Below are 71,689 nucleotides of genomic sequence, written 5' to 3'. Positions count from 1 at the left end.
AGTTCAGCTGCTCAGTCATGTCCAACTCTTTGCGACCCCATGGACTGCAGCACGTCAGGCTTCCCTATCACCAGATTCCAGAGTTTGCTCAAACTCATGTCCATCGAGTCAGTGATGCCGTCCAACCATCTCATCCTCTGTCATCCCCTTCTCCTCCTGCCTTCAATCTTTCCCTACCTCAACATCACTAACTTAATCACAATAGCAAGTCCCTTTTGCCATTGGTAATATATCCATGGGTCCCAGAAATCAGGACACGGACATCTCTGAGGGGGGGTGCGGGGGGAGGTTATTTAACCTATGATACCACCCATGACACGAAGTCAGAACCAGAGCAAGCCTGCCACAAATCCCTTGATCTCCCTGACCCTAAGACACTCAAGGTCTGGAACAACCAGAAAAATAGTCAGCTAGAGCTCTTCTCATAATTTCCTCTCCTCTTGCTCCACCGTGTTCTACATTCAGTCAGAGATGGTCAGAATACAATTAGGAAAGAAGTGAGATTGGGACTCCAGGGACCAACAGAGGCACACTGCATCCTGGGAAATGTATTTCCTACAAGAAAAGAGCTGTGGGAAGGGTCAGTGGCCAGAGGACCCTAGTAGAAATGCATTCTGGGAGTTGTAGGCCGTCATGTCTTAGCTCTGTCAGAGACCCTGAACCAGGCACTGGAGATAAGAATGCAGTCAGTCTCTGGTCAGGAGAATTGATTGAGATAAATGACGGCTAAAGAGGGCATTGTGCTCATCATCTTGCCATTTATGGAAGGAGCTGAAAAGGGGCTTTGGTCTCCTCTTTTGGTTTGGCTTCTTTTAGTCCAGGAGGCCTGCTATACAGTCTAGAGAGATCTTTTCATATCTGAACCACAACTGAGAGCTAAATTCAAGTTCTATCCTTTGGCATTCCTAAGTCCAAGCAAAACAAGGAGTAAAGATTTCCAGTTCTCTTATGAAAGATGTAATTAGGACCAATCCACTCACTGAGGACAACTAAAAAAGCTGGAAAAGAAAAAAAATTTAAAGCATCAAAGAATAAACATGTTAGTGAGGAATTGCTGGGTTCAAATCTAGGAAAGGATAAGAACTCAGAAACGCAAATCCAGTGGTCAAAGCTGCCTTTGTCCTGAAAGCATTTGCTGATAAGAAAGAAACAGCTGGATACTGAGTCTGGCAGGTTTCCAGGCTCAAGAAGATGAAAGTCAAAGCCTGGAACACACTAAAAATACTGTGTTAAAAAAAAAAAATCCCCTGTTTAAGCTGGGAACCCAAAGAACCTCAGCCTCAGAATAAGGTTAACCAGCAGGAAGCCTTGTAGTGACCCATAGCCCAGTTTTACCACATGTTGGCAGTGGAAAAAAATTCAAGACTTAGATGAAGGGAATCCTAAACTAGAAATAGCGTTAGGTACCCAGCAAAAATAAATGAAAAAGCTCTCAAGATAGACATGTCCTTATCTTAGGTATCATAATTAATATTATAAATAACTTTTCAAAAGCAATGACCAACACATGGTGAAAGATAACCAGACCTACTCAGAAACCAGAAACTAGAAATTCAGACACCATAGTCCATAAGTTAAAAGGAACAGAAAAACCAGAGGTACAAAGCCCTAACTATGAGATGCACAAATACTTAACTATTATAATTACCATGTTAAAACTATAAAACAGTTAGACTTACTGTGTTTCAGAGGTAAAACACAGGCTTAAGGGTTTCAGTTGAGACCTATAGTTTAAAAACACTATAGCAGAGCTGAAAAGGAACCAAATAGAAATTACATAGTTTTAAAATGCAATCTCAATAGAGACTTTAATAGAAAATTGTCCATAGCTGAAGAGAGACTTGGCAACGTGGAAGATGAGAGAGAAGAAACTGTGAGATGCAGGACAGAGAGAAACAGAGATGGGAAACACAAAAGGAAGAGTAAGAGGCGCCAAGGATTCCCTGAAAAAGCCCAACAGGTTTCTGAGGTTCCGGAAGAAGAGAGGGGAAAGAAGCAAGCAGAAGCAATATCTGAAGAAAGAAATAATTTGGACATGGATATCAGATTCTGTTGGGAGCCGCCGGCGTGCGCCCAAACCTTGACAAGGCCACGGGACGAGAGAGGAACCTGCAAGGCAGCTCTTCCCCTCGGGGGTGTCCCGGGGGCCCAGTATGTCCCTTTCTTCTTTCTGTCTTACAGTTGTAGGGCTTTCTATTAATTTTTGGAAATATAATATATAGTAATAAGGCCTTCCTGGAAAAGTCCAAGCCTTTTTGGAAATGTTCATGATTGCTCTGGCTCAGGACATGACCATAAACACCAAGTCAAAAAAGAAAAGGCCACAGGTATAGTTTGGCTGCTTGCTTAAAAGATTATAATGTTCTAGAATAGAAAAGAGTAGAGGCATTTAGATTTAGAAGTAGATATACTGCTTCAGTTTACTTGCTCCTTGGTTGAAAGGGTTTTCATTATCGCTATTTCCTTGCTGCTATTTGTTCATTGTTTCCCTTTCTTTAAACAACATGGGATATTATGGGTGTTTTTGTAGAGTTAGGAAATGGGGAAGATAAGATTTCAATAGAATGTTTATATTAACCAGCTTCACTGCCATTATCTCACTATTAATAGAGGTGTTTTGCTGCTTTGAGGTGTTTTTGCTGTTTAATAGTTAATCATTGTAAATTGAGATTTTATGGTTTCAGGTGAAGAAAAATATCAAGGTTTTTCTCATGGTACTATTCTCAGAAACGTCAAACATGTTACTGTGACCCTTCCCATGTATTGTTTTATTACCCAAAGAATTCATACTCTATCTGGAATCTATGGAACATTGTTAGAATGAGAATGTTAGGCCATTGAGTCAAGAAGACTATGTACAGGACATTGAAGAAAAAACCCCGTAATCGGGAACGTTCTAGATGAATGCATAGGGGAAACACGGGAAAGAAAAATATTGACAGAAGCACGAAACAATATCTTATGTAATATGTGGTGACTTAAGGGGGAGGTAATGTTCATTCTATAAAAACTGAGCTGTCCTAAAAATTAAAAAAAGCTACCTCTTCTACGCAACCTTCTGTGCATGTCTGTCTTCTTCCTCACCGACGCCACTCATCCCTTGGGCATTCCTGGTCCTGCCGGGGCTGGACCTTGGCAAGATTCCCTGAATATTCCATCAGAGCTTAACTTCCCCAAACACTCCCCGGTTAGTAGCCTGGTTAGTTCAGGGCACATGGGAGTCCCCCAGGAGGCAGCAGGGCCTAATGCCAAACACCAGTCTGAACACCTCAGCTATGAAGAAGCCCAAATGCTCTGATGGAAGAGAGGCAGTGAGCCAGAGGAACAATGAAGGAATGTTCCAACCTGAGGAAGTAGCATGTGCAGAGACTGGATGCCAGGAGGAGGGAAGAGATAAAGGCAGAGAGGGAGAGAGAATATAAATGACTCTAAAAACAGAAAACTGTTCAGTATGTCTGGGGCATAGAAGGGGATGAAAAGATGATTAAGGAAGTCCCCAAAGGCCCATGAAGAACCTCATGGGCCATGAGGACACTTAGGTCTCCTTGTGTGGGGTATGGAATTTAAGAAGGGATATTAAAAAAATCAGTCTGGGTAGAATACAGAGAGTTGATTAGAGTAGGACCCACTCAGAGACTGTTGCAAGTCATCCAGATGACCGTTAAGGGTGACCTGCTTCAGGTAATGGCACTTAAGAAATGACAATACCTAATGTTGAAGAAGGGTGCAGAAAACAGGCATTCTTAAACGCTGTTGTTGAGATACTTGATGCAACTTTTTGAAAAGCAATTTAGGAATTTATCTGTTGTTGTTGTCTAGTCATTCAGTTGTGTCCAACTCTTTGCAGCCCCATGGACTGCAGCATGCCAGACTTCCCTGTCCATCACCATCTCCCGGAGCTTGCTCAAACTAATGTCCATTGAGTCAGTGATGCCATCCAATCATCTCATCCTCTGTCATCTCTTTCTCCTCCTGCCCTCAATCTTTCCCAGCTTCAGGGTTTTTTCCAATGAGTCCTCTCTTCACATCAGGTGGCCAAAGCATTGGAGCTTCAACTTCAGCATCAGTCCTTCCAATCAATATTCAGGATTGATTTTCTTTAAGATTGACTGGTTTGGGAATACATAATAAAGCTTAAAAACAGATATAAGTTTTGACTCAAATATTTTCCTTCTAGGATTTATTTTAAATAAATAATTAAGAATGTGTAGTTTATCTCAATATTAATTATGAAAGGAAAATGTTGAAAACAACTTAAATGTTCAACATTGGGCATCATATATATGTACCCAAATAATACTTTAGACAGTAAAATCACATTTTAAAAGATTCATTTTCCTCTTTATGCTTTTATATTTAATTTTTTCTGTTGATCTATATGAACTATTTTTGTAATCAGGAACAAATTAGTGAAAATATTTAGAATTTATGAAAACATATACAAAATTTTACAGAGAACACAGGAACAAGTTCCAAAAATGAAAATTATGTAAAGCATATGCTTCCGTCACTAGAAAATAAAATTCAAAAGTAACACCATATGTGTAAATGTCTCCAGCCAGGAGGGACGCAAGCAACACTACATTGTATTTATTTCTCAAATTAAGTAGAACTGGTTTGAGTCCCCACATTCCAGACTGGTGTGAAGTTATGGATTCCATTCTTAGACATTTATCCACCATGGGTCCCTTACACTCTTCTAAGGGGTTCCTTTTAGGCAGTTTAAGAAGGAAAACAGGCAGGCTCTAATTCTCGAGCTGAGAATTCTAGCTTCTTTAAGCCTGCTGCTGCCTTCGCCACAGTTGCTCCTTGCTTCACAGAAAAATTTTGCCAGTCTGGGTCTTCCTCTATCCGTCCAGAACTGCTGGTCCCAGCATCCCAAGTCATGCCTCAATGCTGTCCTTAAAAAGGGAGCAGCTTTGTGAGCAAACCCACTTCTTCCACATGAAGCTCACTCCCCTTCCTTGGGCCCCAGTACTGCAGCTCTTAGTACCTGGACCTGTCTTCACCCACAGTCACTTTCCTCCAAGGTCCTATACTTCAGAGATGTTTTGCAAAGTTGGTTCCATCGTCTTCTCATCCTTAAACCAGTCTCTATTCCCAGGACTTGGAGACCACACTTCAAACTGGAGCGCTTTAGTTTTTTTCATCCATTATCACACTTCCCCTAACCCTCCTCCAAAATTAAAGGTGCATCACGTTCCTTTCTTTTACAGTAGGGCTTGTTTGTCTATGATGAAGGGTCACACTTTAGAAATACACACAAAAAGCCTTTTTACTTGAAGAGGAATGAGGACGGAAAGATAGTTTCCATTCTTTCCTGATGAGTTACTATTCCCCAAGGACAGATCAGAAGACTTTCTGCAGAAAGAGAGACAATAGTATAAAGATCATCCTAACCATAAAGATAACAAAAACTTAAAAGAAAGAATCTTGGACAATAAGAAAACAAAACAATTCTCCTAAATAAATTTGGGGGCAAACCAAAAGCTAAAACATAGTTTATAGACAATACTACATTCATTTGAAATTTATGGAATATTGTCAAAGCTATGCTCAGAGGCAAATCAGTAGCCTTAAATGGTTTCTATGTTAAACACGATAAAATAAACTCCAATTAAGTATTCAGTGTAAGAAATTAGAAAGTTAACTTAGGCAGATTAAAAGAAGGTTAAAGTTAATTGAATTAGAAAACAGAATCCGTAAATTGGTTCAAGTTCTGTTTCTTTGCCGGGAAAAAACAGCAACAAAAGCAGTTACAAGAAAAATCTTTAGTAAATCTAATTAGTAAAAGAAAGGAAAGCAAAATAAACATAAAGCATTAAAGGGAGGGATGTAAAAAGAGACAAATGTAAAAACCTTAACAGAATATAAATTATTCACTGGGGAAATGTAAATTATCAATATTTATCCGAAATGTTGACAGTTGAATACACTGTCATATAAGAAATTAGAAACTTTTTCAAAGAATCGTCTATAAAAAAAGAGCTCAGAGCCAAATAAATGTTACCAATTCTACACTAAGTGAATTACCTTAGAAAACAGAAAAGGGTAAAAAAAAGACTTCACAACCTATTTTGCAAAACCAGCATTACCCTAATATTGAGATTTAACTAAAATAACAACTGAAAAGTGAAGTTATTAATATATATATATGTATTTGTGAAGGTGTTAGTCACTCAGTCATGTCCAACTCCCCATGGACTATAATCCACCAGGCTCCTCCGTCCATGGGATTCTCCAGGCAAGAAAACTGGAGTGGGTTGCCATTTCCTTCTCCAGGGGATCTTCCCTACCCAAGGATCGAATCTGGGTCTCTCGCATTGCAGGCAGATTCTTTACCAGTGGGATTGCTGGGTCATATGGCAGTTCTATTTCCAGTTTTTTAAGAAAAATAAACTCAAAATGGACTAAAGATCTAAATGTAAGACCAGAAACTATAAAACTCTAAGAGGAAAATATAAGCAGAATCCTCTATGACATAAATCACAGCATGATCCTTTATGACCCACCTCCCAGAGTAATGGAAATAAAAGCAAAAATAAACAAAGGGGACCTAATTAAACTTAAAAGCTTTTGCACAATGAAGGAAACTATAAGTGAGGTGAAAAGTCAGCTTTCAGAATGGGAGAAAATAATAGCAAATTAAACAACTGACAAAGAATTAATCTCCAAAATATACCAGCAGCTCATGCAGCTCAATACCCAAAAAGAAAACGAACAACCCAATCAAAAAGTGGGCCAAAGAACTAAACAGACATTTCTCCAAAGAAAACATACAGATGGCTAATAAACACATGAAAAGATGCACAACATCACTCATTATTAGTGAAATGCAAATCAAAACCACAATGAAGTATCTTCTTACTCTGGTCAGAATAGCTAGCATCAAAAAGTCTACAAACAATAAATGCTGGAGAAAGTGCGGAGAAAAGGGAACCCTCTTACACTTTTGGTGGGAATGCAAACTGGTAAGCCACTATGGAGAACAGTGCGGAGATTCCTTAAATTTTTATATAATTTGTTAAGTTTACTTTCCATTTACAGTTATTGCAAAACATTGGCTATATTCCCCATGTTATACAATAATCCTTAAGTCTGTCTTATAACCAATAGTTTGTACTTCTTTTTCCCCCAACCCTATATCACCCCCCTCCCCTCTCCCCACTGGCAATCACTAATTTATTCTCTATATCTGTGAGCCGGCTTCTTTTTTGTCATATTCACTGGTTTGTTGTATTTTTTAGATTCCACATATAAGTGATATCATACAGTATTTGTCTTCCTCTGTCTGACTTATGCCACTTAGCATAATGCCCTCCAAGTTCATCCATGTTAATGCTAATGGCAAATTTTTGTCCTTTTTATGGCTGACTTGGCTGACTAATATTCCACCTCTTCTTTATCCATTCATCTGTTGATGGATGCTTAGGTTGCTGCCATATCTTGGCTATTTGTAAATAATGCTGCTATGAATATTGGGGTGTGTCTTTTCGAATCACTGCTTTTGTTTTCTTTGGAAACATACCCAGGAATGGAATTACTAGGCCATATGGTAGTTCTAGTTCTGAGAAACTTCCATGCTGTTTTGCACAGTGACTGCACCAGGTTATCAATTTCTTTTTGACGGTAGCCATCCTAGCAGGTGCGAGGTGACATATTTCACCACAGGTGGTGTTGACTTGCGTCTTTAGTGATGCTGGGCATTTTTTCACGTGCTTGTTGACCACTTGCATTTCCTCTTTGGAAAGATGTCTATTCACTGCTTCTGCCCATTTTTCAATTGGGTTGTTTGTTTTTTGACACTGAGTTGTATGAGCTATTTACATATGTTGGATATCAATCTGTTATCAGTCAGATCATTTGCAAATATTTTCTCCCATCCAGTAGGTTGTTTTTTTCATTTTGTTGATGGTTTCCTTTGCTGTGCAAAATGTTTTAAGTTTAATTAGATTCTATTTGCTTATTTTTGCTTTTATTTCCTTCACTTTAGGAGATGGGTCCAAAAAACATGGCCGTGGTTTATATGCCTATGTTTTTCTCTAGGAGTTTTGTAGTATCTATCAACCATATATTTTTAAACACTATTTTGATTTTTAAAAACTTATGCTATAAATACATTTCAAAAAGAAAAGAGATCAGTTCAATATGTCAAAATGTCATTTGATAACATTCAAAACCTAATGTAAGCTAAAAATGTCTTGGTAAAATGAAAAAGGCTATTTACTAGATATAGCATAAAAGTATAGCATATAGTATATATGTATATATAGTAAATATAGTGCATCAAACTACCAGTCAAGATCACCCTTAATGAACACTGGAGTTGCTTCCTGTGAAATAAGGAATAAAAAGGAGTTGTTCATGATCACTCCTCTTATTTAACTTTAACTTAATAAAAGCAAAAATAAACAAATGGGACCTAATGAAACTTAAAAGCTTTTGCACAACAAAGGAAACTATAAGCAAGGTGAAAAGACAGCCTTCAGAATGGGAGAAAATAATAACAAATTAAGAAACAAAGGATTAATCTCAAAAATATACAAGCAACACCTGCAGCTCAATTCCAGAAAAATAAATGACCCAATCAAAAAATGGGCCAAAGATCTAAACACACATTTCTTCAAAGAAGACATACAGATGGCTAACAAACACATGGAAAGATGCTCAACATCACTCATTATCAGAGAAATGCAAATCAAAACCACAATGAGGTACCATTACACGCCAGTCAGAATGGCTGCTATCCAAAAGTCTACAAGCAATAAATGCTAGAGAGGGTGTGGAGAAAAGGGAACCCTCTTACACTGTTGGTGGGAATGCAAACTAGTACAGCCGCTATGGAGAACAGTGTGGAGATTTCTTAAAAAACTGGAAATAGAACTGCCATATGACCCAGCAATACCACCCTGGGCATACACACCAAGGAAACCAGATCTGAAAGAGACACGTGCACCCCAGTGTTCATCGCAGCACTGTTTATAATAGCCAGGACATGGAAGCAACCCAGATGCCCATCAGCAGACGAATGGATAAGGAAGCTGTGGTACATATACACCATGGAATATTACTCAGCCATTAAACAGAATACATTTGAAACAGTTCTAATGAGGTGGATGAAACTGGAGCCCATTATACAGAGTGAAGTAAGCCAGAAAGATAAAGACCATTACAGCATACTAACACATATATATGGAATTTAGAAAGATGGTAATGATAACCCTATATGCAAAACAGAAAAAGAGACACAGAAGTACAGAACAGACTTTTGGACTCTGTGGGAGAAGGCGGGGGTGGGATGTTCTGAGAGAACAGCATTGAAACAAGTATACTATCAAGGGTGAAACAGATCACCAGCCCAGGTTGGATGCATGAGACAAGTGTTCGGGGCTGGTGCACTGGGATGACCCAGAGGGATGGGATGGGGAGGGAGGCGGGAGGGGGGATCGGGATGAGGAACATATGTAAATCCATGGCTGATTCATGTCAATGTATGGCAAAAACCACTACAATATTGTAAAGTAATTAGCCTCCAACTAATAAAAACAAAAAAAAAATTAAAGAAGAATGAAAAAAATGTAATAAGAAAGGAAAGTACGTTGAAATAAGATAAGAAAGGCAGAGTCAGATAAATCATTGTTTTTAGATTACACCATTTTCTATCTACAAAACTCAAGTGAGTTAATTTAAGCTATTCTAATTCATAACGAGTTAGTGAAGAATTAAGAGAAAGAAGAGAGGAGAATGATTGGGAAAGTGAAAAGAAAAGGAAATGGCAAAAAAAAAAAAAAAGAGAGAAACCATTGTCTCTGCCTTGTCATAAACACCAAAGTCTAAGCACTAGCCTCACTGTTGGAAGTCTAACTCAGTAACAGAAGATGCTTTCTTTCCAGGGATTATATACTGAGCGCGTTTTATGAGCCAAGAACTGTTTATGTTCTTTGAGAGAGTGCTGGAGTTTGGAGTTTGGAGTTGTTGCCCCGAGACTCAGGCACTGTGAGGACAGACATGTCTTCATGCCCAGGCCCCAGGGTCTCCATGCACTCACTCACACACCTGCAGCTTCATTTGTGTGGGGCTGAAAGAGGAATCGGGAGAGGAAGGATGAGCAGGGATTTCTTTATTTTCTGTCTCCTTGAATAGTGTTTAATCCCCGAAACTGAACTATAATATTTCTTGAGACATTTGGTGGGTTCATGGGCAAGAAGTTACGCCCGGAGGTGAAGAAACTGAGAGAAACTTCTGAGGCTCGAGCAGTCTGAGATATTACGAGACTCGGGAGACAAAGCAGCAGGAACTGGCTAAGAGGCGGTTGTCTTCTCCTTCATGGAGCCCGACATTACTCTCGACCCACAGGAAGTGGGAACCTTCGGAACAACTGTAGCGATAACCTTGATATGAACACTGGCATTCTTGAGAGCTTAGACTTCCCTGTAGCTCAAATGGTGAAGAATCTGCCTACGATGCAGGAGACCAGGGTTCGATCCCTGGGTTGGGAAGATCCTCTGGAGAAGGGCATGGCAACCCAGTCCAGTATTCTTACCTGGAGAATCCCATGTACACAGGAGCCTGGCGAGCTACAGTCCATGTGGTCACAAAGAGTCACACAACTGAGTGACTAACACACATTCTTGTGAGCAAGAGGGGCTTACACCCAAGTGACCTTCAGGAGCTGCAGACTTGGATAACTGGGAGCTAGAGAAGAAAAGTGGCAAGACAGTGAACAGTCATCCCAGGAGACAATCTGATTTGGAAACTCACACTAGCCCAGCCCTTTTGGACTGCCAGATACTAACGTGATACACTTCACGGACACCAATTTCTAGTACTTCAGGGCATAGGAAACTGACTCACTGGTTTTAAAATTCATATGGCAACACAAAAGCTCAAAAGGAGTGAAGGCAATCTTAAACAAAAAGACTTTTAAAAAGCCTAAAGACTTAAACCCCCACATACAAAGACTTATTATAAAGCTTTAGTGATTAAGATAGTGTGGCACTTCAATAAGCATAGACAAAAAGACCAGTGGAGCAGAATACGAGTTACACATGAACAAAAACCTACCTTACAACAGAGGGGATACTGTCATATCCTTTTCAGGGGAGAAAGGATGATTTTTTTCATAAACAGTGCTGGGTCAATTGGTTATATAATGGAGGAAAATGTATCTTGACTCCTACCTCACATCAGAAACAAAAATGAATTTCAGATGAATCACAGGCCTAAATGTAAAAGATAAAAATAATAAATCTTTGAGAAGATAACATAGAAAATCTCAAGACCTTAGAACAGGCAATGATTTCATAAATAAGACACAAAGGATGCTCATCATAAAAGAAAAAACTGAAATATTGTACAATGTTAAAATTAAGAGTTTCTGTTCACCAAAAGACATCATTAACAGAGTGAAAGTATTAATAGGATACTATTAAAACTATTAATACTTTACAGAGTATTAATGATACTCTGGAAAGTATCTTTACAGGTAGGACAGATATTTGCACAGAGTAGGGCAGGATATTTGCAATACATATATCCAACAAAGCCTTATACCAAATACATAAAGAATCATACAAATCAATACAAAAACCCACAGATGACTCAATTAAAAAGTGTGCAAAAATTCTAAGCTATTTCACAAAAGAAAATATCCAAATATTCAATAAACATATGAGAAAATGTTAGATTTCCTTAGCCGTGAAGGAAATGTACTTTTTTTTTTTTTTTTGGAAATGTACTTTAAAACCACCAAGAGATCCTGCTATACCTCCATCAGAATGGCAAAAATGAAAGTAAGAATACCAAGTATTGGAAAAAATAAGAGCAACCAGAACTCTCATAGACTACTGCATATACAAATTGGTTCCAATCACCTTAGAAAACTATTTAGCAGTATCTACTGAAACTAAACATATGCATAGCCTGTGACCCTCTAGCTTCACTCTTGAGAAACACAAGCATATGTTCATCAAAATACATGTACTAAAATTTTTAGAATTTTCAGAATTTTCATAAACCACACTATTTTTAGGAGCCAAAACCAGAAAGTTACTATCTAAATATCCACTAACCAGGAATGGGTAATAAATGGCAGAGTATTTGCACAAAGGAATATTATATGGCAAAGAATATGAATGATCCAGAACTAGTTACAGCCATATGGTAGAGCTACTATTAAGTCCACTATACAGAATAATTGAGGCTCGAAGAAATTAAATAACTGGCAGAGGGTCACATAGACCGTATGTGGTAGAACATAGACTGGGATTGAAATGTTGAAATCCAAGGTCATGTGAAAAATTACTCTAGCCTTTCTTGAGGTTCATTTGATCCCTCCCAATAACCTTCATTACTCTATGCTTTTTTCTCTATCTGTCTGTTCTACCTGGAACACCCTTACCTCTCTACTCTACCAAGAAAATTTCTACTCAGTTTTCAAGGACCAGCTTAAGGTCATTTCCTCCCGTAAAGTGTTCCCTTATTCCTCAGCCTCCTTCCTCATCTCCAGCTGTTAACAACAGAGATCCCAAAGGACCATAGCAGGTACTGTAAACGAGGGAGGCAGCGGATTACGATAGGGAGTCATGAGGACGGTGACAAAATGTAGTGAGCAAACACCATCTCAAAGTAAGAGCAGCTACTCCATTCCAACTGATTGCTGCAAGTCAGAAATACAGTATCCTGAAGGCAAAAGTCTAGGTTTTTCTATGAATCTTTCTTATAAATATTGCTTTTTAAAATTAAAACCAGACACAAATTAAAAACAAACAACTGTATCAGGCAAACGCATCATGTCCAAGGACCAGATTTAGCTTATGGATCCCAATTGCAACCTCTGTTTAAATTGGCAGGGTCAAACAAACTCCAACTGATTAAAAACTGACTTCTTTCCTGGGGTTTTTCCGTCTTCCTGCTGGAGATACTCTTCAGATATAGCAGATAAGAGTTGCCTACTAAAGTTCCAAGCCTCTTCCTGGTAGCTCAGATGGCAAAGAATCTGCCTGCAATGCAGGAGACCCGGGTTTGATTCCCAGGGTCGGGAAGATCTCCTGGAGGAGGGCATGGCAACCCACTCCTGTGTTCTCACCCGGAGAATCCCATGGACAAAGGAGCCTGGCTGGCTACAGTCCATGGGATCGCAAAGAGTCTGACACAACTGAGTGACTAACACTTCACTTTCACATGACCTCCCCCCCAAAAAACCTTTGAGGAAGGGATGGAAGAAATGCTTTGGGTCCCCTTCAAGCCCACCACCACTCTTCAATAGCCTATGATGTACTCACTCAGAAACTATTCCTCATTAGTGGGTTGTTTCTCCAGGAAGCACGAGAGAAAAAATGAGGCGGCATTTGAAATAGAACGAAATCTGCCACATTGGGGCAGTATAACCACATCGCGCCAGCAATCCCTAGCCAGCCGGGCTGCCGCGGTCCCTGCCCCCCATCCCTGAGGAGCAGCCACACGCGGGGAATGAAACCCACAAGGAGGGAGAGGCTGACAGACAGCCAAGCATCTGTTTGGGACATTATCTCTGGTTTAGAGCAAAAATTGAACTGGAAAATACCTAGATCCATGTTTTGTGGAAGAATCAAGAGGGAGGTTCAGCAACAGAAGAAAATGCATTATCTGGGCTCTTATTGGTGTTTTTCCCTTGGGGTTTCAAAATGAGGAGTTTACCTCTATGAGTTAGCCAGGTAAACAACTTGTCACAGATCTGATGTGCAATCTAAGGGAAAAAACACTTTTATTAGCACCAAACATCCAATTTCTTTTTTCTATTCACTAGATGGGCAGGGGTGCTTCCCTGGTGGTTCAGTGGTAAAGAGTCTGCCTGCCAATGAGGAGAGGCAGGTTCAATCCCCGGGTCAGGAAGATCACCTGGAAGAGGAAATGGCAACCCACTCTAGTATTCTTGTCTGAGAAATCCTTTGGACAGAGGAGCCTGGTGGGCTACAGTCCATGGCATCGCAAAGAGTCGGACACAATTGAGTGACTAACACTTTCTAGTATTCTTGTCTGGGAAATCCTTTGGACAGAGGAGCCTGGTGGGCTACAGTCCAAGGAGTCGCAGAAGAGTCGCACACGACTCAGCAACTGAACAATAAAAATTCAAGAGAACTGAATAAAAAGACCCAAGCTTACAAAAAGGTCATTTCCAAGTGTGCTGTTCCTTTAATTTTTTGGAAGTTACAATGCATTTTCGTACAGAACCAAAGCAACGTCTGAGAATTAACTTCTCATGAACAAGTCAAAAGAAACATTTTAGCAGGTAATGAAATGAAAATATGACTTTTGCATTGAAGAATAGAAAATAACTCTGTACTGAGAAAGAACGACTAACACACTGAATAATTCAGTTATCATTTATTACATATCGCTTTGTGCAAGATGCAGGGGATCTGAGTCTGATGTTTGGAGGACCAGCGGAAGCCTTTGAGGGCAGGGAAATTGCAGTGCAGGCAACAGTAGCTGATGAAAGTGGACGAAGGAGGAAGAGGAGGTGAGAGAGGGAAGCCACGAGGGGTTGTTCTTTCTAGGACCTGACTGGGGGCAAAGGAGAAGGTCATTACGATAACTGGAGAAAAATTCAGGACCAAAGGGTCAGAGCTCTCTGAGTATGCTTTTAGGCTGCTGAAAACAAGCCAAGACAGAGGGGAAGCAAAGACACAGATTAAAGGAGGTATAATCAACAAATGTATATTCTTGGGACAAAAAGTTACTAGTTGTCTGGCTCTCCAATCTCTGCCTACCTAATAAGAGAACCCTGATTGTATCCAGGGTACTGATGTACTTAGCCTAAGGTCACATTCTCCAGCCTCTCTTGCAGCCGGATGTAGCTCAGTGACTAAATTCTGGCCCAAGAGATACAAGTAGAGATTTTTGGTGGAACATTTAGGGAGACTGCTGATTCAGCTGGGAGAAAGCCCTTCTGTCCTTTCTGCTATTGAAATCTATAAATGTTAAAAACGGGAGACCTGGGTTCGGTCCCTGGGTTGGGAAGATCCCCTGGAGGAGGGCATGGCAACCCACTCCAGTATTCTTGCCTGGAGAATTCCCAGGGGCAGAGGAGTCTGGCGGGCTACAATCCATTTGGTCGCAAAGAGTTGGACAAGACTGAGGGAGTAAGCACAGCACAGTCAGCTTTATTTCTAAGTTTTGGATAACTTTCCTGAACACCTGCTATCTGGAATGTGGATGCAGGGGCTGGAGGAGCCCTAGGGACAGAAGCTGCAAACTATTCATAGAAAGGCAGGGCAGAAAGGAAGCCTGGGTCCTTGGTGAACCATCAAAACAGCCCTGCACTACTTACTCTCGGGCTTCTTTTATGAGAGAGAGGGGAGAGAAACTTCTCTATTAAGCCATTGTTATTTTTGATTTCTCTGATGTGCACTCAAGTTTAATCTTCTAATGGAGCAGGAGGCAGATAGAATGAGAAATCGTTACTAAAGCATGCTGGAAATCCAGTGGACCACTGCACTCAGTGAAGGTGCCTAAAAGCAGGGATTCTGGCAGGGAAGCCTCTTAGTGAAACCACCAATGGAGATATGGAGGACATAGAACTTTCCAGAACACATACAGAGAATGAAACGGCGTGTCATACGAGTGGGTAGTGGTGGCTTAACTATAATCTGGAAGAGGAAACGGGAAAACCAAGGACTAGAGGGGAACTGATAAAGTTATCCCTGAAAACTAGGGTGGGGACAGCATATGGGGAGATAGAATGCCACTAGTTTGTTCAAGGTTCCAAAAAAGCTTACTTAAGTAGTTTTCTCAAAGCAGTCCCTCTTTGGAATTTCACGCTATACATTATCATGTACTCTGTGTAGCCTTATACAGTATTCATGCCTTATACCTGTATATTACTGTCTGCTTGATATACTCACACCTACATATTACTTTCCAGGACTATATTCTCAAAGCCACATTTGATCTGTTGTTGTGGGTAATTTAAGAAAACTTCTAGGGTAATTTTGACTGTGTGTGACTTTTGTCCTTGTGTAGACTTAAGAACCTAATCTCCAACTTAAGATGTGATTCCACCTAGAAATGCTGAAGGCAAATCTGATTAACAAGACTGGTGGAGAGGTGAGACTTAAACCAAGAGAGAAGGAGGGAGGTGTAGAAACAGATCAAGTTGTTGGCTAGGGACTAGGAAATGAGGCAAGTTCTCACTTGACCACCTCAATGTCCTCGGTATGAGACAAGCCATCTGTTGAGAGCCAATGGGGACAGAAAGAGGAGGACTTTTGGGAGCTTGGGGAAGTGATGGAGTTTTGAAATAGCTGTTCTGGGGAATGGGCTTGGGAACCAACCAAGGACTTGCAAGAAGATTAGAAAGGGAAACTCTAGAGCCTCAGTTGTGATTTGGATCCCGATGGGCACGCTCTTCCTCTCTGTTTCCAGTCCCTGCTGGGGGAATTGGGGAATAGGGAGGAAAAAGATCAAGCAGTTATGCATTAAGCCTGTTCAGAATTCAGTTCAATCGCTCAGTCGTGTCCGACTCTTTGCGACCCCATGAATTGCAACATGCCAGGCCTCCCTGTCCATCACAAACCCCCGGAGTTTACTCATACTCATGTCCATCGAGTCAGTGATGCCATCCAACCATCTCATCCTCTGTCGTCCAATTCTTCTCCTGCCCCCAATCCCTCCCAGAATCAGGGTCTTTTCCAGTGAGTCAACTCTTTGCATGAGGTGGCCAAAGTATTGGAGTTTCAGCTTCAGCATCAGTCCTTCCAGTGAACACCCAGGACTTACCTCCATCAGGACAGACTGGTTAGATCTCCTTGCAGTCCAAGGGACTCTCAAGAGTCTTCTCCAACACCATAGTTCAAAAACATCAATTTTTAGGTGCTCAGCTTTCTTCACAGTCCAACTCTCACATCCATACATGACCACTGGAAAAACCATAGCCTTGACCAGACGGACCTTTGTTGGCAGAGTAATGTTTCTGCTTTTTAATATGCTATCTAGGTTGGTCATAACTTTCCTTCCAAGGAGTAAGCGTCTTTTAATTTCGTGGCTGCAGTCACCATCTGCAGTGATTTGGGAGCCCAAAAAAATAAAGTCTGACACTGTTTCCGCTGTTTCCCCATCTATTTCCCATGAGGTGATGGGACCAGATGACATGATCTTAGTTTTCTGAATGTTAAGCTTTAAGCCAACTTTTTCACTCTCCTCTTTCACTTTCATCAAGAGGCTTTTTAGTTCCTCTTCACTTTCTGCCATAAGGGTGGTGTCATCTGTATATCTGAGGTTATTGATATTTCTTCCGGCAATCTTGATTCCAGCTTGTGCTTCTTTCAGCCCAGCGTTTCTCATGATGTACTCTGCATATAAGTTAAATAAGCAGGGTGACAACATACAGCCTTGATGTACTCCTTTTCCTATTTGGAACCAGTCTGTTGTTCCATGTCCAGTTCTAAATGTTGCTTCCTGACCTACATACAAGTTTCTCAAGAGGCAGGTCAGGTGGTCTGGTATTCCTATCTCTTTCAGAATTTTCCACAGTTTATTGGCATCACCGACTTGATGGACATGGGTTTGAGTAAACTCCGAGAGTTGGTGATGGACAGGGAGGCCTGGCGTGCTGCGATTCATGGGGTCTCAGAGTTGAACACAACTGAGCGACTGAACTGAACTGAACTGATTCTCACCAGAAAAGGGTGGTAGAAGCAGTTTGCATTCAGTGGGGGGCCAAACAATAGTATACACTTACAGTTAGTTTCTCTCTAGCTTTTCGGTTAACTCATGTCATTTGTCCTAAGATAGTCCCAAGGGCTCCAGGCTATCTGGAAATTCTGTAAAATATTTCACTGGTCTACCATACTGATGACATTATGTTCATTGAACTGATGAGAAAGAAGTGACAAGTATGTTGGAGGCCTTAGTAAATGTTTTAGACTTATTTTAGAATTAAATTCTGTTCCTGATCAATAGTAGGCATTTAATAACTATTGAATGATTGACCGAATACAAGCAACTGAGTGGCCTGTAGCTGTCTGCATGCTGCAGAAGCCATTGTTTAGAAAAAAGATTTGCCATGAAAAGATCCCCACAAATAGCAAGGAATTCACCTGTACCCCACCTGTGAAGACCAGGAGAGCTTACATGCCTGTTGCCGCTGTTTCTTCCTGCTTTTGAAGGCATAACTTTCTTTTTCTTTAAAAAAAAAAATCCTTTGAGGTTAAAGCTATAGTAATCTGAAGGGTACGGCACTGGCATAAAATCATACATATAGACCCATGAAACAGAAATAAAAACATGCATATATGGTCAGCTGATCTTCAGGAAGGGTGCCAAGAACACCCTTGAAAGGACAGTCTTTCAACAATGAATTGGTGTGGGGAAAATTAGATATCTACATGTAGAAGAATGGAGTTGGTCTCATACCCACCTCACCCCATTTTTGCCTTTATCTCTCTAGCCCACTTCTTCTCTGATCTCCGATCAGAAGAGCAACCTGTCTATGACCTCACGTACCTCACGGTGTATCTAGGCTGTCATATATCACTGCCCACAGCTTTGCTGGTGCTGGTTTAGCCAAGAAGGGTTCTAACTCCAGAGTGAGCTGGACCATAAAATTCCCAGGAGGTAAGTAACCATGAACAATGGATTCTTTTTGGCTTCCAAAGTTCTCCTTTCTTTTTCTCTGGCTCCCAACCTGACTTGAACTATGCTTTCCCTCTCTGCTAAAATCCCAGATTCAAATACCAAAGACCCAATTCTGGAATAGTGGCAGGAACAGCCTCTCAGACCTGTTCTTCAGTGAAACAGTCATAACTGCTGACAGTTACTTTTAAAAACTTAACCATTTGAAGTCTGTACAGATTGTGCTAGGGGCATACAGCCAATGAAGCAACGTTTATTCAAGAAAACCTACTAAATCTCAGTAAGAACTGTGAGAATCTATGGCATTTGAGCTATGAACTGCTCCCCGCCTCTCCCTGCCCCCAGAGAAAAGTAGGATGTATTCTTCTGCCGTAATTTGTAGGTTATGAAGAAGCTGGCACATAACTGGTCTTGGGTCATAGAGAAAGTACTTGAAACAGTCAAAGAGAATGACTCTATTTTCTGCAATTTCACATGCTCACAAAAGGGCAAAAAGATAGCCTCATGATCCTGCTTGGAGAATTCTTACACGGTCACAGCTCAAGTGGTCTAGTCTCAGAATGGACACTAATTTGAAGAAACACAGCTCAAACAGGCATTTCAGCTTTACTCACCTCTCTAAAAATTTTAAAAAATCTAAGTCATAATTCATGATTAATCTTTAAACCCTTTTTAACTCCCTTGTGGCTCAGCTGGTAAAGAATCCGCCTGCAATGTTGGAGACCTGGGTTCAATCCCTGGGTTGGAAAGATCCCCTGGAGAAGGGAAAGGCTGCCCACTCCAGTATCCTGGCCTGGAGAATCCCAGGGACTGTAAAGTCCATGGGGTCGCAAAGAGTCAGACGTGACTGAGCCACTTTCACTTTCACTTCCACTCACTTTCAACTCTTCTCTGAAAGTGAAACTGAAGTTGCTGAGTCGTGTCGGACTGCAACCCCATGGACTGTAGCCTATCAGGCTCCTCCCTCCATGGCATTCTCCAGGCAAGAACACTGGAGTGGGTTGCCATTTCCTTCTCCAATGCATGAAAGTGAAAAATGAAAGTGAAGTCACTCAGTCGTGTCCGACTCTTTGCCACCCCATGGACTGTAGCCTATCAGGCTCCTCCCTCCATGGCATTCTCCAGGCAAGAGTACTGGAGTGGGTTGCCATTTCCTTCTCCAGCTCTTCTCTGCTAAGTCACTTCAGTCGTATCCGACTCTGTGCGACCCCATAGACGGCAGCCCACCAGGCTCCCCTGTCCTTGGGATTCTTCAGGCAAGAACACTGGAGTGGGTTGCCATTTCCTTCCCCAATGCATGAAAGTGAAAAATGAAAGTGAAGTCACTCAGTCGTGTCCGACTCTTTGCCACCCCATGGACTGTAGACTATCAGGCTCCTCCCTCCATGGCATTCTTCAGGCAAGAGTACTGTAGTGGGTTGCCATTTCCTTCTCCAGCTCTTCTCTAGAACCTACTAAATCCTCAGGCCTCACAGTCTCCTCCATACCCTCCTTCTGCCCTCTTCTCCAGTGGGTCCGCTAGAGTCTTTCCACCTCTTTTGTCCCTTCCCCCTCCCCAATCTAGGGGCTTCCCTGGTGGCTCAGTGGTAAAGAATCTGTCCACAATGTAGGAGATCCAGGTTCAATCCTTGGGTTGGGAAGATCCCCTGGAGGAGGAAATGGCAAACCAATCCAGTATTCTGGCCTGGAGAATCCCATGGACAGAGAAGCCTGGCAGGCTACAGTCCATGAGGTCACAAAGAGTCGGATACAACTAAGAGATTAACACACACCTCCCCCATCTATGCAGTTGGCAGAGGAGGCAAAGGAGGAAGATAACAGGACAGCTAAAACCCAAGTGATTTTGCCCAGTTGCACTTCGGTCACATTAAGCTTCTGCAGTTTTGGACTTTATCATAGTGTTTTTGTGTATGCTGTTTAAATTTGTGTTTGTAAAAGAATTACCATGTGTTAGTGGGTGTTTTTTTGGCAAGTTATCTTCTTTCTGTGGACAATGGCTTCTGTGTGCCTCACTGGTGCCCTTTGTCTGCATGTGAGTTTGACTATCTTGGCATTATGGGTTCATTTCCCTTTCTGGGAAAAAAGCCTGCCTCTCACCTCTCACAACTCCTCAACCCAGGTGACTGGCAGAGCAGACAGACCAGCAGCCAAGCCTACGAGCGGGCAAGGGAGTGGCTGCTTCCCGACCTTGTTGCAGCTGCCCCAGGGCTGGAGCCTGTTTAGGGCCGGAGCGAGGAGGCTTCCTTTCTATGCAGGCCTGTCGGGCATGTAGTAGGAGCTCGAGAAAGCTGCTCTGATTCTGTTTGTGGCTCAGTGTGGCAAAACTATTGGTCTCTTCTGTGTCACACCAGTCTCTTAGAAGGGCAGTGAGGGTAATTCAGGTGAAAGCGGCTACCATCACAAAAGTTGGAGACAAAGTTCATGTTTGGTCACTGCGGGAGATCATTCAAACTAAGGTTTCAACTCTGTCCTATATCCAGTGTCTTCTCCGATCGGGGTCACCGTAGCCCATATCCTGAAGAGTTGTCTTGCTAAGGCCTGTCTTGGCTCAACTATATTCCTTTAGTTACCTAAGAAGTGGACTTTCTGCAGAGGGACATGGATTTCCTTCCTCGAAGGGCAATCTGACCTTTCCCTCCCTTAGCCACCAAGAAACTGAGCTCCATATTCATGAGCAAAGGCTGCTAAGGCTAGGTGGCTCCTGCCAGATGCTGCCCCCTGCCTTCTCTTTGACTTGATCCTTGTCTAAAAGCCCAGGGGAGATGAAACACGCCACCCACGTCTCTCCACAAAAGATGCTGTATTACTTCATCCGCGTTTGTGAACGCCCAACACAGCCGACCACTCCGATGATGTCAGAGTGTCCTGGAGTAGACAGCCGGTGGAGAACCATTCAGCACAGCATGCGATTCTAAAATACAGTGCTCTCGAAAGTAAATATAGACACTAAAGGGAATGGTATGAAGTTTAAATCGTGGCATAAAAAATATGTTACATAAGAGTCAAACCTTCATGTTCAGTCCTTTTCTCTCAGGACACATTTCCCTGATTCTTGTTGCAGCTGCCCCAGGGCTTGAGCCTGTTTAGAGTCTGAATGAGGAGGTTTCCTTTTGAGTCATTTTTGCTATTATAGTTCCAGATCTTTCGACATGCATACATACATTTAAAATAAAATCAGATTGTACTGACTTTGTGCATATTGATTTGAAACCTGTTTGTCCACTTTACGGACTTGTGCTTAGTCACTCAAGACGTGTCCGACTCTTTGGACTGTGGCCCACCAGGCACCTCTGTCCATAGGGATTCTCCAGGCAAGAATACTGGAGTGGGTTGCCATTTCCTTCTCCAGGGGATTTTCCTGACCCAGGGATCGAACCAGAGTCTTCTGCATTGCAGGCAGATTCTTTACCAACTGACCTACGTTTTTAGGTATTTCATGTTCATGGATTGGAAGAATTAAGACTGCTAAAATCTCCATTCTACCCAATCTATAAATCAATGCAATCCCTATCAAAATTCCAGTGGTGCTTTTCACAGAAATAGAAAAAAAAATCCTAAAATTCATATGGAACCAGAAAAGACCTTAAGTAGCCACAACCATTTTTTAAGCAAGAACAAAGGTATAGGCATCACTCCTTCTGATTCCAATATATATTACAAAAATTGAAAGTGAAAGCAAAAGTCACTCAGTTGTGTCCGACTCTTTGTGACCCCATGGACTACAGTCCATGGAATTCTCCAGGCCAGAATACTGGAGTGGGTAGCCTTTCCATTCTCCAAGGGATCTTCCCAGCCCAGAGATCGAATCCAGGTCTCCCACATTGCAGGCGGATTCTTTACCCGCTGAGCCACAAGGGAAGCCCACTACAAAAAATAGCACAAAGCAAAATAAAGTGAAGAACAATGAAATGAGGTTTGCCTATAAATAGAAACCTCATTTAAAGTGGCTCCAGGAGGGGCACTCTCATGCTCCACCTCTGGAATTCAACTGCAGACCCAACTGGAAGAGCTGTACCTTTGCAGCTCCACAGGAAGAAAGTTACAGCATGACTACCCAGTAGGAGGAAGGAACAATTTCTCCTTGCCTGGCAACAGCCCAACTCTCGAGACAGTCACAACTCAGCCAATGAAAATCCACTACACTCCAAATCCTCAGTTTTCTCCAGTGGACTCCAATGTTTATAACAGATTCTCCCACTTCTCCTCTATTAAAAAAAAAAAAAGTTCCTCTCTTGTATTCTCCAAATTCGCCTATGGTGTGCCACAGATTGCATGCCCTAAAACGCAATGTTCTTGCTGCTCCCAAATGAATCTATTGCGCCAGTAAAAGAACTCACTGCATTTTGAGGGTTTGGAATTTGGAAGCCGCTTTTCTAGCCCAGGATCTCTTTGAGGCTATAAACGTGCCATAGTTGGAGTTGCTGACTTTGGAGTCTTGACTGGAGCTGTGACATCTGCTTCAACCTCACTCATGTGACTGTGGCCAGGAGGCACCAGTCCCTGAGGGTGTGGCTCTCTCTACAAGGCTGCTCGCAACATGGCTCCTCCAAGAATGGGTAACCCAAGAGACAGTAGGTGTGACCAAGACAATATTTGCACCGTCTTTTATAACCTGATCTGCGGAGGGACATGCCATCACATCTGCTATGTTCCATTGGTCACACAAACAAATCGTACAGAGTATACAAACTATACAGTGTATAAATGCCAGGAAATAAAGATCATCCGTACATGACTACTGGAAAAACCATAGTTTTGACTAGACAGAACTTTGTCAACAAAGTGATGCCTCTGCTTTTGAATACGCTATTTAGGTTTGTCATAGCTTTTCTTCTAAGGAGCAAGTGTTCTGTAACTTCATGGCTGTAGTTACCATATGCAGAGATATTTTTTCTTTCTGCCCAAGAAAATAAAGTCTGTCACCGCTTTCCCCTTTTCCCCTTCTATTTGCCGGGAAGTGATGGGACCAGATGCCATGATCTTAGTTTCTTGAATGTTAAGTTTTAAGCCAGCTTTTGCACTCTCCTCTTTCACCTTCATCAAGAGGCTCTTTATTTCCTCTTTACTCTCTGCCGTTAGACTGGTGTCATCTGCATATCTGAGGTTGTTGATATTTTTCCCTGCAATCTTAATTCCAGCTTGTGATTGATCTAGACCACATTTCAGATGATGTACTCTGAATACAAGTTAAATAAACAGGGTGACAATATACAGCCTTGATGCACTCCTTTCCCAGTTTTGAACCAGTCTGTTGTTCCATGTCTGGTTCTAAATGTTGCTTCTTGGCCTGCATACAGATGTCTCTGGTATTCCCATCTCTTTAAGAATTTTCCACAGCTTGTTGTGATTCACAGAGTCAAAATCTCTAGCATAATTGAGGAAGTAGAAGTAGATGCTTTTCTGGAATTCCCTTGCTTGTTCTATGATCCAGTGGATGCCAGCAATTTGATCTCTGGTTCCTCTGCCTTTTCTAAATCCAGCATGTACATCTAGAAGCTTTTGGTTCACGTACTACCGAAGCCTAACCTGAAGGATTTTGAGCATAACCTTACTAGCATGCAAAATGAGTGTAACTGTACGGAAGTTTGAACATTCTTTGGCACTGTCCTTTGGAACTGGAATGAAAACTGACCTTTTCCAGTCCTGTGACCATTGCTGAATTTCCCAAATTTGCTGGCACATTGAGTGCAGCACTTTAACAGCCACATCTTTTAGGATTTTAAATAGCTCAACTGGAATTTAGTCACCTCCACTATCTTTGTTCATAGTAGTGCCTCATAAGGCCCACTTGACTTCACACTCCAGGATGTCTGGCTCTAGGTGAGTGGCCACACCGTCATGGTCATCCAGGTCATTGAGACCTCTTTTGTATAGTTCTCCTGTGTTTTCTTGCCACCTTGTCTTTATATGTTCTGCTTCTGTTAGGTCAAAACTGTTTCTGTCCTTCACTGTGCCCATCTTCACATGAAATGTTCTCTTGGTATCTCTAATTTTCTTGAAGAGATCTCTAGTCTTTCCCATTCTATTGTTTTCCTCTATTTCTGTGCATTGTTTACTTAAGAAGGCTTTCTTATCTCTCCTTGCTATTCTCTGGAACTCTGAATTCAGCTGGGTATATCTTTCCCTTTCTCTCTTGCCTTGCACTTCTCTTCTTTCCTCAGCTATTTGTAAAGCCTCCTCAGACAACCACTTTGCCTTCTTGCATGTCTTTTTCTCTGGGATGGTTTTGGTCACTGCCTCTCACTGCCCCCAGTACAGTGTCACGAACCTCCGTCCATCGTTCTTCAGGCACTCTGTCTACCAGATCTAATCCTTTGAGTCTACTTGTCACTTCCACTGTGTAATCATAAAGGATTTGATTTAGGTCATACCTGAATGGCCTAGGGATTTTCCCTACTTTCTTCAATTTAAGCCTGAATTTTGCAATAAGGAGCTCATGATCTGAGCCACAGTCAGCTCCCGGTCTTGTTTTTGCTGACTATAGAGCTTCTCCGTCTTTGGCTGCAAAGAATATAATCAATCCAATGTCAGTATTGACCCTTTGATGATGTTCATGTGTAGAGTTGTCTCTTGTTTTGTTGGAAAAGGGTGTTTGCTATGACCAGCACGTTCTCTTGGCAAAACTCTGTTAGCCTTTGCCCTGCTTCATTTTGTACTCCAAGGCCAAACTTGCCTGTTACTCCAGGTATCTCTTGATTGCCTAATTTTGCATTCCAATCCCCAAGGATGAAAAGAACATCTTTTGGTATTAGATCTGGAAGGTCTTGTGGGTCCTCATAGAACTTGTCAGCTTCAGCTTCTTCAGTATCAATGATGGGGACATAGACTTGGATTACTCTAATGTTGAGTGGTCTGCCTTGGAAACAAACTGAGATCATTCTGTTGTTTTTGAGACTGCACCCAGGTACTGCATTTTGGACTTTTTTGTTGACTATGAGGGCTACTTCATTTCTTCTAAGGGGTTCTTGCCCTCAGTAATACATATAATGGTCACCTGAATTAAATTTGCCCATTCCCGTCTATTTTAGTTCACTGCTTCCTGAAATGTTGATGGTCACTCTTGCCAGCTCTTGCTTGACCATGTCCAACATTCCAGGTTCCTACACAATATTGTTCTTTACAGCATCAGACTTTACTTTCCCCACCAGACACATCCACACCTAAGCATCATTTCCACTTTGGCCCAGCCACTTTTTTCTTTCTGGAAGCTATTTAAATTACCCTCCATTCTTCCCCTGTAGCATACTGGACACCTTCCAATCTGTGTAGGGCAGGGCTTATCTTCCCAAAACAATGAACAAGCCCAATAAACACTTTCTAGGTTGGACTGAACTAACTGAACTAACTGGCAGTTCAATCTAGCTATAATGTTCCAGGACTTTGATGAGTGACTGATTAGGTCACTCAGGTTCAGTTGTCAAGTTACCCCACACCTGAGTAGAGCTCAGTGGTCATATACTACGGTAATCAAGGAATCAAGAGAAAATGTTGACTGTTTGAATTAAACGTTATCAGTTTATTAAATGTGAGTACACAGACATGAATGACTAATGGCAATATGTAAATCACACAGATGTCTCTTACCTAACCACCAGCCCTTCCTCAGCTAGAATTAGTCAAGTCTCCCACCTGAGTGGCTAGAAGCCAGATTTCAGCCTGGCGTGGCTCTGGCTCACCTCGGTTTACTTCTTTCTCCCAGTCCTGGTCCTACTAACTCTAACACCCATGCTTTGCTCAGTTAGTCTTTACCTTCTCCGATAGTTCTTTCTCTAAGTGTATGCTAGCTGCAAGGATGCTGCAGCCACTGTGTACAGCTGACCCTTGAACAACAAGGGATTGAACGTCCCAAGTCCACTTATATGTGGATATTTTTCAGTAGTAAATAATACAGTGCTACTTGATCTATGGTTGGTTAACTCTGTAGACGTGGAATCACAGAGGAACGGTAGATCCAGGTGAACTGAGTATATAAAAGGCTGACTATAATTTATACTGAATTTTCTACCATGCTGGGAGGTTTGGGGCCCCTGTCACCTCCTTGTTCAAGGCTCAAATGTATATACACCTAAGGCTGTCTCTGTGGCTTGTATCTTTCTACCTCACCTCCCACCATGGAGATTTCAACATGTGAACTGGGGAGCTGAGGAACTGCATACTTGGACACCCCCATGCATGGCTGATCCTGTCCCCGCTTGGCACACTCTGTGGGTGGCTCCATTCCTCTACGTGTTAGACTAACTGCTCGGCTACAGCGGTGCTTGCTGCTGCTTCTGAGCATCTGTCTCTGCTTTCCAAGGGCTCACTTGGCTATCGGCCATTTGACAGCCCTCAAGTCTTCTCAGTTCCAAAGGGATCACCCTGGTTATACGGAGAGACCAGGCCTTGTGATGTGGGGATTAAACACACAGAACTTTGGAATGTCCACATATGGCTTTGTTCGCTGGGTGATGAGGGATGAGCTGCCTCACCTCTTTGTGTTAGGTAAAATAGGGAAAATAATACTTCAGTTTAAGGATCATATTGGTCAGGTCCTGGCAGGAAAGTGATTTCCCCTTCCGTTATTCAAATGGATGGATTACTCACAGAGGTGCGAGCAAGGATGAGGAAAAAAACAAGGGTTGTTGAGGCACCCAGAGACGAGCAGCAGTAGGAAGCCATTAGCATCCCTAAAGCTGAAAGGCGAAAGGGAGGAAGAGCCCGCCCAGAACCAGAATTGTGGAAGAGGGGCTGTAGAGTGGACGGGCACAGCTAAGGCTGGAGGTGCAGCCTGAAGCGTGCAGAGAACGAGGAAGACACTTCCCAGCATCTCTCTCATCTCACCTGCGGGTGCTGCCTATGGGCTGAATGGAATGGGAATCCGGAGACGAGAGAGCCTGGCAGTGCAGCTGGAGAGCTGGGCTTCCAGGCACGCAGAGCAGGGCACAGAGGGTTTAGGGAAGGGGCTGAAGAACTAGACGAGACCAGCAGCACAGGATTAAATGAGAAAATATACAGTATACTTTCCACAGGACCTGGCACATAGCAACTGCTCCACAAAGAGTGATTGTGGTTATTGTTAGTATCACGAAGGCTGCAGGGTCACTGGAGTTTCTGGCTATACCTGAGGCTATCTTTGCCCCTCTAAGCAAGTCGTGAGGCTCGGTTTAGTTAGTAATGCACTCTCTCTGGTCTGCGAACACCAGAGCTTTAACGATCTAGTTTCTGTTTTCATCAGGTGAAATTAGACTGTTTAACCTGTCCCCAGATTTGGAGCAAGAAAAATTAATTTCTGAGCAAAGTTCTTTTGAGAAATCTGTCCATCTGGGCACCACAGATCCCCTTACATATGGCCTAAGACTTTGCTTTGTCCTTCTTATCTAATGAGCCAAGACAAAATGGTCACGCTAATGGAAACTGCTTTGCACTTCAACTGCTGCAGCCCAAGCATAAAATCCATGATTTCATAAGGGCTTAAAAATGTTTTTAAACTCCCTTACCTCACCACCATTTGGCTGCCTGCCATCTTTCCCGTTTTGCTTCTGTCCCCATCACTGGTCTAGGGTGTCAGACGACCTGATGCTCCCTGCCCCGTTTACTGCCTCTAATCACACCCCTCTTTCCTCACCTTTCCTTTTTTCTCCCCTTAGATCTTGTTTCACATTTCCCACTCTTCTCAGTTTTCATGCTTGAAGGCTGGCCTCTCAGTCAACACTGCCAGCCAATCGAATTGGTCTTGTTGTTCAAGGAGATGGACTGATTAAATCACCGCAGGTGAAGATAAAAATCTTTGGTTCTTTGACTATTCTTGGCTGCTTGGTGTGGCTCCGCACTCCAGGTTTGAGGTTTCTAAAGGGTTGAATGTGATGACTAACCTCCTTGCACCCGTGCATGCTAAGGCACTTTAGTCGTGTCCGCTTCTTTGCGACATGGTCAGGCTCCTCTGTCCGTGGGATTTTCCAGGCAAGAATACTAGAGTGGGTTGTCATTTCCTTCTCCAGGAACCTCCATGCACTGTAGTTGTTTGAATGTTCAGTTTGGTTGAGTGTGTGCTGAAGACAGAAGTGAGTCAGTGACCCTGGCATAGCTTAGAAAAGCAGAGAGGTGTGACTCTTAAAGACAGAGTCTTAAACGTCCCTCAGGGTATGAAGGTGAACCAACATGAAATACTGAGTTATTTTGGAACTAGGTACCAGGTACTTCCAAACAGCTGCTAAAGTGCTTGGCAGATCCTCAAAGGAACACTTCTCCCAACCTGTGTAAAAGGAGCTGGGGGAGGGGACAAGGGTTAGATGGGGACCATTTAGCAAAGTTTTACTGGGGGAAATAAGCTGACTTTGGGGGTCCAATTGACTCACTTGAAAAGTGAGTTTTTGAGGCCTCTTCCAATGAACACAGGAAGCCTTCTCCTCTAGAGGGCTAAACTCATGATGGGCCTATCTGTACCCTGGTACTTTTTTCTTTTGAATATTCTTTGCAACAGGGAACTAGTTCAAGTTTTAGAAATCATTGGTTTTTACCTATAAAACAAAACTGAAATTACTGGAATAAATTACTTCTCTACATCTAGGTTGAGATGTTAACTTCTGACAAATGAAGAGGAGAACTTCTTAAAGTTCACTTAGGCTTCTTTTAAAATTGATTATACATCTCTAATGTAAAATAAAGTGGATGCAGAAAGTTTTTTATTCAATATTGCGTTGGCTCAGAAAGGCAAACAAAATCCACAGGGCTTGACCTTAATTGAAAACCCTGATGGACAAACAAAGTTAAAAAATTATTAGAACAATTTAAAACCAGACATGCATACATTTTAGGAACCTAAATATTGGCTACATTACTGAGCCTAAATTGTGTGGTCCTTAGAATATATGCATTGAATAATACATGAAATGTGTGAATTTCATCATTCTTGATATATTTACTTTGAAGACTTAAAATTTGAAAGCTATTTAGAAGACAATGCTGCATACTGTTAGGATTCAATCCAAGGCATAAATTTTGTCATTAAGAACCAGGCTAGCTGGATTTAACAGGATTAAGCTTGGCTTTCAAAGTTACTTCTGAAAGGAACAAAAAGTGACCTTCATACTGTAACAAGTTTATTTAGATACCATTTACCCAGCATGTTCAGGTCTCAGCTACAGTAAATAGTAGTTGTTTTACTATTTATGAAAAAGGTCAGAATTAAGGTATGTTAATGAACAGACTAAGGATAGCAGTTGTCTAGACCCTCTTACTACACCCAAAGACAAAGCTGACGATAATGCATATTCAGGCATGTGTTTGACTAGTGAGCAGGAAATCTTGGTCTAGGAAGAATTAATTTTTTTAAAAAGCTGAGATATTCAGGTGAGTTACATTATTCTAGTCCCAATTTAACAGTCAGCATTTAATCCACTTCCTTTCCCATCCCAATCCTAGCTATGGCTGGTGGGAGTAATAAACCAAGACCATCAAAAACTGGAGGGGACATATATATACCTATGGCTGATCCATGTTGATGTATGGCAGAAACCAACACAATATTGTAATTATCCTTCAATTAAAGATTAAATAAAGAAAAAAAGAAAAGCAAACAGGAAAAACCAAGGTATAATTTGTCTATTTTTTATAGGATAGTCATCAGCTCAGTTAATGAACTTTTAACTCAATAAAGTTATCAATGGGAGAGGTACAGAGAAATCATTAGTGAAGGAATGCTCTCCAATCCCCCCAAATTTTTCACCAAGTTTCATTTTCATTGCTTGTTTAAAGGGCATTTTTAAAAAAGTCCTACCATTAAGGTATGGAACATAAAACTCATTTATAATCTATCATGTTTTTGATGTTAAATCTATACTTCAATCAAATAATATCCCTGGGAATTGATAACCTAAGTTAGCTTTTAAGGGGGAGAAGAAGGGGCTGATGATGCCCATCAGCAGTAGATAAACTGTTCTATTCATACTATGGAATGCTACTTGGTAGTAAGGAGGAGATTATGCATACACTCAACATAAATGAATCTCAAAAAAAATGAACAAAAGTCATATACGAAAGAGTACATATTACATGATTTCATTTATATGAATTTCTAGAACAAGTAACACTAATTTATGGTGACAGAAGTCAGAACAGTAGTTCTATGGGGAAGGATTAACCAGAAAGGGGCATGAGGGAATTTTCTGCTGGAGTAATGCAAAAGTCCTGTATCTTTACTGGGGTTGTGGTTACCAAATCTCAAACTACACATCTAAAATCTGTGCATTTTATTGAATGTAAAGTATACCCCAGTTTTTTTTAAAAGTACTATCTATCTAGAGGATCCTAAAGTTAAGTATAACCTAACACCATAGAAAGCATCTAATGAATCTATTAATTAAAAAACAACACAGGTCGTTCTTTCACAAAGCAGATATGAAGCTTTAATTCACTGTGGGCATTTCTGACTATTCACTATACAATACATAAACTTTTCACATTTCTTCACACAGATAAATCTTTTATAAGACTTTTCTTCCCTCCAAGTACTGTGTACCATAACACCATTGCATTTAACTAGCTAAGGACATATTATAAATACCATGAGCCACTGACTAAATACAGAAAATGACACATTAGAAAGTATAAATTAAAAATGCTTAAGAAAGGCTGAATACAATGAAAGTTTACATGTATTCTTTAATTCTAGGTATCACATCACAGTGACAACCAATTACAATAAAATCAAAACTTCTTTTAGATGATAATACATTCAAATTTCTAACATCCAATTATTTTCATTTCCACACTGTTAATACTACAGGCTTAACATAACCAGCTTTTAGACCACAGACCAAGTTTCTTGTGTAATAATAACTATCTTGATCATGACCAAAAGAAACCAAATTTATATATACTGTACTATATAGAGATGAGACTTTATTAAGTATAATATGGAACTCTTTAGTAAAGGTGTTCAAGAGAAATTCAAGTAGTAGCCTGAAAATGAGTTTTAATTGCTACTGTATTCTACATACATTCCATTAAAAAATGAAGTCTCTGTCAAGACATTTATAAATTAGTATAATAGCTTTTCCTCCTCCAAAATACCAGCTGGTAGAAAATTTCCAAGGTGACCCAAGGAGGGAAAAAAGGGGGGAAAAAAAAAGGCCTCAGAAAACAAACATTATATGGTCTTGTAAGCGGCAATCTTCCAGAGTCTATTTTCGATTGGAATAAATTCTGCAGCCAATTCTACCTTGCTTCGGTGTCCACAGTCCAGAGTCCTTGAATATCTAGTTCAGTATTCTACAGAAATCTGCAAGGACTCCTAAACACCCCTCAACTAATTACACAAGGGAAAACAGATCATGTTTTGTATTAAAACTTATGTGAAAATTGAACATAGTCATAGCCATTCTTTTAACAGTGATGCTAGAATAAGTGACGAAATATATGCACAGCTGTACACGAATCACCATTAAACACAGGAACAAAACACATTTGATGCATATCAAATAAGCTCCCCAAAAGCCAATCTGAATATATTTATTTTCATTTACTTTGATACAGCGTTGGAAGGGTCTGCATATAATTACGGAGACTGCTGCAAACAATATTTGATGCTATTAAGTGTTCCATTAAGCATCAGGCATGCACAATAGTTACTTTAAAGAATTTCTCATGTATGTACCTTAACATTTCTATTTATAAGCTACAATATGTTTAAAGCATTTAGTAATCTTTAAACCAATTATTTAAATTGACCTATACCTAAGTGGGGAAAAACAACAAAAAAAAACTTCATCTCAACACCTGAAGGTAATATTTAAACTTTACTCCCCCAAATTATGTAAATTTTTAATATGTCATCCTTAAAATTCCAAACATGACAAAAATTCTTACCACTACTTAATTAGAAGTGTGATTTCTCAGCAGCAGTCTACCCACCACACACTTAGAGCATGTGACACTTCAGGGGTTTACATGATAAGAGTGATGTGCTGGTGGATGCAGATGACCATAATTGAACATATCAGTCTCTTCTCTTCATTCTGGATCTTTCATTTCAAACTAAATAAAGCTTTTCATTAATATAAACTAAGACTTTTTTTCCCCTTTATTTAACACCAATAAGAGAAGATAAAACACCTTTATTGTCTTCAACTGCTTGGCAAAATAGAAAATGTTCCAAATACATTGGGTAATCGGGTGAAGGGTTAGTGTCTTCTCATTAAGAAACATTCCAAGTCAAATGATCACACACACTGACGAATTCAAATTGCCTGGTTCTCGGTCCTTTATGGCTTAAAGTAGTGGATTTGAAAACTACTTTGGGTTAAAATAAAGTTCATGAATAATGCACAGGTTATACATCTAGGAAATCATGCAATAAATATATGTTTTCACGTACACTGGAATCTTGGTGATGAAAGGGGTCTGCAGGTGTGAACAGTAATGTTTCTTCATTTTACCAAAAGAATACGCCCAGCAAGTTCCTTGCTTTGGGCCTACTCAAAACCCTGTTTGCAGGTCATCCTGATTTTCTCAGATTGATAAAAGCAGCCAATGTCCTAAGCCATCTGTGGTTAAGGAACTGATGGGCCTCAACTGCAGGTGCTGTGAGGTCCAAACTAAGTCGAACGAGACTCTCAGGATCCTGCCACTCTGCTACAAAGTCAATTTGGACTACCCAGCAGACCAGAGTATCAAATAGAGAAATGCTGAGAATGACCCACTGGAACTATTTACTATAGTATTATCTTAAAAAACAAACAAACAAACAAACAAAAAAAAAACTATCTGTCCTTTAAATCTATTTGAGAATCGCCTTGGTAAGACCCACTCACTGTTCCTGGTTTTGATATGCCCCTACAACATGAGAATTGAACTGAACTACAATGATTGTAATGTCATCTCTGTACATCCGAGCAAGCTCTTCGGGAAGACTAAGCATTTTGGAGAGGCGCTCATGATCAACAGCCCCAAACTCATTGTTGCCCACAGCATGGCGAATAAGGTGGGTTGCTGCATTCTGGTCCTCAAACACTGATGACATCTTAGCTCTCCGTTCTGTTAAAAGGCCATGCATCTGCCCCAGAGTCACCTTATAGCCACCAACGGCTATTGGCTGCTGGTGATGCATGCCTGTTAGGTACTCACCCACAATCCTAACCACATCCTGCCTGTGCATTGTCTCCCACAGCCCATCAGTTGCCAGTATCAGAAATTTATCCTGTGGCCTTAATCGGTGGTAAGTTACTTCTGGTTCAGCAGTGAGATAAGGAGGTGTGTAATAATTAGGAGGGATGAACTTGGTGTATTCATTGTCATTCAACTGGTCTGGGCCAGATTCTATCACTCTCTTCTGAAGGTCAATGCTCCATTTGAACTTGACATCTCCAAAAGCCCGAAAAGGCATCAGCAAGCCAAGCAGCCGATCCTGTTTCACCACACTCTTGGCCTCGTTCTTGGGGTGCTCCAGTTTCAGCCGTTCCACTTCTCTCTCATTCTGAGCATTGTGGTCATTAGATAGCGTGACTGCCGACCAAGAGCCGTCCTCTTCCTGCACCCCCAGCATGGCTCTGCTATCGCCAGTGTTGGCCACATGAAGGTCAACGCCATCCACATGGGCCACGCAAGCTGTGGCCCCAGAAAATGCCACTCGAAGCACCAGGTAGTTGAGGAAAGAATTGGGATCTCCGACTTGAGCCTCCAAGGAGATGTCATTATCAAGCCTCTTGAAAGCATTAATCAAAGCCTCCTTAACATCAATATCAGTTGACTCCCCAGTGTTGAGGTCAATAAGCTCTTGCCAGTAAGTCCTCAAGCTGTTGAAATATAACTTGGACGCCTCCTTACTGAAGTAATCGTTGGGGTGCTTGTGCCACTGGAGAATGGGTAGGAGGGCTCGACCGCTCTCCACGGCATTTTCGATCTCCAGCAAAGTCTCGTGGGGTAACAAAGAGACAGCAATATAATAAAAGAGTCTTTCACTAACTGCCTGGGAGCAAGCACAGCCTGCGTGGCCATCGAAAACCCCCAAAAGCATCCCTCTGGTCTGCAAGCAGGTTGCTGCACTCCTCCGGTCCTCAATGGGTGCGTTTGCGGGCAGCTGATTGCTGTCAAATCCAAGGACAGAACTGACATTTTTGCCATCAAATTCTGGCACTTTGAAACTGTACTCATTAGCTTTCAGGATGCTATTGACTTGGGGAGGTGTGAGGTAAAACTTCTGCGGCGTGGAAGCATATCTCCTTCCTTGGGTGTACTGCCACCAGCTCTCCTTTGGCCTGTAAAAGGTAGCATACGCTGGATGGGGTGCGTATCTTGGGCGACTCTGCGGAATATAAGTGGGTGAGCAGCAGAGATGTTTGTGGTGGCAGTAACATGCAGTGCCATAGATTCTGCTCAGTTCACAGTTACGAATCAGAGGGAAAAACAGTTGAGTTGGTGCTGGCATGGCATCAGAGAACAGTGGCAAGCTGGAACTTCTGACTGGGATTCCTAGACAGCAATTTCACAGGTAAGCACAAAGAAAAAAGTTACATTCAGATTACTTAATCTATTTTTGCTTTCATAAGAGATATTTAGCAGATGAATTTACAAGTGTCCTGTGCCTAAGGTACTATATTTTACACACATACCATGTACTATCTCTACAGGATCTCTGCCAAGCGCACTTGATTACTTAATGGAGCCAGGAGCAAACTGTCTTCTAGCTTTACTTTTCTCTTTGTATTTTTTTATGCAGCACAAACTGGGCAGAATGTACAACAGATCTGGCTGGGAAGAGCGGAGGAGATGAAGGTTATATAACATTATGCAGTGGCAGTCGACCTGGCCAATTACCCTTCTCTTTATCCTTAAAAAAGGCCATGGGTCTCCCATATTGCACAGGGACTTCTCCCATTTATGAAGATCCTGTTTATAGAGCCATGTTCAATGGTTAGCACTTGATACACCTGGGTATCACCATATATGTGCTGGGATGCAGCCTCAACCTGTGTATATTCATGAATTATTGGTACAATATATACATATGCTACTATAATTAACATGTACAAGAAAAATCTTACATAATGGATAAAAATAGAAGTTCCAAAATGCCCTCCTTGTATCCAGGAGATGGTCTTGCAAACAATGCTTCTCCAGACCACTGTGCCGACTTGGCAAGTTTAGGGACATAGGTCTGCCACCAAGTCACCAAATAATCCTGGAAAAGCGGGCAGGTTTCATTTATTCATTAATTTTACTGTATTTTTTGTGATTAAAAAAAAAAAAGCAAGTATTTTAGTAGCTCTAAAACTTTGTTAGTAACATAAATGGTCTCAGTTCTGGAACTTAATTTACTTGTTAGTATTCTCCTCTGCCTATCAGCCGTAAAAGAAAGCTACAGAAATATGATCTTCATCTATTACAGACTCCAAGTAGAATTTACCCCTAGAAAACCATTCTCTTACATTTTAAAAAATGGTTATTTATTTGCCCTTGGAAATTAATAAACAGTGAAACAGTAGTCTAATGGACTAAGGTTTGGCTTAGAAAGGTAGAGCATTATACTTGTGAATAAATGAAAATCATATCACTTATATCTGGAAGTGGAACACTGAAAATATTTTGATGAGCATTTATCTAGAAAACGTAATAAACATGTACCACTAAGCCAGGTAATGTATATAAGAAAAGAATCCCTCTTGTAACACATATTTCCCCTGAATTCTTGAGGTATTGCCTCAAAGTATTCACCTGGCCTATAAACAAATAGGCTTTAGAAATATCTTAAATGAGGAAACAAATGCAATAAACAAAAAGGAATAAGGAATAGAAAATCATTTGAGCCTTAATATCAACTATTTTTTCCTAAGGTTGAACACCTTAAGGAAGAATTTTACAAACATCATAGAGTCTTAGCTATATTATCACACTATTTTCACACACCCTCTTGAAAGCCAGTTAGGAAAATGCTAAGTGGGCTGCAGGGAGCAAACACTGAATGTGCTTGGGTGACAAGCACCGTGCGAGCAGGCTACGTGGAGCCCTCTGCATGTGACAGAATGGACCATTATCTTAACTACATTATTTAGGGAGACATTTGCTTACAGAATTGAAAACAAGATTAGGCAAGAGAAGCTGATGCATAGAATTCTTGAAATAAGAGCAATAACTAAATAACGTCTGAAAGGCAGTCATGAAAGACAGAAGTTCCAGAAAAACAGGAATCTATCAAGAACCACCACTTAAATAACAGCACTTCAAACTGAATACCTGAAAGTCAGCCAAAGGTTAAGTGTACATGACTGAGCCAGGAGATGTGCTAAAACGCTGGGCCACATGACATTGGCTTTCGATACGAACCATAACTCTTGCTAGGTTTGTATGCAGAAAGCACATGGACTCATTTCATTCTTTGTATGAAGATTATTTCTATTATCAAAAATGTAAACATACCAACTTTCATGAAAATAAATTTTCTCTGTAAGTTTATATATGTCTGCATTTAAGCTTACTTTAACATGTAAGAATTTTAGAGGGCAAAAAATACCTGTGTTTCTGTATGGAATGTAGATTGAATCAAAGTACTGTTTGGGCTTGGAGGCGGGGTTTGAAAGACAGATGTGTAACAGAATTGGGCTATATGACATCTGATGAAGAAATAACAAGACCAGGAAATCCACACTTTCCTTAAATTCCTTTGTTTTGACAATCCTCCTGCTTTTCTAATCGACTGCAAAATGAACTATTTTGGCAAAAGAACCGATTCATGCAACAGATGCTTTGAATACGTAAATTCAAACACCAGGCACTCAAGTAACATACATTTTCCCCTCAGGCATAAATTCTCAAGATTAAAAAAAAAGCAGAGAGTCAATTTTATTAACTCGATCCTTCAATTACTCAGGGGTTTACGGACTGAGTATGGACTGAGACTCCCAACATGCCTCTAAAAGTCAAATTCTGAGGGAAGTTACCTACTCTGTGATTAAGGAGCATTTGTTCACCACCAGTACAAGTGACATACTCTCTTCATCAGACCAGTTACTCCTAGAAGTCAATGTACTTTCGAATGCTTTCATAAACCATAAGTGAACATTCAAAGAACTCTTGAGTATCCTTCTCAATATCCTGTGATTCAACAACAAAACTCCATGAAATCAAAACTCTTGTTGACAACTTGCTAAATTAACAAAGTTAAAGGGTTCTGATGCGGCAGTAAGAATAGCAGCAAGGTACAGCTGTGGTAAACTGAAGCACCGTCAAATTTTCAAGTTATTTCTGGCCACAATTTCACTTAAAAATTCCCATCCCATGATCCAGACTTAGCTACCTTAGGTACAGCATCTTAGTATAGGCAGATTTTGCCAGTGACTAATAAGGCAAGATGAGCTGTAAGGAGAAACAGGAAAGAGACCCATCCATTCTTACTGATGTACTCTGCAGGGCTTGTGCCAGGAAATGATTCCACTTTATCAATAAACTCTCAGAACAAACTAATTACAGAATGCAATTACTGCCCCGACTCCAGAGCTCTTTAGCTCTGCAAAGCTTTTGGTGTAAATGGAAAAAAAAAAAAAGCTATACTAATCATTAAATGTGTCAGAACCCCAGTTTATGTAATCCGATTGCATTAAACACCCTGCATAAAGACTCTCTGCGATTTTTCAGCATCTTTGGGCAATGTTTAGCCATTTCACAGCTCCTGTTATCTCTATATGAATGAAGAAACCGTCTGCCTTTGGAAGATTCCGAAGCCCCAAGTCAGCACTTGTTTGATCAGTTTCCTTTGTACCCTACCTCAGGTACAATGGCACTCACTTAAGGCATCAACTGCTATCCTGGTGCAGGATCCCTTTGTACCCCCCTCCCTTTTCTACCTACCTCACCTCTTCATTCCACACAGACCCACCTAAGACCATCCACACGCAAAATCAGTCATCATCCTTCCTGGGTACCCAACGCCAGGTAGTTAAGGGAATACCTACCAATTCGTCTGGGCCCGGGACACACACACATTCTCCTGTCATCACAACACGGAGCCGACAACATCCACAACCCGCGCGGAGAGCAGCAGCGACAGCGGCACCGGCCCATTGAAAAGCAAGGCAGAGATGCTCATTAGAGGAGGCGTCGGCAGGGGAGGCGCGAGAGGAGGAGGGGCGAGGTCTCGCTGCAGCCGGGTGAATGGGGCTAGGAGGTGGGGTGGGGTGGGGTTGGGGAAAGAGGATGGAGGCGCAAGACAGGGAGTGGGGAGGAGGGCGGAAATCTAACCAACAAACCCACCCCTCGGGAGCCGCGGAGCTACAGCTGGAAGCGGCGGGGGCCCGGACGCCGGCGGAGGCGCGCCCCGGGACCGGCCGGTCCATCCAGCCCCGGTGCGGAGCCCACGGGAGTGCGGCATCCTCCGCCCGCCCACGCCGCGCCGGCCGCAGACCTGAAAACCGAGGGTCGGCCCACGGGGGTCACCCTGGAACGGGGGTGTGCGTGTGAGGGGGGGAAATCCTCAGGCCGAGCGACCCCGCGCCACCTGAGCCGCACCTGCCCCGGAATCCACCCTCGCGCCGGCCCTCACGGCGCCCCGGGCGCGGCCAGCGGGCCCACCCCCCCGCCCCGGACCTGGAGCCCCGCGGGCAGCCCCCTGGCGCAGTCACGCCCGCCGCGGCCGCGACGCCCCTCGAGCGCGCACCTGGCGCCCCCAGGCTCGTCTCCTCACGCGCGCCGGCCGCCCCCCTCACAACTTCGGGCGGGCGGAAGAGGATTCCGGACGGTGCGGCTCGGCGCTGGGGTGAGGGAATACGAACCGGGCACGGCAGGGGGAGGAGCCGCTTCTTCTCAACGAGGAGGCGGTGGCGGCGGGGGCACCTCCCGGCAGTCCTTCCTCACGAGCCGCCGCGACTCGCGGGAGCGCGGCCCCGGGCCCCAGGCCGGCTCACTCCGCCCCGCCCCCTCTCGCCCCCTCTCGCCCCCCCAAGCCGAGCCGGGCCCCCGCCCTGCCCCGCCCGAAAGTTCGGGCCCCGAGCGCTTCCCGCCTTCCCATTGGGTGCGCAGTGGCGAGGGGGCGGGGCGCAGCCGAGTGGGCCGCAGCTCGGCGCGTGGGGGCGGAAGAGCCGCGCGCTCCCCGCCCGCTTTGTAACGTCACGAGGGTCAGACACGCCCATTCACTCCGCGTGAGCTGCCCATTGGCTCCGAGGGCCCGCCTCACGTGACCGCGCCCGCGCCCGCGCCCGCTCCCGCACCCACTATAGTCGAGTGAAGGCGGGGCCGCGCGCGGCCGCGGGCTTGACTGAAGGGCCTGGAGGGAGGAAGCGCCGGGGTCCGCACGAGCGTCCCCGAGCGGGCAGGGCCGGTGAACGGCCGTTTCCCGCAGACAGGCTTCCACGACGCCCCGGCACCTCGGCGAGCCTTCTTCCCTCCTTACGGGGGTGGGCTGGGGCTTCGTAGGTTTAGGCTGCGAGAGGAGGCTCCCTTCCCAACGGGAAGCTAAATTCCCAGAGACGGCCCTACCTGGAATAACAAGGCATGAGAGAACCCCGGTGTATCTGAGGCCTGGTTCATGGGATTCTTTTCGGAGCATTGGCTTTGGAGCATGTTTTCTGTCATTTTCTGGACACGTCTCAGGGCCCAGGGAGAGAAAGGCGGTCTGAACAGCAGCCAGGGGAGGTTATGATGAAGAAATTCTTGACTCTGTCAAATAGGTGTGTGTGGTCACATTTTCTGAAAGAAAGTGAAGTCGCTCAGTCGTGTCAGACCCTTTGCCACCCCGTGGACTATAGCCTGCCAGGGTCCTCCATCCATACTTTTCCAGACAAGAGTACTGGAGTGGGCTGCCATTTCCTTCTCCAGGAGATCTTCCCGACCCAGGGATTGAACCCAGGTCTCCCGCATTGTAGGCACACCACGTTTTCTGAAGGACTTTGAAATCAGTGTTTATTTGCCGTGGATAGGAAAAGAGTAGAACGCACAATGCGAAAATGGGAAGAACCCTGGACTTTCTGTGTCAGGACCATCATCCAAGTCACTTCCGCTCCGTGAGACTCAGTTTCCACTTCTGTAAGCTGGGTTGGGGTGGCGTTGGCAGTCTTGGTTAAAGGGTAGACATGGCCGGGACTGCTTCACTTGCTTCTGTCCACACGTAATCCCCTCTTTATTAACCGAGTCATTGATAGTGGCTTCTGAAAACTTCTTTGGAGATGGTATCAGATAGCTCATTGCACTTACCCTGCCTACTGTTAAAAACAGTTAACTGACTTATTAAGCATTTCTGCTTACTAGCCGATAAAATTCCCAAAGTGATGTGCTCAGGCTATAAAAGCTGTCATGTTAACAGTTTTGTGGAGTTTTGTTTTTGTTAATTTGCACTATCTGATTTTATGTAATAAAGGAGAAATTTTATAGACACAAAACAGTGCCAGGAACTGGTTCTTTATAGCGCCTAGATCTTTCCAGCTGCCTCCTCTATTCTTGAAATAGAGAATATTTTGGCCCAGCCCCAGGCTGCCCACGGAACTCTTGTGGCTATTTTTAATGTGGCCTTGATCCATTTTACATGGGTCTATCTGCCTCACATCAACCCCTCTTTTTTACTTCTCAAATGAGCTTCTCATAAGTTGGTAAGTATTTTTTTTCATGGTCTTTTATTCTATTGAGTATCTGATTTATGTATATTTTCCATAGTCTCATAGAGGCAGTATAGGGTGGTATAGCGGAGTGAATAAGAACACAGCTGGAGCTAGACTACCTGAATTCCAGTTCCAGCTCTGCCTCTTGCTATGTGGTCTTGGGCAACTTCTTCCTGGCTCAGTTCTTTCATATATAAGATAGGAATAAAAATAGTAACATTTTAAAACTTTTTACCCTCACAGGTTTGTATTAAGTGAGTTGCTCATGCTGAGTAAGTACAAGCAAGTAGTAAGGGCTGTGTAAGTATCAGCTATTAATAATATTATAGACAAGTCCAGGTGAGTGTGCTTGTTTTATTAAAGACTGGAGTTAGGAGATGAATACACTCAAGTAGAATATATTCTACAGCTAAATGCTAAGCAATTATTAATAGAGTAGAGAGTCTTACAACCTTAGGATATCAGGTTAAGGTGATTTATTTACATGAGGAATGTCACTGCCTCTTAGCCCCTACTTTACAGACATGGAGACCAGGTAGTTGAATGTAAGTAGATTTTTATTTTGAGAGTTTCTGCGTGAGGACTCAGAAATGAAGTTTACACTAGGCTAGTTTGCTGTCTATAAAACTTTCTCTATTGTGAAAATAAAGTCATGAGACTCCAAGATATATATATAGCCATAGCAATGACCTCTTTAGATCACCTTGGTAGCATATACCTTATTCCACACCAGTATTGCCATTATTCAGAACCCTTTAAAAATGACCTTTTCAAATTGTTTTTGGATCTGCACAGGAAGCTCCCAACTTATTTTACTATAACTAGTACTTTGGTTTTTATTCCAAAATAGTATTGATTCCCCCTTGGTAATATTCTTAGTTTTGAACAACTTATTTCTGAAAATAACACCTACTCTCAAAAATTTGATATTTGCCACCACTAAATATAGTCAAAAGAATTTGTCCTGAGACTTGAAGGCAATGCCAGAGTATTTCTGGAATCAGAATAAAGGTTCCCCCACAGCAATGGCTTTGCAATAAAGTCATTTAGAGGTGTAAGTTTTGTTCTCTAGCTGCAAAGTTATAGGATTCTGTGACATGTATGTTGTAAATACGGTTATAGTCCTTCTGCACTGGAACCAATTGCTTGTACCACTGGGGGAGGTTCTTTAGTATCTCAGCCTTGTCTCCCCTCTGGCCTGGCTTTCCTCCTGTCTCTAGATGGAGCTCCTATTAGTCACCCAGTGAATAGGCTTGCTTCAGTTCAGTTCAGCCGCTCAGTCGTGTCCAACTCTGCGACCCCATGAATCGCAGCACGCCAGGCCTCCCTGTCCATCACCAACTCCTGGAGTTGACTCAAACTCATGCCCATCGAGTCGGTGATGCCATCTCATCCTCTGTTGTCCCCTTCTCCTCCTGCCCCCAATCCCTCCCAGCATCAGGGTCTTTTCCAGTGAGTCAACTCTTCGCATGAGGTGGCCAAAGTATTGGAGTTTCAGCTTCAGCATCAGTCCTTCCAATGAACACCCAGGACCTATCTCCTTTAGGATGGACTAGTTGGATCTCTGAAGAGTCTTCTGAAGGGTCTCTGAAGAGTCTCTGAAGGGACTCTGAAGAGTCTTCTCCAACACCATAGTTCAAAAGCATCAATTTTTCAGCACTCAGCTTTCTTCACAGTCCAGCTCTCACATCCATACATGACCATTGGAAAAACCATAGCCTTGACTAGACGGACCCTTGTTGGCAAAGTAATGCTTCAGAAGTGCGCCATCTGGCCAAGACCAGAGCAGGTCTGTGAGTTTGCTGCTCTGACCTCACAGACTGTTTTAGCCACCAGAACACCTGTTGACACTTTAACATTGGAAGGTGTGGAAAATTAGCACCAAACAACCCAGGATTTTTGTAAGGGCGAGCAAGGAGAAAGGAGGAGGGGGCTTCCCAAATACTCCAGTACAAAGAAACAGTTCTGTGCAAAAATACCTATTTTTGTTAACACAATGCTTTTTGTGACACTAAAAATGAAAGTTAGTACCTGAATTACACCCTTAACACATAGTCATTTTCTTGCCCTAGAAAAACCTGGAAATGAGCAAGTGCTTAGCCAGATTGGCCTGGTATTCTTTTTTTTTTTTTTTAGCTTTTTTTTTATTTTTGGCCTGGTATTCTTATGGGTGGATGATATAAACTTTTGGGTTGTTGGAGGTTAACTGTGACAACATGCAGATGGTCCAGTAGAATCTCAGTGGTGCCAGACAGGAAGCTTAAAATAGACTTGCAAGTGGATCTGAGATGCTGTTCGCCTGATGGCTAGTGAGTTAACCGTGACCTTTGCCAAAATCAACAATTAGAGGAAAGAGAGGCTGCTAGACAGTCTTTAGCTCCTTCTTCCCTCCAGGTCTTGGATAAGAAATCAGCAAGTACTTACTATTAAGCATTAGGTACTTGTTTTATTATCATCCTGGGGGTGAGAATTGCTTTCAAATTAAATTTATTTGGAGTTACATGCTGAAATCAACAAATCATCTGTAAGAAAGAAGCAGATCATGTACTGTGACTCATTTCTTGTGGGTCAGAGGTTATAGGTGCATTCAGACTTATTTAATATTTTTTTAGAAAGTAGTCCATTCTCATCAGATTTCATGAAGTAGTAGTAGTTTGAGGGAAATATTTGTATCATTGTTCTCTTGCCAAATTAGAAACAAAAATCTCCTGCATTGACTTAACATGACAACGAATATGGAAAGTGGGTATCTGGGGTTGCTTTCCTTCAGAAATCCCTGCTAATGGAGTTATCTTTGAATATTAAGGATGATGTATGTGGGGGGAGGGGTTTTATTGTCTAGTCATCAGACAGCTAGGCTGTAAAAAATTACACTTTTTCAGTGTGCCTCTATAGACTATTCTTCAGAATACAGAAGGTAAAAGGTGAAAGGTTTCAGGGGAGCTGAAACCTTGGGGTGGATCTAGAGCACTTTACAGTAGGTACCAGGTCATGAGTGCCCCTGAAGCAGGCCATGCCAATCTGCAAACTTCAGCAAAAGCCCCCACACTATGTACACAAAAGTAGTAGCTGCTGATCTACACACTTCTTAAAAAGTATAATTCTCTGCTTACCTGGATACCATACCTATAAGAGTATAAGCTTCCCAAGGACAGGGATCGTGTCTCTTTTATATACCCATATACACCCACAGTTTGGCATAATAGTGAGAACTGATGGGTAGTGAATGCTTACTTTATACTGTCCTCTATTCTAAGTGCATTGTCTGGTTGTATCCTCATAACACTCATAAAAGGTAGGTGTTACCATTATATCCATTTCACAGAAGAAGACTCTCACTGAGGGTGATTTGCACTGTTTACGTAATTAGGAAGTAGAATATCCATCTTGCATTCTGAGGTACTATGTTTTAGTGACCACTGCACAAAATAGATGCCCAGTAATGAACTCATGTCAAACTACAGAAAGTTTCACATTTTCATTATGTACCTGAGGATAAACTATATCTTTATAATTGCAGGATTTCCACCCATGTTACTGTGACTGTAACTAGCAGAAAGTTTTGCACAGGTAAGCGTGTCATCACTGAAAAGCCATTCTTGTCAGAGCACTGCAGGGTTTGGTTATGGTTTTTCAGGAAAAACAGTTGTAGCTAGTTGAGTAGCCACAGCTGGTCCCCTGCTTGACACCTCAAGATACTAGCAGGAGCATCAGACTCATTGACAAAGTGAAAGACAAAGCAACCACATTTTTCTCATTCTTGTGGTCCAGGGGCTTTTCCAGCCCATACAGGCACAGAGAAGGTCCTCAGGATTCAAGGGAGGGAGAGAGAGCCAGCCCATATGTCCCACCAGCTTCCCAGAAACCTTCACACTAGAATCCATCTTGACTGAGAGATGAGTGCACATCCACCAGAGAGGGCCCTGAAGTCAGGCCAAATGTGGAGACAAGCAAGATGACTTAAGAGACAATCTGGAACATCGTCCATACATAAACCATGTAAACAATCCTCATGCCACACTTCACTCCAGCTCCACCTGTGTACTTCCACACTACTTTGCTTCTAATAAATGCTTTCTCTGCCTCACATTCTGTCTCTTTGCTGAATTCTTTCTTCAAAGAAGACACTTTCCTGCTTCAAGTCACTGCATCCATTATCCCATGAGATCAGCTATAAAAGCATATTTTCCTTGGAAACGATGTAAATATTTGTAGGTAAATACCTAATGTATACCTAAAGAAGGCTGAACACCAAAGAGTTGATGTTTTTAATTGTGGTGCTTGAGAAGACTCTTGAGAGTCCCTTGGACTGCAGTGAGATCAAACCAGTTAATTCTAAAGGAAATCAACCCTGAATACTCATTGAAAGGACAGATGCTAAAGCTGAAGCTCCAATACTTTGGCCACCTGATGTGAAGAGCCGACTCGTTGGAAAAGACCCTGATGCTGGGAAAGATTGAAGGCAGGAGGAGAAGAGGGCAGCAGAGAATGAGATGGTTGGATAGCATCACTGACTCAATGGACATGAACTTAGGCAAACGTGGGAAATAGTGAGGGACAGGGAAGCCTGGCACCCTGCAGTCCATGGGGTCACATAGAGTTGGGCATGACTTAGTAACTGAACAAGATCACCCCCTAATGTATTCAGTTCACACCCTGGTAATAAACTATAGTTGATATACAAAGTAAATAATTTAATCTATTTAAAGCTATATGTTCAGTTTAAAATAAAGCACTTTTAACTTTAGTCAGTATCCACATGAGAGGGGAAAGTTTAAGGAGAGAAAGAAGACAAGAAGAATGTTAGTAAGAGTTATTGAATTATGTGTCCAGTTTCTGCTAGGAATAATGGACTCCAGAAGTCTAATCAGAATATACTAAAGTACAGTATCTGGGTTGTGATTTTATCCCTTCTTAAGGCATTGAGATTTTATAAAATGAACATAAGTTGGAGCCAGAGACACCTGAGTTCAAATCCTAGCTCTGCTGCTTACTAGCTGGTTAATCTTTCCAAATTTATCCAATAGCTTCAACACTTCAAAAATCTAAACAGTGTTGTAAGGATTGATCATAATCTAAAAGAAAATGCGAAATGATGGCTGGCAAATAGCTCAAAGTGGTAGCACCAAAATGAGTCCTCTATTGCTGCCGTAACAAGTTACCACAAATTCAGTGGCTTAAAACAGCACGCAGATCTTGCAGTTCTGCAGGTCAGAAGTCTAACGTGGGTCTCTGTTGGCTAAAATCAAGGTGCGTCAGCAGAGCCACATTCTCTTCTAGAGGCTTTGAGGAGGATCTGTTTTCCTGTCTCACCCAGTGTTCAGAAGCTGCTACAGTTCCTTGACTAACTGCTCCTTTCTTCACCTTCAAAGGGTGAGAGCAGCATCTTCAGGGCACTCTCACTGTGATTTTTCTGCCTTCTTGTGATTACATCGGGCCCATTGGGCAATAATACAGGATAATATCTTTATCTTAAAGTCGGTTCATTAGCAACAGTACATCCATCTGTAAGCTTCATCCCCCCTTGCCATGGAGCACACAGCATACAGTTCCAAGGGACTGTGGTGTGGACATCTTTTAGACAGGGCTGTGGCTGTGCAACCACAGTGCTTTTCACCCTTGACACTTGTTCATTCGTTCATATACTTACTAAAGGAAAATACGAATAGTATAGTAAAAGTATCTTTACCTCTCAAAAATTCTTCTGTTTGGGTAAAGCGCTTCAGTTCATTTCAGTTCAGTCTCTCAGTCATGTCCGACTCTTTGCGACCCCATGGACTGCAGCACACCAGGCCTCCCTGTCCATCACCAGCTCCCGGAGTTTACTCAAACCCATGTCCATCGAGTCTGTGATGCTATCCAACCATCTCATCCTCTGTCGTCCCCTTATCCTCCACCTTCAATCTTTCCCAGTATCAGGGTCTTTTCAAATGAGTCACTTCTTCGCATCAGGTGGCCAAAGTTTTGGAGTTTCAGCTTCAACATCAGTCCCTCCAATGAACACCCAGGACTGATCTCCTTTAGGATGGACTGGTTGGATCTCCTTGCAGTCCAAGAGACTCTGAAGAGTCTTCTCCAACACCACAGTTCAAAAGCATCAATTCTTCGGCACTCAGCTTTGTTTATAGTCCAACTCTCACATCCATACATGACTACTGGAAAAAATATAGCCTTAACTAGATGGACCTTTGTTGGCAGAGTAACGTCTCTGCTTTTTAATATGCTGTCTAGGTTGGTCATAATGTTCCTTCCAAGAAGTAACCATGTTTTAATTTCATGGCTGCAGTCCCCATCTGCAGTGATTTTGGATCCCCCCAAAAATAAAGTCTCTCACTGTTTCCACTGTTTCCCCATCTATGAAGTGATGGGGCTGGTTGCGATGATCTTAGTTTTCTGAATGTTGAGTTATAAAGTGCTTAGATTTATACATTAAAAAATTAGCTGAGGCAGTTGCGGCAGGCCAAGAGCTTGAGTCGCTTGCCTGGGGGCTGCCCACTGTTCTGCTGCCCTCCGAGCACAGCCATGTCCCAGGAGAAGCCCAAGGAGAGAGTGAAGAGGGAGAAGGACCACATCAACCCGAAGGTGGCCGGGCAGAATGGCTTCAGGGCCCAGTTCAAGAGACACGCACCGCTCCGCAACCTGATGAAGGCCTCCTGCCAGTGCCAGGGCTTGTCCATGAGACAGATTTGATTCAGGTTTGATGGACAACCAGTTAATGAAACAGACGCCCCAGCACAGCTGGAGATGGACAATGAGAACACCATCGATGTGTTCCAGCAGCAGACGGGGGGGGGGGGGGGGGGGGCTCCAACGTGGCCAGCTGCCTCTCGGGGGAGGGGGCGGCCTCTAGAGCCCCCATCCCCTCATGGCGCCAGGCCCTGTTTGCTGTCGAACAGTGCACGTGTGGCCAAGCCCGTCGGCAGGCAGGCTCGGACACCGAGGACATTCGCCAGGAGGACTTTGCTCTGATGCACTCAGCGCCACCGCGGCGACGGTCCCCAGCCCCCCTCGGCCCGTCCCCTGGTGCCTTTGTTTGGGTAAAATGCCCACGTGAAGGGGGACTTGCGCTTTTTTTTACTTTTTTGTTTTTTCTCCCTCCTATGACATTTTCTCCCAATTTGTGACCTGAATGCCTGCTTTCTGTCTAGACAGGGATCTTAACCCCGGGGGTTGAGCCCCCCTCATTCCAATCATGGAGAGAACTGTCACCACTCTGGGGGTGCTTCTATGGGGCCAGTTTTGGGGTCACGGTCGGTATGGGAGATACACTTTCACTTTTTATTGGGGGCACGGGTTTTTTTTAATTCTAAATGTTAGAAATATAAGCTTTGCCAGAATATAGGAAAGTTGAAGGGAAAAGACTGGAATGTTTCTTAAAGGTATGAAGTTCTGCAGTAACACGGCCCTGGGCGGCATATGGGGCCCTGGACCCACTGCCATCAACGGCTGGTGACGCTGCTCAGACACAGTGAAAATGGGCTTTCCCCTCTGCTTAACAGAGAAGGAAGTAAGTCCCACACATCTGCCGTGGTCACAGCGCCAGGGCCTCAGATTTCCTCCAGTATTTGCTTCTGATGAGTAACGATGGTCTGTATGTAAACTAGGAAGATAGAATACTGCTGATTTTGCCGTTATGTCTTTGTGTAAAAGAGCTGCTTCAAAGTGTGGCTACAAGTGAGAGATGCCTCTGGGTTCTCCCCGAGGACCTTGCTCTGCTCCCCAAGTTGGTATGGAGCTTACACATTATGTGAGATTTCGGTTCTGTTCAGCATTTTGGGGTCTGTACCTTGCTGTTCGGGCACGGGTGGGATGTCTGCTGGTTCTGTTGTGTTTATTCCCCACTTTGTACATTATTTGTTGTCCTGTACTACTGTCAATGGTAAATATTGTTTGGTATTCTGTCAAAAAAAAATTAGCCGATAATACAAGATAGCATGAATAAGCCCCAAGATGAGTCATTCAAGAGGAGAGATCACTTAGATGAATGAGGGAGAAAAAAAAATTTTTTGCATCATCCACCAGAAATAATAAGGTCATCTCCTTCCCTCCACAAAAAGACAATTTGATTTTAGGTTGCGTTAAGATGAGAACAAAGGAGGGGCTCGCCTTGGTGAAAACCCTGGAGATTTTGAAGTCTTCAGTGGAGCCAGAGGAGAGAGCCAACAGGGTGAGGAGCCTAGAATCAGAAAGTATAAGAAGTTTGGGGATATTTATGGTGTGGTCTTCAAATACCTAACTGACAGACATATGAAAAGAAATCTAGATTTATCTTTGAATTCTCTGGAGTTTTAAACTGCTAAGTCACTTCAGTCGTGTCCTACTCTTTGCAACCCCATGGGCTATAACCTGCCGGGCTCCTCGTCCATGGGATTCTCCAGGCAAGAGTACTGGAGTGGGTTGCTATTTCCTTCTCCAAGGATCTTTCCGACCCAGGGATCAAACTCGTGTCTCTCATGTTTCCGGCATTGGCAGGTGGGTTCTTTATCCATTAGTGCCACCACTGGAATAAGTGTGTAGAAGTTAGATTTAAAGTCAATGTGGTAACTTTACATGGTTATAGTTTCCTGAAATGGAATGAGCTACCTGAGTTTCCTGTCCCTGGAGGTATTCAAATAGAATCTAGACAAGTGTCAAAGAATGTGCTCCCAAAGCACTTCTTCAGGCCTTGAGCATTGTATTCACATTGTAATCATTTGTATTCCAGTCTCCCTGTGCAACTAGTGACCTCTTTCTGGTCTGAATCTATCATGTTCATTTTAACTTGGCTCAGAAGGTACAAAATGAATGTTGAGTTGGTGAATAGATGCATGAATGAGATTAAGGGTTGGACAGAGTGAACTTTAAGTCCTTCCAACTCAGGCTTTCAGTTCTCAGCTAGGATTTGAACTGGTTTAAAGAATGGAATTGGTTGCAGAAAGGGGGTGGCGGTGTTGCATCCTAGGTTTCACAGTGCAGAAAAAGCTCAGAGACAAGAGGGAGCAAGAGAGTGGAGGAGCTATGTTGGGTGAAGTACAGGAATCAGAGTTGGGGCAGAAGGTTGAGTCTTGATTCTTGAAGGGCTTTAATTTCACGGATGTCGGGCTTTCTCATCCTGCAGTCTGAACCCAGGCTGATGCTCGACTAAATCCTTGTGAAAGAAGACCAAAAACGTGCTCTTAAGTCATGCATTTTGGCTCTGCTGGGAAAGACTGGGGACTTGCTATGGACTGAAATGTACCCCATGATTCTTATGTTGAGGCCCTAACTCCTAGTGAGATGGATTAGGAGGTAGGGCTTTGGGGAGGTGATTGGGTTTAGATGAGGTCATGAGGATGGGGCCCTCATAATGGGATTAGTTCCCTTCTAAGAAGAGATACCAGGGAGCTTTCTCTCCCTCTCCATCTCTCTCTGCCATGTGAGGACACATGGAGAAGGGAGCCATCTGCAAGCCAGGGAAGAACACCCTCACCAGGGAGCAGAACCAGCCGTTTGCTCTTGGATTTCCCATACTCCAAAACTGTGAGAAATACTGAAATAAGCATCTCCTGTTTAAGCTGACCAGGCTATTGTATCAGTATTTTTGTTATGGCAGCCAGAGCTGACTGATACAGGGCTCTTGCCTACATCTGGGAGTAATGAGTCAGAACTCAGCGCTAGGCAGTGGCACAAAAATGTACAGGAAACCAGATGGGAAGAGAAATTACTGAAAACATTAAGACTTGGTAGTGAGATAACAAGAAGGGTTGAAAGGGGAGGCCCACAGCTTTGTGAACATGAAGGCAGACAGTTATGTCCACTGAGCTTCTTATTACAATGGAAGGAAGATGAGAAACTATTTGGAATATCCAGGATTTCCTGCAACTGTTTCCATTAAGTTCATGGCTGAAAATGGGCTATTTTTAATGTTGATGAGAATGGCAAGTCAAGAGTTTTAGTCTGCGGAGAGCAAACTTTTCTTGGAGGGGAGCTGTAGTACTGATAAAACTCTGCTCTGAATGGTAGTATTAACGACAGGCACTGCTGGACAAGCCCTACGATGGGCCAGCCTGATATGAGGCACTGTGTGTATCATCTCACTTCATTAAATTATCCCTTGTTTGAAGGCCTCAGCTTGTACCCCATGCAGTATCTGCTTTAGGGAGTGCCCAAGGAAAATTCTCGTTCACATTAGCTCCAAGGGTAATTATATGTCTCTTAAATAAGTGAATTTCTTTAAAAAATGTTTGGACTCTGAATGGAATTAACACGTGACCCTGTGTGTGTGTGTGATGGGGTTGGCAGAGGTAGGAGGAAGTTGGAGGAGTTATGCTAAGTTTCAGATCCAGCATTCTGGCCCAATTTTAGTTGTGTGTAATATATTATTTTTTAGCCTCTTTCCTGTTTCTTATTTTTTCACTGCCCTTGTTTTTCTATCCTCCCTCCTCTTTTAATTTATGCTGCCTTGTATTTTAGGTGTCTCTGAAGGCAGTTCTAAATTCTGAAACAAAGGACAATAAGTATAAATATATTTCTATTTATGTCAGTCCCCACTTTATAGATGAGGAAGCAGAGGCTCAATTAATTTGTTTAACTTGCCCGAGATCACAGTGGGTAACAAATCCCCTCCAAAACTAGCAGCTTAAACCAACAAACCCATAATTTCTCAGTTGGTTCCTGAGGGTCAGGAGTCTGGGAGTGGCTCACTTGGGTAGTTCCAGTTCGGGGGCTGGTGGGGTTGCAGTCGAGCCGTCTGCTGGGGCTGGAACTTTCTGCAAGCTGCAAAGTGTTTTATAACTTAATCTCAGAAGTGACAGTCACTCCCGTGTGCCACCAGTCACACAAACCAACCCTGGTTAAGGGAAGGGAGTCCACAAGGGCGTGAGTTCCAGGGATAGGATCATGGGAGGCTGTCTTGGAAGCCTCCACTCGCGGGGAGGAAATAGCATAGGTGAGCCTGCCGGCTGTTGCTTCTGCTAAAGCACTGGCTCTGGATATACTCAAGTTTGGTCCCCAGAGCTGCTTTCATTTTTTTTCTTTTCAGTTTGAAGAACAGGTGAGTGAGCATACCAAGTGAGGAGGCTCTGGGTTTCAGTTTTCTTCCTCTGATCCTGCTTACTTGTTGCCAGTGCTGCCACAGTTTCATCCGTAAAGCTTTGTATTGCCTCATAACTATTTAATTGCTGCCAAAAGTAAATTTGATTTTAATCCATAAGACAACACTGAATGGTCTAACTGTCGGGTCCCACTAAGAAGTGGAGAATAATAGTTAACATGACACTATATAGGCTGACAGCCTCTGACTTTGGTAGTGCAAGAAACAATTGTTAGTAATTGTAATTCCTCCCACTTTTATATTCTTTGCTTTATGGGAGATATGGGTATATAAAGGATGGAAGTTTTTGGTGATTCCACCCCCCATAAGGTGATTCCACCCCTCATTTGTTAGTGTAATGAGAAAATCTATAAAGATATTTTTATGGAACATATTTTTTACTGCATTGCTGATCTGTGGCCAAATTTTGTCAGGGTGATAAATTAGGACGTGTTGTTTTCCTGGATTCAGGAAACTGCCGGCTCAGTGTTTGGTATTCAGACCTCAGATCCATGACTCACCCATAAACCACCTGGACAAATGAACACAGAAGATCTCAACTGCTGTGGACTATTGCCCTGCCTCTTGATTCTTAACTCTGTTCTGTATCTGGAAATTCCATTTTCATTTGATGTCACTCTCCATGTTTAAACATAGCCCCAAACTGATTTCTTACCTGAGATTGTTTTTCAGAACAGTGGTGTTGAACTTCAAATAAAATTTGCAAGCCATCGCTGTGTGCCAGTGGTATTTGAATGGACATCTCTGTGACCTCCCTCCAGGCCTTTGTGCTATGCCAGTTTGCAAATGAGATGATCAGTTTGGTCTAGGGAGAGGATTTTCTCTTTAGCTTTGACTGATTTAGGTACAAATTAATTTGTTAAATTCTCTTAGAGTGTTCTAGGCTTTGTGCTATGTTCTCTGCTGCTGCTGCTGCTGCTGCCGCCGTCTCTTCAGTCGTGTTCAACTCTTAGCGACCCCATGGACTGTAGCCTACCAGGCTCCTCCGTCCATGGGATTCTCCAGGCAAGAGTACTGGAGTGGGGTGCCATTGCCTTCTCCAGCCATGTTCTCTAAGTGGATAAAAAGCTAAGACACGGTCTTTGTGCCTTTAAAAATTGTGGTCTAGCTGCTAGGTAAATATTAACAAAAACAATTATGAAACCATGTGAGATAGCAGAAGTATTCACAAAATGCTTGAGGAGAATGAAGGGGATTAGTTCTACCCAGTGGTGGAGGAAGAAGATTTTACCAGGAAAGACCTCTCTTAGATCAATGACCCCCAAATGTCGGTCTCAGGACATGTGCTAGTCTCTAATAGAATTTTCACTGACTGTGGCAGTGAGAAAGAAAACTAAATTAAATTCCATAAGCTAATTTTAAGATTAAAAAAAATTCTTTAGCATGAAATTATGTACTGATTCTTTTTCCTGTTATGTCCTTCTCCTCATGAAGACATGATGATAGTAAATATTACTACTTGTTTTCTTTCACTGCAAAACAAAAATTGGCAGCCTAGCATCATCCAAATTTTCTTGTGTGCATTCATTTATTGGTCCTTGAAACCTAAAAGGCTAGAAGCCCTTGTGAGGATGGTTATATTTGTGTTGGGTTTGGACGAAAGAGATACTCCTGTAAAGGCATTCTTGCTGTTTGCCTATCAGTGGTTTAACAATGCCTACATTAAGGGGAAATGAATTTGCGAGAAAGAAAAAAATGTATGCTTGCATTTAAAAACTGGCTTTGAGAAAGATAAAGAACATTACAGCATACTAACACATATATATGGAATTTAGAAAGATGGTAACGATAACCCTATATGCAAAACAGAAAAAGAGACACAGAAGTACAGAACAGACTTTTGGACTCTGTGGGAGAAGGTGAGGGTGGGATGTTTCAAAAGAACAGCATTATATTATCTATGGTGAAACAGATCACCAGCCCAGGTGAGATGCATGAGACAAGTGCTCGGGCCTGGTGCACTGGGAAGACCCAGAGGAATCGGGTGGAGAGGGAGGTGGGAGGGGGGATCGGGATGGGGAATACGTGTAACTCTATGGCTGATTCATGTCAATGTATGACAAAACCCACTGAAATGTTGTGAAGTAATTAGCCTCCAACTAATAAAATAAAATTTAAAAAAAAATAAATAAAAACTGGCTTTGATGTTTCTCTAGTATGTGTCTGGGGCAATGTGGAGCGGGGTGGGTGTAAGAGAGAAAAAGTGCCCATAGTGGTGGGCACTTAGAATTTGATCTGTAGCTTTGGAGAGCTGCTGTTGCCAACATGAATACTGGTTCTAGAGGGATTCCCGCCCCCATCCCCTCAACCTCCACCCCTCAGTATAGAATCTTCAGAAGTTTAGATAAGATTAAGCTTGATGATTGTAAACCTTCTACTTCTTTCCAGGTATTGGATTAAGAAGTAACCTTTGTATATATGGGCCCCTTTGCTCCTCTGATTTTTCACCAGGGGTCAGGAGAGTAAGCTGTTGTGTCTGTGTGTCTGAGCAGGTCAGTGATAATGGAACATTTAACCTGCCGTGTTGCCAGTCTGCCTTGTTCATCTCACCTACAGTGACAAAGCTTTTCATCTATTTGCAAATGGATGCCTCTCAGGAGTTGAGCTATATCCATAATTTTAGGGAATGTATCATCTTTGAAGAGGGATTCAAGGAGAATGACAAAGATGATAAAAGGGCTGAATAATATCAAAAGGTATTAGATTTAAGAAGAATACTATAGGGATTTCCCTATCTGAACTCCGGGGCAGTGATCTTACAGGATTCCTTCCAGCATAAATGCTTTTAAAAATGATCAAAGATTTCTCTGAAACTTTGCAAGACAACACTTGTAAATAGCAGGCTCTTCTACTGTGCGTTTGGAAGCAGCCCTTGTGTGTGGTGAAGTAAGAGGCTCTGAAGTCAGAGGATTCAAATTCTTGCTCACTCATTACTGCAATCAAGTCACCACCTTGCTAAGCTTTCATTTCCTCCTCCCTAGAATGGGAATAACAGTCTTACTCCAAAGGGTTGTTGTAAATAGAAGTACTGAGCTTGCAATAAGCACAAGCTATTACTATTCCTCTTATATTTAAATTGCTATTATTGTCACTTCCTCCTGCGAGGAGAGCCTCTCCCCTGGCCCTTCTCTCCCTGGCTCTGCACCATCTCCCGTGTCTAAGTCTGGAGTGTCCTGATTCAAGTGATCACATGCACTGATTGATTCTTTCAGCTTCCTTGAAACTAAAGCATCTGCACATGAACAACAACAATGAAATTATGTTTATAGGGCAGATCATTTATTTTGCTTAACTCTCAAACGTTAAAGGAGATGAATCAAAATTTTATGTCACAATATTCTTAGATAAGATCATGTGGAGAAAAAAAAATGTTATTTAAGCAAATTATGTATTCTCTTAATAATCCACAGGCTTCACTCTCCCCATGACCTTTAGCAACCCAGTAATGGAAATATTGAAAGGAGATAAACACACAAGAGAGGATGAGATGATGGAATATTCTGTGTCCTTTCTGGCTCCTATTTTGTATTTTACAAAAGAGAGAGAGAAACATGGGCTTCAAGGGGTAGAATCGTGACCCAGTCTGGCACATAGAGGTATGCTGTCCACCCTGAAATGACCAGCTAAGCTGTTGGAGGTTGAGATAGAGAAGCTAAGAAGGGTCCTTTCCACACTTTATTGCCAGATTTTGTAATTAAAAATAAATGATGGGAGAGAGGACACATGTATACTTATAACTGATTCATGTTGTACGGCAGAAATCAGCTCAACTTTGTAAAGCAATTATCCTCCAATTAAAAATAAATTAAGGGGAAAAAAAGAGAATAAAAGGTCCACGAGGTTTCATTGGTTCCCTAGCAGTGTTGAATTGACCTAACCTTGATGAACACTATTTGAGTCATTCATTCATTCAACCAGTAACTGTTGGACACCCAGATACTGTTCTTTCTGAAAGTATGAGTGCATAAGTTGCTTCAGTTGTGTCTGACTCTTTGCGACCCTATGGATTGTAACCCACCAGGCTCCTCTGTCCAGGGGATTCTCCAGGCAAGAATACTGGAGTGGGTTGCCATGCCCTCCTCCAGGGGAACTTCCTGACCCAGGGATCAAACCTGTGTCTCCTGCAGCTCCTGCATTGCAGGCAGATTCTTTACCGCGGAGTCATGGGGGAAACCCACGGTTCTGAATACCAGAGGGCAAACAGGACCAAATCCCAGTTCTCATGGTACCTGCAATCCGGGGGGGGAAATCACTGCAGAAAAAACTCCACAGGAATTCACAGCAGAACCAACCTTTAGTGGCTTACAAAGCCCCTGAGGGTGGCCTTGGTGGCTGACGTTTCGTTATCACCTTGCCTAATATTCATGCAGAGATGTAGGTGTGTTTTTCTGTTACACTACTTACCATAGCAGTAAATTTCAGTTAAAGCCATGAGGAGTTTTGACCTCTCAAAAATGATTGACGTGGCTTTGGAGATCTATTTTTGTCCTGCTTTCTCAAGTTCATCTCCTGTGTCATAACCAGCAAGGAAAATACCACGCTGCCACAAGTGTAATCATGTAAGATCTGTGTTATCCGTGATACTTGGACTATTGCGATACTGATGGGCTGAGAAACAAATCTTTCATTTGCCTAATGTAATTTTCAGGTTTGAGCATTGAGGTTACCGAACGAGGGCCTTACTCTTTGATACGGTTAACTTTTTGGGAGGGTATGCCTTCTTAACTTTCAATGTCGATTTTAGGTAGTCAGAGATCTTGCCTGAGGCCAATACCTGGATAATATTGTAAGTGTTGGTGAAACTATGAGAATGACCATCAGGTTTCTGTAGGCAGGCGGTTTGTAAAGGAGGAGGATTAGTTTTAACCTTAACCCCCACTTCAACTCTTAACGAAAAGCTTGTGGTAAATCAAGCAGGGCATGTTAGGTATTGCATTTCAGTTGTGGAGTGACACCTAACACCAAGTCAGCATTTGTTGTTAACTCTGGATGTACTGTATTAAGTAGTTAAGGACAAGTCTTCTCTCAAATATCCCCCATAGACAATTAATTAATGACAGCAGGAAAAGAATGGTACCTTTCCAGTGGGGTGACCAGATGAGCCCCACCATCACCAGTAAACCCAGCGTCTTCAGCCACAGGAGTTATTGACTGCCACGAGGTTCTCCCTGAGATGCCGTGGAAAGTGCATGGCCTCCCCTGGGAATATTCCTCTCAGGAAATGGTTAACCTGAATCTGATCATGAGGAAACAGGCAGACAAATCCAGATTGTGGGACATTCTGTTAGGCAATTGGCTTGGACTCTTCAAAAATGTCAACGTTATGAAAGCCAGACCAAAAAAAGAAAAAAACCTAGGTGGGTAAATGCTCTAAATTAAAAGAGACCAAAGAAACCTGGCAGCTGGGGGATATGGTACTGAAGGACACTGAAGGAAGGAGAGGGGGGGGGATAAGGAGGGGAGGAAGGAAAAAATACCTATAAAAGACATGTGGGGGCAAACTGGAGAAACTTTAATACAATCTGTGTTTGATTACCCTTTTGATGCTAAATTCCTTGCCTCTGAGCATCATGAAGGAGAATGTCTTTGGTCAGGAGAATTCAGAATTCAGGAGATTGGTGCTGAAATATTTTAGGTGTGAAATGTCCTGAGGTCTGCAACTTTCAAGGGGCTCAAGACAAGGGTATACATGGAGAGAGAGAAGCAAACATGGCAAAATGTTAATTGGTGAGTCTAGGTGTAGGAAATAAGTGAGTTCTTGTGTTATTCTTTCAACTTTTCAGTCTCAAGTTTTTCAAAACAAAAAAGGGAGAGACGAGGGAAGTCTATTTGAGGGAAATTATTATAGAAATTCGGAACAAAAACAAGATGTAAGAAAACACACCTGCATACAACTTAGCTGTGATGCCTCAGAGGAATAAAGGCCAGGACAGTGGACCGACTCTGGAGACCACAAGGGTTGTGCTCTGCTGTGTCCTCAGCCATCACCTGCCCTTGAATCACGGGTGGTTTGCCGGTCTGTCTGTATCCGTTTCCTAGGGCTGCTGAAACAAGCGTCACAAACCACATGGCTTGAAACAACAGAGATGTCTCCCTCATCTCACCATTTTGGAGGCTGAAGTCCAAAATCAAGGTATTAGCAGGGTCAGGCTCCTTCTGAAACTTGGAGGGGAGCATCTTTACTTGCCTCTTGCTGGATTCGGACGGGTTGCCAGCAGTCCCTGGCTCCCTAGGCTCACGGCTGCAGCCCTTCGCTCTCTGCCTCCATCTGTTACACGGTGTTCCCCTCTCCTGTGTGTGTCCCAGGATCCCTCCCCCTCTGGGAAGGACAACAGTCATATTGGATTGGGGCCACCCTAATGACCTCATCTGAAGCTTGATTACATCTGCAGAGACCGTATTTCCAAATAAGGGTGCACCCACAAGTGCTGCGGGATTAAGACTCCGACACATCTTCTCAGAGGATGCAGTTCAACCCATAACACTCTCCATTCTTGTTTCTCCAACTCCCAACATGTGTGGGGGACGCGGTGGACCCGATCAACCAGAATGCACACGGAGGCCCCTTTGGCTCAGAGTCTGAGGCTCTGGGTGTCCGCTGGTCCAAGTTCAGACATGAGTAAGCTTTGGGCACCTAAGGAGTCCAAGAGAGACTGATGAGGAGGTTCCGGATCATTATTAAACAGATAGCAAACGTGTCCTTTGGAAACATGATTCGTGTACATTCTTGGCAAAGCAGGGGCTGTTTTATTTTGCTTGTCAAAGTCATCCTTTTTGTCCTCATTTTTATTTATTGAATGATTGCTGGTCAAAAGTTTTCTAAGCTGAATTCCCATCCTGTTACCCATAAAATTGCATAAAGTGAGATGCTAGAGTTAAAAAAAAATAACTGTCACATCACAACTGATATTAGAGATTGGCAAGGCTGCCAGCTGGAGCAGACTAACAAGGAAAATCAAGACTCCTCTCTCCGTCTTTGTCCTTCAGGCTAAAAAAAGGCAAGATAAGAAGAGAGAACGTTCTGTAATGAGTAAGGGTGGCTGTGCCTCGTGATGGGTCAGCCCTGCGTGTCTGGAGGAGGACTCTCTTTGAGGCCCAGGAGGTGGGCTGGGGCGGGGGGTGGAGGATGGCAAGTGGAGGAGGGTGGGGGGAGCGTAAATGGAGATGAGAACCATCAACGGTCTCCTTATGTCTCTGTGCTTCAAAGGGAAAACTGTGTCACAGCCGCAGGAGGGAAAAGCACTGATCACAACGTTGAAAGAGGACATTTTCCCAGAGCTGTAGACCCACAGTCCTCAGCGTGACGGATGTACAGAGTGGGTCTGCCTCCCTCCTGCGTCTCCCCCACGTGACCCAAGGTGGACATCAGAAGTGTAAGTCAGGACCGGGCTGTGTCCCATCTGTTAGAAATCTCTGACTTGTGGGCACAAAACGAAAACCTCAGTCAAAGGGAATCTTCTCCAAAATTCAATTGCACTATTTCTTTTCCTGGCTTTCAGAAATCATTTGGATAAACCATGGGTGATTTAATTATACTGCCTTTATGAAAGCAGATTCTGTCACTTGCTGTCAGGGCCAGGTAAAAACACTTGGAATTCACACTGTGTCGTTATTACTCTGGTCTTCCTTTGCCGCTCTTCAGCAATGGGCGTTATGGATTTGTCAGCGTTTCCGTTGTTACCTCTTATTTTCAAGGCTTCTGTCTTAGTTGCTGAAATTGCATTGTCCTGGATGGGAGCCTGGAGGTAATTTCCTTTAGTGTTACAGTGGCTGCAGTCTTTTATGGGTGTGTGTGACTGTGCAAGTGATTTCAATATCTTTTTATTAAAAAATTAATTCATGCGTAAGTCTCAACTCGTTTTTTCTGATGCGGATAGCTCTTATCCAAGATTGAGGCATGAATCATGTGAAGTAAACATTTACAAAGTCCACAACTCAGAAAAGGCCCTGCCTTGGCAGCAGCAGAGCAAGGCATGGTAAGGAAGTAATGAGATCACTGCGGTGATTATCAGTCATAGTTCTTTATGGTCACACATTGTGTATCTCTGAGATTTAGAATATAAAACAGAGGGAAGAGCGGATGTGGTCTGAAATTGTAAATTTAAATTATGTGCCTTTTACTTGTTATTGACATTGAGATCTTCTCAACGAATCTTAGAATTTCAGTATCTGAAAAAGACCTTAGAAAGAAAGAAAGAAAGTGAAGTCACTTAGTCATGTCTGACCCTTTGCGACCCTGTGGACTGTAGCCCACCAGGCTCCTCCGTCCATGGGATTCTCCAGGCAAGAATACTGGAGTGGGTTGCCATTTCCTTCTCCAGGGGGTCTTCCTGACCCAGGGATCGAACCAAGGTCTCCCGCATTGCAGGCAGACGCTTTAACCTCTGAGCCACCAGGGAAGGAACTGGAAAAGACCTTAGAGCTCCTTTAATCCATCAGCTGTGGATACTTATTCCATCAGTTCCATATCCCCTCTTCTGCCCTTCTATTAATAGGTCAGTTATACATTGATGTGTGACAATTCCAAAATGTGTGTTTTGGCCAATAAAACAATCACTGAATAGTTCACAATTCTGGGCATTGGCAACTTGAACTGAGCTCAGCGAGATGCTTCTTCTGCTGGTCCTGCCTCGGCTCACTCATGGGGCTTCAGTTCATCTGGCAGTTCAGCCAGGAGCTGGCTGAGCGTGTATGACTTCATCACATATCTAGCGGTTGACTATGGCTCAGAGGCAACTGTGACACGTGTCTGCAACATCCAGCTGACTACCCCAGACTTTTCACTGGCCACTGGGTTCCAAGAGGAGCCAATGAGAGCAGATCCCAATTCACAGCTCTTTTCAAGCCTCTGTTTGTGTCACCTTTGCTAATATGTCATCCAGTTTGGTTCAGTTCAGTGGCTCAGTCATGTCCGGCTCTTTGTGATCCCGTGGACTGCAGCATACCAGGCCTTTCTGTCCATCACCAACTCCCAGAGTCTACTGAAACTCATGTCCATTGCGTCGGTGATGCCAACCCACCATCTCATCCTCTGTCGTCCCCTTCTCCTGCCCTCAATCTTTTCCCGCATCAGGGTCGTTTCCAGTGAGTCAGTTCTTCCCATCAGGTGGCCAAAGTATTGGAGTTTCAGCTTCAGCATCAGTCCTTCCAATGAATATTCAGGACTGATTTCCTTTAGGATGAACTGGTTGGATCTCCTTGCAGTCCAAGGGACACTCAAGAGTCTTCTCCAATACCACAGTTCAAAGGCATCAGTTCTTTGGTGCTCAGCTTTCTTTATAGTTCAACTCTCACATCCATACATGACTACTAGATACATAGCTTTGACTAGACAGAACTTTGTTGGCAAAGTAATGTCTCTACTTTTTAATATGCTGTCTAGGTTGGTCATAACTTTTCTTATTTGCCAAAGCCAACCATTTGGCCAGGCTCAAGTGCAAAGAGGTGAAGACATAAGGCTCCACCTCTCAATGGAAGGGATAACAGAAGGGAAGTAGGCTTCCGTTTGTTTTTATTTGGAAACTGGGATGCCATGCTGATAGCATCAGCTGAAATCTCCCTAGTATTCAGTCTTGCCTGAGAAAGGAAGAGAGAGTTATGGACCACTGTGCATTGTCCAGCCCACTCCTAAAGGAAGTGACAATTCATCTTAAAAAAGAGAGAGGAGAGTTCAAGATGGTTCAAGGTCACTGAGTCAGTGATGCGGGTGGTTTCACCTCAGTACAGTCCTTACTTGTACCCTCAGATGGCCCAACCCTGCCTCCACGACCTGTACCCAAGACCTGGAGAAGAGGTTGCAGTAAAAAGAACAGAACAGAGTTTCAGGGAAGTTTCTAGGGAAGACATGGGGATTTAGAGGATGAAGGGAGTTTCCTCATTTTGGTCTCCTCTGGGGGTGGGAGGGTGTTGGCCTGAACCCGGTCTGCTCCTGGACCAGAGCTGATATGGGAGAGGAAATTGGCCTGGGATGGCAAACAGGCCATTGGCACAGGCTTTGATGGAACGTGCAGGAGGGACTCACAGTCTCAGCAGGCCAAAGCAGCAGAGATTTACTTGCAAGGGCACACAAGACACCCTTTCCTGGATGAACTGGAGGACGCTGAGGGAACTCAACACCTATACTCAGGTGTAAGTCATCGCTCCTGCTTTTAAGCCAGTATGTGAGTGGGTATGTGTTACTCAGTGAGGATGTATAAGCCATACTGATATGCGAGCAACAAGGGCTAGAGGGGATGTAGGAGCCCTCGGTCAGAGATAGACTGCAGGGAAGGGCTAAGACCAGAGGTAGGTCTGCAGATACGGGAGGACTCAGAAGAGGATTAAGCTGGAGAACGTCCCAAAGTAATCCACTCATGAGGGCAGTTAATACTTCACTGAGAAGCCTGCTCTTTTACTAAAATCTACTTTGTCTTGGGTCACGTCAATGGAGACATGAGAGAAGTTGTAGGATCAGAGGAACTGGGGAGGAATAATGTTCCCAGATGCCCCTAGAATCTCAATATTTATAATCAGTAGGGAAATCAAGTTTCTTTAGCAGTGGCATTGATGAACTGCTGTCAGAGAATAAATGAGTGGTGTGTGTGTGTGTGTGTGTGTGTGTGTGTGTGTGTTTGGAATCTCGGTCTTTATTGGCTGCAGGGCTTAACACACTCAGGCCGAGAGCCAGGGCTCGGATTTTGTTGAAAGCAGTAATGTTGATGTTTTGCACGTGTGGGGACAAGAGAAAGCAGAAACAACATAGAAGTCTTAGATAAAATGACGAATAACATATAACCCCCTTATTCATATGTACTTATTTATACACACTCTATTTTGTTGCAAAAGAAAGTTAGGGTGACTTAAATGAATACATTTATATATTGTATTACATACATATAACTTGAAAGCATAAATTTTAAGTAAGGATGAAGTAATTTTTGCACAAGTTTTTTTTTTTTCCTGCATTGTTATATTAATAGCTTAGAACTTGTGGGGACAATTGAATGGCACTTCCCTCCTCCGACATACATAAAAAAAGCAGGTGTCTGAATTGTGCACAAGTTGGATCCCTTCTGAGTCACCACCTACTGTGCATCAGGTTTGGAATGAATTCTGCAACCTCACCCAGTTTGGGTTAAGGAATAGGCTTTATTGGGGAAGGGCTTCCCTTGTAGCTCAGTCGATAAAGAATCTGCCTGCAGTGCAGGAGACTGCAGTTCAATCCCTGGGTTGGGAAGATCCCCTGCAGAAGGAAATGGCAACCCCCTCCAGTATCCTTGCCTGGAAAATCTCATGGACAGAGGAGGCTGGTGGGTTGCAGTCCATAGTGTTGCAAAGAGTCAGGCACAATTAAGCGACTAACACTTACTTACTTTATTGGGGAAAGGGAAAACTTATAAGGTAGGTTACACAGAAAGAGGACCAGGTTCCCTGCCTCCCACGGTCCAACAGAGAGACAGGCAAGGGTGCTGTGTAAGAAATGTGGTGTGGGTTTATGTTCCAATAGAGGAACAGTATCTCTCTTTATTCTGCCTTTTCTATAAAGCAAGTGTAAAACAGCCACTTTGTCAGTGGGGGAAAACTCAGGCAGTTTGATCAAGCAATCTGGATTGGGGACTGGCTGTTTACAGGGGTGCTGAGAAAGTCAGCAGCCACGTTCCATAGGATGCTGCAGGGAAAGGATGCTACTGGTCCCATGGAAAACTGAGCTGGGATGTAGCATTTGCGCTGAAAGAGAGACGTCTCTGAGGTCTGCTACCTCATTGGTCAGGCAACCGGAGTGAGCTGCCATAGTCATTTTCAGACTGTTTTGCTCATCACCCTGTAATTAGTGACAAGTCTGCAGCCAGGAAGCCTGAAACTTGCTACGGTGGCCTTACAAAAGTCCCTCCACCTGTCTGATACTAATTACAGGTCTAGTCCTCATCCTACTCTGTAGCCTGTTAGAGAACCAAATGAGTGTGACCAGTGGCCAAACAACTAAAATGGGAGGCTGGCAATTTGGCCAGCAATATTTTTCAGCTGGAGAAGGAAATGGCAGTACACTCCAATATTCTTGCTGGAGAATTCCATGGACAGAGGAGTCTGGTGGGCTTCAGTCCATGGGATTGCAAAGAGTCGGGCACGACTGAGCGACTATCACATTTTTCAGGCAAGGTTGGTAACTTATCCAAAATGTGCTTTCCAAGATACAGCCCAGTAACCAGTATCAATTCAGTCCATTTTCAAAGCCTCCTAATTCTAGAACTCAATGTAATTAAAAAAAAAACAAAAAAACTGATGCTCAGAATAGTGAACTGGGGGCATTCAACATCCTCAGTCACCAAAAAGGAGGAATATGGACAAAACACAGGAGAGAAAATTAGCCAAACATTTAAACCAAAAACCAAAATAAGACCAATAACAATGGATGGTTGCAGCAGACCGCTGGTCGTCACCTACCAGGCAGCCGCTCCTCCTTGCTAACAGAACCCCCGTTTTGCTTTCCCCTTCACAGGGCCCCCCATAGCCTATGAGTATGTTTTGCTGTCCTAAGTCAATTGTGGTGATTCCACAGGGTTGTGATGTGATTCTGGCCAAAGAGTTGAGAGAGATGGTTTTCAGGGGACTCCAGGGGAGGGTCTCCTTGTCCTTGAGGAAAGGCGGCTGCTGGAGGGGGTGAAGGGTGAGCTGCCTTCAGAATTGCTGCCGAAGGCCTGACCTCTGAGCCCATCTCGAATGAGGCTGCCTGCCCCGTGGGGTCTCTTAGATTGCTCCCTCTGCCCCCTGTCTGAACGACTCTCTCCCCCAATGTGCCCCATCGTGCCGGACCCCAGGACACAGTCCAGCTGGCACCGTGTCAACTCCAAGGTGATGAAAAAAGCCACGGACTCTTGAGCTCTGCTACCTGGGGGGTGCCCCGGGTCCCTGGCTCCTTGTCTGGACAACTTTGTCTACGATTCTGTCATTATCCAAGTACTTGACCACTTCTCCGTTTGCTGGGTCCCCGCTCAGGCCCATGTCTGATCACCACAGTCTCCACGACCCCAAACACAGTTCTTGGCACCAGAAATTCCCAGTAAACGTTTCCTGAAGGAGTCAGAGAGGGAACTAACGTATCCCAGTTGCCTTTACCACACGATGCGACCTGGAAAAGCAGTGCAACCTGTCTGTGATCTGACTCCTTACCTACAAACTGGGCTGATAACATCCCTTTGTAAAGATTATTGAGACAATGTATTTTTTTTTAACTGTAGATACTGGAGAAGGGACAGGAAAATGGAGGAAGATCTGTGTCACCTGAGTGGTGAGGAGCATGTCAAGTAATGATGAATCCATCAATGATAGCTGGAACTTTTTCAGTAGCTGTCACATATTGAGTATTGTATACCATTATCTCATTGACTACTTCCAAGTCTTCGAGGAGGGAATTACTGTACCCATAACACAGATGACAAAACTGAGACTCAGGAGGTAAAGCATTAGCCAGGTGGCAGAGCTGGGGACTCAGAGCGTGCCTGAGTGGCTGAGTCTTGGCATTTTGGTGCCCATCGCAGGGACGAGCTAGGAGCTGCCTCCAGGGAGGTATCAAGCTTGGAGACCCGGTCCAAGCTGTCCTCAGTTAACATCTCTGCTTAATAACTTGGAAGAGAGCAGGCACAGCAGGTGCTTCAAAGACCAGAGGCGGAAACCAGAGCAGACATCCAAAGGCGCTGCTGGCAAGCGGGAGGGGAGGAACTGGGATTTGGTTTGGGGAAGTACAAACCCATCCAGACGTGGGGAGCTAATCCACAGCAAAGGTAGAGAGGTCAGGAGAGAAAGGACAGCTGAGAGGCTGAAAAGCAACTGGGCGGACGGAGGGATGGAGATGCTGCTCTGTAACGTGATGAGGCTAGAGCCAGGCCAAGGCTATTCTGGGCAGCCTTCACTGGACCTGCTCCCTGCCTCGTGTGTACAGGGGCCAGTCCCTACTGCAGGCTCACACACACACACACACACACACACACACACACACTTCCATACTCACTTCCACGCAACACACACACACACACACACACTTTAACACTGACCCCCAAGACCCCATGAAACACACACACACACGTCATACTGACCCCCATCACACCCCATGAGTCTTTTAAACTTTCTTCCTTCCAGGTTTTGCCCATGTTTCATTTCCTAATGTCTCTAAGAGGAGTCACGGGGCTACTGCATTGGTAGCATATAGGGTACAGTTCCGAGTGGATGGGGAGGCACTAGAAAGTAAGTGAATGAAGAAGCGCTCAAGTATGCTGATGAGCTGGTCTCAAGTTTCAGAAACTCTGTCTCCAGTCGGAAGCTCTGATCCTTCTTCTAGTCCTTCCAGAGGCAATGCTGCTCAGCGGTTAAAGGCAGGCACCTCTGGCTTTTACTACCCAGGTAAACATAGCCTACACATCTGAGTCTATTTCCTCAACTGTAAAGTGGGAATAGAATTCACACCTCCTCAAGGTTAAGTGCAGGACCGCTCCTGCCTAGGATCAGTCCTGGATAAGTGGACATCAAGAGCCCCTGAAAAATCTGCCCTTTGGTGGACAGTGGTGTGTCCACAATCTTTTTGTAGGCTTCTTATTCAGATGCCTTCGGATCTTGATAAGCCAGGCTTTGCAAAGATGAACAGATTAAAACCAGGAGTGAAAAAGAGCCAGTTTGAGGGCTTTCTCTAGAGCTGGAACAAAGGGATCCCGATTCCTGGCAAGCTGGTTAAGTGGCCTCAGGGATATACCAGCTGTGGAGCCATTCATACTCTTGTGCACCTCTGGGCCTGACACCATTGGGAGGGTCCTCACATGTGGGTGTACCTTGGGAGACAAAGCTTATCCCAAACCTTGCTCCCTCTGGGGAATTAAGAGACCTACTCACAAACAACGAACTATGCATACCAACTCATCAGACTGTTGGGCCTGACTGTGACAAGGTGAGGGGGAAATGGAGGGAGGTTCTCTGGGGGGTTCATCTTTCTCTGTCTTTATTTATGGGACTTATATGATCCTTGCCAGAAGCAAAAGGATGATCTGGACACTCTCAGCTGGCCGATTCCCAGGAAAGGGAAAGGAACATCTCTGCCCTTCCAGCTGGAAGGGTCCTCTGGGATCATTGAGTCCAGCTTCTCAAAGGCTCAAGACCCAACAATGCTTGTCTGCAGTCCCTTTTCAGAGTAAATGGTGGGCAAGCCCAGCACCACCCCCAGACCTGTCAGCCACTGCCCTCCACTCCCGAGTCCTGGGGGAACAGGGCAAACTCAGGAAAGTGAGAAAGACACGCTAGAAGGAAATCATTTCATTTTCAAAGCCAAGCAGAGAAGCAAATTGTATGCCATTATCTTGTATCTGCAGAAGTGACTAAGCAGAATTATGAACAGGCCAAGATTAATCTTCCTCCTGATACATGAACCTGAATTTCTTCTTGTAGCATTTGATTTATTCAATTAATAAAATGCAGTTTTTCCTTTATAATAAGCAGATAAATTTCTCCATTAAATGTCCTAAATGACTGCTTTTGAACTGAGTGTGACTCTCCGTGGGTGATTTTTGTAGATTTTGGAATGCAAGTTGTTTGACAGCCCTTTTTAAAGTGTTTATTGATCAGGATTATATGATATACGGACAAGAAGGAGGGCCTCGTCTCCCCAGCTCTTGCCCTTTGCATTCCTCCAGCACACCTGGAGAAGCCAATCTGGTAGATCCTTCTTTGATCTACCAAAGTAGATCTTTGCTTTGCTTAATTTTATCTGACAGAGATGCTAGTTTCCAAGAAGAACAGTGGGGAAGACAGAATTTCTGTGTTTCAGATGCAATAGGAAGGGGGTGTCTAGGTGCCTTCCACATCCAGTAAGCCGCAGTTCTCTCTGGCATAGCACATGCCCAGTGAGCCATGCAACTCCAAGGAAGTCATATGACCTCTCTGGATATTACCTCCTTATTTTAGCTATGGGAATAATCACTGCGTCTCTCAGTTAAGTCGCTCGGTCGTGTCCGGCTCTTCACAACCCCGTGGACTGCAGCACGCCGGGCCTCCCTGTCCATCACCAACTCCCAGAGCTGGCTCAAACTCATGACCGTCAGTATCTACCTTATGTGGTTGTTGTGGGGGTGAAAGGCCATGATGCATGACAAAGGGCTTTCCAGAGGCAACAAACCATTAGCTGCAAGAGGCAGTTACTGTGCTGTTACGGCTCTCTACCCTCACTGGGGGTCATTCTGGAGAGCTTTATTTCCCCGGGTGAAAATTTCTTTGCTTCCAAGTTAAAATGGTTAAATTTCATCAAGGACTGTGGCATAAAGGCATCGACTTTCCACTCTCACTGACAATAAACAGTATCTCTTGGAGACAAGTCTGAATGTTATCTGTGTACCCACTAGTACTAAAAACTTTTCTAAACATTATGCCCTTGGATTTAAAAATCATTGCATTAAAAATTCTTTCCTCTGCAGTTCTGCAGAGCTTTTGTGCACCCACATAGAACTGGCCAGCATGGAGTTCAGACCCAAGAGCTCCAAGGAATTTCAGACATAAAACTCACATGGAGTTGAAGAATATTTCAGAAAAAATGCAGGAACTTCAAGGGATAGAGCTGAGAGGACTTTACTATTCTGACCAGTTTATTCAGAGTCATAAACACTAAATTTGGAAAGTTATCTGGGCCAAACTCTTCATTTTAAGATGAGAAAATATGGCTTAAAATAGATTATTGGTTAAGCAGTTACTTTGGGAAAACTTAGCTTTTTCTGATTTCCAGGCCAATGTTCTTTCCATTACATTGCTAATAATATCAACAACCACAACAGCTATTGTTTACTGAATAATAAGTGTGCTAAGCTATTTACACACGTTCACTCACTAACTCCGGCAACAAACTAATGAGGTGGATATTGTTCCCATTTTACAGATGAGGAAAATGAAGGTTAGAAATATTACTTCCCCAAGGTCAGGATACTGATGTTTAATCAGTCCACAGCATAGAGAGCAAGAAGGGGTATATGTGTCAAGGATTGGTGCTGTTTGCTTACATACAACAGAATGTCTCCATTTTTTTAAAATTTAGAGATGAAAATTACTCCTTATCCCAAATATCAAGGGCCCTAGAAAATACATTCTGAACTGTCAGCTCAGAACAAAACTTTCCCTGAAGTGTGCCTGACTTTATATTGACAGGAATTAACTGGAAATGAGGGTGTGGCACTTCCCCATTCTTCTGCATGTCAGGCTTTCAGAGTTCAGACACAAGATGAGTCATAACAGAAATGTGCAGGCTTTTGGCCACAATGGAAATACTCATTTTCCCAATTGCTCAGGAGCAAAACATTGAAGCCAACTCTTTTTGTGTGCTAGGAATGTTAAAAACATTTTTCAGTCTTAGTGTGGCTTTTAAAATCATTAAACCAATTTCTGTTGGCCCTGCTGCAGTTTCATTCTAAAGATCCTATACTCACAAGAAATTTGCCTGTTCCTTAATCTTGTTTTCTTATTTTTCTAACTTTCATTAAAAGCATAACATCCTCACTCTGGCACAAGTTACAGAGCTTGAATTTTAAAACCCCCAACATGTATTTACTCAAAATACCAAAGGACGCTTTTCAGAAATTCTGCCTTCCCTAAAATGCTAACTTTACACTAAACAATGAATGTCCCCAAAACACCAGAATGAGTTCTTGAAATTTCTCCAGTACAAAATAAAAGCATAAGAAGGGAGAAGGAGAGAGAATAGCAGTGTCTGAAATTAGCCAAGGTTCTTCAAGCCCAAATGGAAACTGGATGAAATTTGATAAAAATAAAAGAAAAAAAATGTTATGAAAACAATCCCAAAGTTGATTATTGGCTGTTGTTGGAACACAGTGTAAAATGTTGACAGGAAAAGAGTTCACGATGTTCATTTATTAGGACATTTAAAGAGGAGGATGAGCTGTGAAAACTGGTGTCTACACTGTCACGCTTGCTTTCTTTGTCTCTTCTATCCTTTTAATCCAGATGTTCATGCCCAGATGTTTCCACACTTAGGGCCTCAGGTCCTTACTGCATGCTAGACCCTCAGGATCCGAAACTTAAACTGTCATGGTTCACGCTCTTGAGAAGCCTTGTCCATTGGTAGAAATAGACCCTGCATGAACCAGTACAGTGTGATGGCCACAATGAAGGGAGATACAAAATGGAACGGGGCTCAGCTGTGTACCTCTGGGGAATCAGGGATGGATTTACTGAGAAGGTGGCACTTGGATGCTAAACAGCGGTCAACCAGCAAGGGAGAGAAAGGGGAAGGGACCCTCCAGACAATGGGAACAGTGGTTGCAAGAGGCACAAATGCCTCCGAATCCATAACTGGTTTAAATGGTTGTGTCGGTGCTGGAGAAAGAGAGGAAAGAAGGCTGAAGCAGCAGGCTGGGGTTAGAGTCGGAAGGGCTTTTTACTCTAGAGTGGGCATTGGGAAAAGTAGTACGTCAAGGCTGTATACTGTCACTCTGCTTATTCACCTTATATGCAGGAGAGGGTGTGGAGAAAAGGGAGCCCTCTTACACTGTTGGCGGGAATGCAAACTAGAACAGCCACTTGTTGGGGTCCTTTAATGGGCCGGAGGGAACCTTCTGGTACAGAGTCGACGATAAGAAAGAGAAAGAGAGAAAGAGGCTGATATCCCTTGGTTTACGCAGAGGACCAATAAAGTCCTCGACACAGGACTTGCATCGCTCACGAAGGCACCAGGCGCCCTCTCAAGGGGGTCTTAGAAGCCCGGGCAGAAAAGTGAGCACGACGGGTCTCCACGCTCCAGAGAGTCGGCCAGAAAAAGAGAGAGAGAGAGAGAGAGAGAGAGAGAGAGAAGACAAAGAAGACCCGGGGACCTAAGCTCTGATGGAGCAAAGGTGCTTTAATGATTTTCCTATGAGTATATATAGGCTGTGATACGAGAAACTTCTTTCGGGAATGATAGAGATCAGAAAACCAAACGTACAGCAACCATTACCAAGGGAACAAGGGGTAAAGTTAGTCCCAAGGTCAGGAGACAATCCACATCTCAAGAAAGGGGAACGAGACTAGGCAGTTTTGTCCTAAAGAGAATGTTTACTAAAGGAGACCCAAGCCTGCCTCACACAGTGACCTCAGTCCCTGGGAGCAGCGTGCTGTTCCGCTTGAAGAGGGACAGAGGACCCATGAGAGACAGCACGTAGGAATCCTCCCGTCAAACATTCCCTGACAATTCCCCCTTATTTATTTATAATATTTGTAAGAAGAGTTCTGACCATCAGAGTTTGTTCAGTTTTGACAATCTTTGCATGAAGGCAACAGTAGACAACAAATATAATTGTTAAGACAATCACCAAAATTATAGTTTTAGACCCAATGCTATGAGTAAGGCTTTGAAAGCATCTATGTGGGTCTAGCCCAGATAATTGATCAGCCAATTGTTTAGCTAAAGTTCCCATACTAGTGGAAGAGGGCAGATTATTAGAAAAGGTTTCACATA

The 71,689-nt window shown here is 43.2% G+C and overlaps 1 protein-coding gene, 2 long non-coding RNA genes and 1 pseudogene across 15 annotated transcripts; 2 read left to right on the top strand and 2 right to left on the bottom strand.

Annotated features, from left to right (window-relative positions):
- Positions 1–30,969: 30,969 nt before the first annotated feature.
- PDP1 (pyruvate dehydrogenase phosphatase catalytic subunit 1) lies at positions 30,970–39,499 on the bottom strand. Of its 13 annotated transcripts, none has more exons than XM_065902748.1 (4): positions 39,351–39,484; positions 38,833–39,016; positions 38,535–38,569; positions 30,970–35,058 (listed from the first exon to the last, which is right to left on the bottom strand). In XM_065902748.1, the coding sequence occupies exons 2-4, from the start codon at positions 38,913–38,915 to the stop codon at positions 33,398–33,400; spliced, it is 1,779 nt and encodes a 592-aa protein (XP_065758820.1). In that variant the 5' UTR covers positions 38,916–39,016; positions 39,351–39,484; the 3' UTR covers positions 30,970–33,397. The 13 variants fall into 13 exon arrangements, with proteins under 13 accessions (XP_065758820.1, XP_065758826.1, XP_065758827.1 ...); XM_065902754.1 differs by lacking the exon at positions 38,833–39,016 and adding an exon at positions 35,199–35,337 and having other exon boundaries at positions 39,351–39,478; XM_065902755.1 differs by lacking the exons at positions 38,833–39,016; positions 39,351–39,484 and adding exons at positions 35,199–35,337; positions 39,236–39,302.
- Positions 39,500–41,103: 1,604 nt separating this feature from the next.
- LOC136145142 (uncharacterized) lies at positions 41,104–45,327 on the top strand. Its single transcript, XR_010658698.1, has 3 exons — positions 41,104–41,159; positions 44,689–44,738; positions 44,940–45,327. It is a non-coding gene; the product is annotated as an uncharacterized lncRNA (long non-coding RNA).
- Positions 45,328–47,690: 2,363 nt separating this feature from the next.
- Positions 47,691–48,621, top strand: LOC136144704 (small ubiquitin-related modifier 3 pseudogene; annotated as a pseudogene).
- Positions 48,622–49,214: 593 nt separating this feature from the next.
- LOC136145141 (uncharacterized) lies at positions 49,215–58,544 on the bottom strand. Its single transcript, XR_010658697.1, has 4 exons — positions 58,427–58,544; positions 58,124–58,280; positions 57,317–57,475; positions 49,215–49,344 (listed from the first exon to the last, which is right to left on the bottom strand). It is a non-coding gene; the product is annotated as an uncharacterized lncRNA (long non-coding RNA).
- Between the last annotated feature and the right edge of the window lie 13,145 nt (positions 58,545–71,689).

Source organism: Muntiacus reevesi, chromosome 12, assembly GCF_963930625.1.
Source record: "Muntiacus reevesi chromosome 12, mMunRee1.1, whole genome shotgun sequence".
In the NCBI taxonomy this organism is placed as follows: domain Eukaryota; kingdom Metazoa; phylum Chordata; class Mammalia; order Artiodactyla; family Cervidae; genus Muntiacus; species Muntiacus reevesi.
The sequence above is the reverse complement of the archived record's forward strand: the minus strand, read 5'-3'. Positions and strand labels throughout refer to the sequence as shown.

Bases quoted from the DNA above. Each gene is read 5' to 3' on its own strand.
- PDP1 (XM_065902748.1), bottom strand. From the start codon at position 38,915: ATGGACCGGCCGGTCCCGGGGCGCGCCTCCGCCGGCGTCCGGGCCCCC. The intron at 38,570-38,832 runs GTGGGTTTGTTG...TTGTGATGACAG, and splicing joins AGCTCCGCGGCTCCCGAGGG to GAGAATGTGTGTGTGTCCCG. The intron at 35,059-38,534 runs GTAGGTATTCCC...ATTGCTGTCTAG, and splicing joins TCCCGGGCCCAGACGAATTG to GAATCCCAGTCAGAAGTTCC.